Consider the following 72,089-nt stretch of genomic DNA (forward strand, 5'->3'; position numbering starts at 1 on the left):
CGTCAGTAATTTCACTAACTTGTGAAGATGGACAAATGCATAAATCAGCCTCCTTGAATTCTTCATCATCAGAGAGCTGTTCCAGAAGTGCTAAGTCTTCTTCAACAGTCAGACTAAACAATGAGAAAATCTCAATGAGTGATTGAAAATTATTAATGTCAAAAAATAACTCAGGTTTCAAAGAAGTTAATTTTTGAAACAGTTAGCTTTTCAAATTTACCTAAGTATTTTTCGAAATTGCAGAAAAAATTATTACTGAAATATCTCTGAAAAAGGTAGTTTTATTATTAATTAATCTTTTTAATTTTTAAAATTAAAACATATTGCCTATTTTTTAGTCTAAAAACATTTAATAACTTCTTTTGAGGCCAATTATGAATTCTAAGCAAGAAACTAGCAACGATTCAACAATGCAGCCTTTACTGCCTAGCGTCCGTTTTTTATTGACGCTCTTAAATTGCTATGAAATCCATAAAATTTTTAAAATCTACAAAAATGCAAGAAAAGGTAAACTGAAATATTGATCAAAGTAACATATGTATCAAATACAAATTGATTTACTTGTTAAAAATTTTGAAAACTTACTTTTTTGTTCTTGACATTGTGAGCAATGAAATTCTTCACGAAGATCAGAACAAAACGGTTACAGAACACACTTTTTAACGATTATGTGCAGCCGTCTGTTAGTAACGAATTGAAACAATACTAAAGTAATAAATGAACACAATTATTGAGTTAAAATGTTTACTTTTGCGAAATTGAGACACAATTTTTGAACCGTCCCTAAAAAGGGACGCTAGGCATTAATGGGTTATGCAAATCCACAGTTCTGTACCTCAAAGACAGAAAGACGTAAGTCCAAAAATTGCAATTTTTCGTTTATTAGTGCATTGTATGTAGAAGCCTATTCCGCATCAAGCCATGTAAACATAATTCCCGAAAACAATCCTTTTCAGTTTTTCAGTTGTGCAGTCTATTTCGTGCTTCGAAAGCCTATTTCTTGCTTCACTCGCAGTGATGTGTCACGATCAATGACAGCAATTGCGGTTGTGATTTTCTGATACACACTTTGTAAATCACGTCTCACGTGAAGCACATACACACGAACTTTGATTTAAAAATATAGTATCAGACAATAGAGGGAGGAGGAGGGAGGCATTTTATTTGAATACTAGTAGTACCCGCACGGCTTTGCTCGTAATAGAAAAATTAAAAGGTCTTTTGGTTCGCCTGTATATTTACAAATAATATATGGTGAATTTTCTCGCCAATTGACCCATGTTACAGTTCCACGTTATGATAATTTCGTATCACGCCAATTGGCTTGTGCCCATGTTACGGTTCCACGTTGTGATAATTTCGTGATTTACTCGTCCATCTTATGATAATTTTGTTCTTAAAATTTGAATAGAAAAGAACCACATCGAATTTTTGAAAAATCGCTTCGAGGTGCACACCCCCATGCTACAAACTAACTTTGTGCCAAATTTCATGAAAATCGGCCGAACGGTCTAAGCGCTATGCGCGTCACAGAGATCCTGACAGACAGAGATCCGGACAGACAGAGATCCGGACAGACAGAGGACATTCAGCTTTAATATTAGTAAAGATTATAAACATTAATTTTGAAGCGATATAAATGCTCTCACGTGTGGGACAAAATGTTTGATTTCTTATGGAATTGCTCACTGTTAGTTTCTTTTTGAAACTACCACTAAAATTAATTTGTAAAAAAGCAAAGTATATCCATCTCTAGATGGTCTAGAATGTGTCTGTGGCTATGTTCCTTTTGCAAATCCACAGTTCTGTACCTCAAAGGCAGAAAGACGTAAGTCCAAAAATTGCAGTTTTCCGTTTATTAGTGCATTGTATGTAGAAGTCTATTCCGCATCAAGCCATGTAAACGTAATTCCTGAAAACAATCCTTTTCAGTTTTTCAGATGTGAAGTGTATTTCTTGCTTCCAAAGCCTATTGCTTCACTCGCTGTAATGTGTCACGATCAATGACAGCAACTGCGGTTGTGATTTTCTGGCGCACACTTTGTAAATCACGTCTCACGTGAAGCACAAACACACGAACTTTGATTTAAAAATATAGTATCCGACAATAGGGGGAGGAGGAGGGAGGCATTTTATTTGAAAATGAACGACCATCGGTCGTAACAAGTTACAACAAGTGAAAGAACAATTTAAGTTTCGACTTGATATCAGCCTCGCCCCTTGCCGCATTAGAAAAGGTACACATATCGAACGTTTGGGAAACAAAAAGTTCACAGCTTCCTTTTCCAGTAAGGTCAACGTTGGTACTGTATTGGTAATACAGCGAAACCTGTGTAAGTTGATCTGTTGTGGTGCACTACTTTAGTGGTCAATTTAAAATGGTGGTCAATTTATAGAGATTGATTTTCTGATATAGAACTAATTCTGTACCAGAAAAATGCGGTCAGTCTTAGACAGGTGGTCAACTTACGAGGGTGGTCAACTTTACAGGTTTTACTGTAGTATATTTGTCTTAATAAGCCTTTCAAACAACGAAGGAGATTGTGACACACCTAGTACATTGTACAATCAAAAAAACAACAACGGTGTATTGGTAGCTACGCTAATACTAACCGAAATACTCAAGCTTGCATCTTGTTCCAATTAATTTTCACAAAGGTGTATGTTAACAATCTTGTTCGGCTGCTTACAATTTTTTAGTTTTTGATCCTTTGAACTAAAGTGATTTGAATTTGTTAGCATATGTGCACTGCTCAAAACAATTTGGGGAGCAAGCAGAAAAGTGGAGAAAACCGTGCGATACAGCCATGTATTGGCATACAATGGATAGTACACGCGTATCAATGCGCAATATTAAAAAAAGACGTAAAAAATTTGGAATTAAACTTTAGTTCTTTGAAAATATGAAAAAAAAAAAAAACACGAAAAGATAATTTAGGGCAGCAATTTGGTTACATGTAAACGATAAAAAAGGTACTATTTAGACATGATGCATGAGTTTTAATAGGGCGTTTGGTCTCCTCGAACAGCTAAGACTGCTGCCCACCTGTTTGCCATAGACACAATGAGGTTATCGATCTGACTTTGGGGAATACTATTCCACTCCTCAAGAAATGAAATCTCCAAGTCTCGAATAGTAACAGGCGGCCTTGGTCACGCAGCAATGCGTCGTCCGAGCATGTCCCAAACATGCTCGACTGGATTCAGGTCAGGAGAACACGCTGGCCATTCCATACGCTGTATTGTTTCAGCTTCAAGCATGTTCTTCACCAGACGAGCTCTATGCGGTCGGGCAATATCATCCTGGAAAACTAAGGAATCTCCAATGGCTCCAACGTAAGGGATGACATGAGGTCGCAGTATCACGTCTGCATACCTTCGGCCAGTCAAAGTGCCATTCTGAATGATATGCAGGTCCGTACGTCCGCCTATGCTGGTTCCACCCCATGAAATCCAACCAACTCATCTGTATTGTGACATTTCACGAATAAATGCGAGGTTATTTCGAGTGCCCGTGTCCCTCCATACCAAAAAAGGTGGGATGTCACACTCCAGACTGATTTGCAACTCATATGTAAACAGCACTTGGCTCCAATAATGTTGCTCCCAATCTCGATGTTCAGCAGCCCATCTTCTTCAGGCAGCACGGATGCGTGGGTCAACGGAATGCAGACCATTGAGTCGTGCATAGAGCCCTCACCCATGAAGCCGATTACGTACTGTTTGGCTAGACATCCTTCGTCCTCTTGCCAAGAGCAACTGTCTTTGCACCTGCGTAGCATTCTCTGTTCTGTTTCAACGGACTGTAAACAGTATATACCGGTCATCAGTTGCTGTAGTGGCGTGTGACCGACCTTGCCCTGGTTGACGTTTAACATTTCCTGCTCTTGGAATCGATTCCACAGCCTTGCAACAACATTTCTGGATACTCCAACAGCGTCCGCGACACTACGTTATGTTTTCCCGGATTCCAGTCTGCCAAACATAACGTAAACTAACATAACGTAAACTATAACACGCCATGTCATGGATTCCGGTAAATTACGTTGAGACATTCTCAAGTAACCTTGTCTCGAGAAAAAAAAATACTGCGCAATCGAATTTCACAGTTATGGCAATAAAACAGACCGGTCAATTTAGACAATCGAAATAACAAAAATTCCGGGAAAGCTAAATTTTTGTAGAGACCTTGGGTTTAGCATTACAAATAAAGTGCCAAAAGTCCCCGTCGATCCCATGTGCGCTAAAAAAGTTATTCGGGGTCAAAGGTCAAAATTTTAGTTTTTTTGGATTTTTCTCAAAAACGGTAAGTTTTATCGAAAAGTACCTCTGACCAAAGTTGTAGGTCTCAAAATTCTCTATAAAAATGGTCCTTATGATTTTTATCTCCAAGACCAAACCATTTCCCAGATATTGCGTACTCTCAAAAGACAGCCAGTCACTTACAGAATCCCCTCTACTCGCATGGCCTTGAATAACATCTGGCTATTCTAATCCGTGTGGCATCGTTCACATACCCAGGGGTGCCCAACCCACTAAGGACAAAGGTGCACCCCCCTCATCATCGCAGAGATCCCCCCAAAATCAAGCCTCCCCCCAAATGAAAAAATACCCCTCAAAACAATCTCCCTAAAAATTTCGATGGTGCAGTCTGGGCCATGACCCCTCCTAGATAGGCACCCCTGACGTATCGCTTCTTTTTGAGTTAAACGTGCAGTTGGAGTGAATAAACGTACAAGCGTCTACTGTTGTTTGTGCTGATTAATATTTAAGAAAAATGTCACAATTTTGCTTTATTTGCAATAAACTTTGGACTGAAAGTGAAACTGTTGTGCTGGGCAGTCGTGGAATGCCAACTTTAATCAATGCAAGTGTCGGGAAAAGTTATAAGAATGCTGATTATTTAAGAAGTCAAAAGTCCGTTACAAGTCGCGTGGATTGCAGAAAATCATACACCCGGAAAAGTTCAATCTCTGCAGCAAAGTGAGGATGAACAGGCCAGTACTTCAAAAGTAAGTCCTTCTCGTACTGTAGCGCCATTAAGTGAATTTGAATACAGCTTTTGTTTTTAAAAACACTGCTTATTTTGTGGCTGTGAAGTGGATGAGGAGGATGAGAAGAAGAAAGCGCAGAATTATCGCAGAAAAATTCACAAAGCATCGACTAAATCATACTCAAAATTAAAACGTGCAAGGGCAGCTTTTGACACACCTCAGAACGATCTTTAGCTAACTTTAAAAGGGATTCTTTGAATGCAAGTGTAGAAAATTTATGAATTTTTCTGCGATAATTCTGCGTTTTGTTCTTCTCAGCCTCTTCATCCGCTTCCTCGCCACAAAATAAGCAGTGTTTTTTACAACAAAAGCTGGATTCAGATTCACTTAATCCTGCTCTAGTACGAGGTGGATTTACTTTTGAAGTACTGGCCAATGGCCATGTTCATTAGGGTGGATTGAAGAAAATCGAAATCTGATAAACGCTAAGTAATAGCCCGGAAAAGTTGCCTTTTGTAGAGATATTTGGTTATCCAAAAGGATTTTCAACGCAAAAAATATCTTGAGGTGTCGCTCGTGCCTTGAAATTGACCATAAATGCATAAAAACTGGAAAAAGTTATAATAATTTCATCAAATATCAAAATTTGATAAATTTGATGTTATCGCTCTTAAGAGCAGACTTTTTGTGTAGATTACACATTGCATAAGATCATTTTAATAATAAACTGTATTTTAAAGTTCCACACATGTGTTGAATCTTGAATTTGACCAATATAGTGTCAGAATTGAATAACATCGTGTTGCTCCATACTTAGAGAAAAAATATTAGAAGTTATGATTTGTAAAAGTTTGTTTTCATATTAATTAATTCTTACTTAGATACGGAAAAAATAAGTAATAAAAGCATTTCTTATCTAGTAAAAAAAATGTTAATTCTCCGCTTAGCCCATAACTTTGGCTCAAAATGTCAAATTTACCTATGATAGAGAACAAAGGTTAAGTATAAAAATTTAAAAAAAAAAAATATGGCTTGCAACAGCCCACATAAGTCACCCTTTGAAACAAAAGACGTTAAGAAATTTTAATGGGTTTTGAGCCCTCAAACTGTAACCACATTGATTACAATAAAACATAAGTTTGGCGTGCGAGTTGAACTATTTTACTTCTCATATTTTCATTCTTGATTGAAATTGTGGCTTGATGGTATTGTGGCTTAATATTTCTAGATTCTAATCTAACTCGAATATATCTATCCTTTTTGGTTAGACAACAAACTGTACCTGACATTTCTTTTTCTTATTTAACCTATCGTCTCACTGCTTTAGTATGACATGTGAGGTTTTGAAAACCATACTACTCAGTAGGTACACCATCAGGCAATTTCTTTCAAAGTTTTATCGGAAATCCCCTTTTTGAAAGAGGGAGCTGGCGAGTTTTACCAGTTCTGCTTATCGATGAGCTCATAGTAGTCTCTCAGCTTCAAAATTGAAATCTGGAATCATAAATGTTCATTGTCTATCTTCGAACTGGTCGTCGTAATCCATCTCAAAACAAGTGCTCTGATGATGGTCATCCGCAATGCCTAGAGTTATATTTTTTAGATTCTCAAAGTAACCAGTATGCAGAACGAGAGCTGATGATCGAAACATAGTACGATGGCAAGTTTGAAGAATTCGACTGTATAGCGAAAATTTACAATTCCATATTTCAACTTGAGTTCTTTGATAAGCAGAAGTGGGAAAACTCGGATCATCTTCTTAAAAAAGGAATATCAGATAAAACTTTAAAAGAAATGGTGCTTGAGGGCATAACTACTGAATTATATGATTTCCAGTGCCTCACGTTGAACTAAAGCAGTGAGATGATGCGCAAAATTAGATGAAGAAGCGTCAACCACGGTTTGTTGTCTAACCAAGAGAGATTGATTACTTAGTCAGATTAGAATCCAGAAATCTTACCCACAATGTATCACTAAGGCCAAACATTGTCAGGAGTCAAGATAATAATGCGACTCGCTAGCCAAACTGTTTTATTGTATGAAATGTGGTTACAGTTTGAGAGCTCAAAAAACATTTAAAGGGGGGCTGTTTTGAGGGGTATTTTTCTCAGTTTTTGGAGGGGGGCTGTTGCTTTTGAAGGGGGGCTCCGTGATATTGAGGAGTGCGCCCATGCCCTTAGTGGGTTGGGCACCCCTGGGTATGTGAACGACGCCACACGGACCATATGTAAGTGCCAGATGTTATTCAAGGCCATGCGAGTAGAAGGGATTCTGTAAATGACTGGCTGTCTTTTGAGAGTACGCAATATCTGGGAAATGGTTTGGTCTTGGAGAAAAATCATGAGGACCATTTTTATAGAAAATTTTGAGATCTACAACTTTGGTCTGAGGTACTTTTCGATAAAACTTACCGGTTTTGAGAAAAATCCAAAAAACCTAAAATTTTGACCTTTGACCCTGAATAACTTTTTTAGCGCACATGGGATCGACGGGGACTTTTGGCACCTTATTTGTAATGCTAAACCTAAGGTCTCTACAAAAATTTAGCTTTCCCGGAATTTTTGTTATTTGATCACTATTTTTATGTCTAAATTGACCGGGCTGCAACATCCCGATTTCTATCCTTATCTCCTTTTTCTGGTTTTCGACGTCATGAACACTGATTTGCATATAAAATTTTCTTCTTCCGTTTCCTGATAGGCTTTAAATTATGGATTATTCATTTTATGTTACTTATTGGCATACATCTTTGCGTGATTTTGTTAAAACCATGTGCTTCCCTAATTGTTTTGAGCAGTGTAATTTAACCTTTGTTACTAAAATTTAAAAATTGATCTTAGGAAAGAGCATGTTTAAAGTTTTAAAAATATGTGCCAAAAGAATGGGTTTTACATGAATCGGTGCATATATGTTCTAGCGTCAATGCGGGAAACATGACCACAGCACAGTTTTGAGTTGCTCTATTTCATGACGTTCCAATTATTCAATGTTATGCATAGCTAAATTTAGTATCCATCATCAGCTGTGTAATATGCTAATAGCTAGTGTTCAATTTGTCATCAATTTGACTTGTTGTTCATGTTTAAAGTCAATATTGCCTTATAATAATTAGTAAATGCTGCCGTTGTGTTTATTCATTAATATAACTGTGTGACACGATTTTTCTAACATGAATACTATCACGTGTATTGAGTTACTTATTTAATTGTAACCAAAATTGCCAAATGATACAGGTTGCTAACACGCCACTTTTCTTTGTTATAGCCTCTATAACATTTTCATGCACCTTCGCTTATAATGCTATAAAAAGAATTTGATTCCACATATATATCAATAACTATTTCAATAACTAGAAGTATAAAACAGCCTATTAGTATATACTGTAAAAAATATCATCTGCAACAGTTTTTCTTAAATAGAATATTTTATTTCAATTAGAATTGCCGTAAGTTTCTGAAGTGGCAACACTTAATTTTCTAATTTACCTCTTATTCCGCAAGAAAATGATTTTTCCACCCTTACATATAAAACTCGGTTTGACGAAATATTATGTCAAACCTATGGATAAAAATGGCAAAGGATTTTTGTATTTGTAAAGCATTTTCCCGAATTGAGTGAAGCTAAATTAAAAGACGGCAGATTTGGCGGCCCACAAATGAAAATGCTAATGAAGAAAAATGACCGGGATGAAAATCTCACCCAAAAAGAATTATCGGCTTGGTTGTCTCAAAAAGAGTTTGGCTCAAAGATATTTAATCAGTCAAAACATCAATAAAAATGCCAAATTTTTAGGGAAAAACTTGCTGCAAAAGTTTAAAACAATGGGGTGCAGAATGTCATTGAAGATGTCTTGCATTCTGTGATTATGTCTTGCATTCAAAGTGAGAAATTTTTGCGTTCTCACTTTGATTTTTTCCCTCCTAATCTTACAATGGTGAGTGATGAACAAGATGAACCCTTTCATCTAAATATTAAATGTATAGAAGAACGTTACGAAGGGAAATGGAATGCAAAACTGTTGAGAGATTACTGTTGGTGTCCAATTCATGAGGATTTCACTCTTCACAAAAGGAAGAGTTAATTTTTCATCATTTCTTTCAAAACATGAGGATTTATTTTTCTACTCAATGATAAAACCTGGGTTGTTTCTCTTCACAATGCACGTATAAGTGTATATTTTTACTATATTTGCATTAAGATTCAAAATGTAAGTTGAAAACATGTTTATATTATATTTAAAATTTTCAGTTTTTATCCACTTATGGAAATTTAATTTGTCATAACTTTAGAATGGTACGTGTTACAATAATTTAGTTTATATATTTATGTTTAGCAGACCCAACCTGACACAAATCGCTATTTTTCTCAATATTATAGGAAAAAAGTAAAATGTTGTACCACAGTGTAATGATTGAACTATTAAAAATAGAGGTCTTTCCTTCATTTTCTAACCTTGAGCAGCCGCCATTTTGTCTCACCTCTGAGCCTAAATTGGCTACTTAGTTGTTGGCTTAGACTTTTTTTTTCTTTCATTTTTACAAAAATTATTATTGAAAAAAAATGTACTCAAAAACTTTCTCCCTTTTTTTTGTATTAAAAAACTTTCTCCCTTTTTTTTGTGAAGTCTAAGTGTTTACCAGTTCTAGTTTTTAACTTTTTCCATGGGTAAATTTAATCCTTATGTGTGTCATTTTGTCCAACCCTCTCCTATAAAAGGACCCCAAAGCGAACTGATGCTGACAAGTTTTTAGCTCTAATCACTAATATTAGAATGGCAAAATCAAACGTTTTACTTATTTTGATACGTCCCAGAAAAAAAAAAAGAAAAAAAAAGGAAACAATTCTAAAAACATAAATAATTTATTAACGTCCCTCACATAAAACAGAGATTCTGCACAACACATTCATTGATCATTCCAATCGAATTTCCCTCAAATGCATTTGAAGTGCTTCAGTTAAGGGTCCTTGGATAGAGTGTGCGATAGCCCTTTGGAATATTCCCGACATCAGAGTGGTCATCTCTCCCAAGGCCCAGGTGAAGTACCCGTATCCGGTCATCTCCACTTTGGCGTTCTTGAATCGATTGATTCGAAATCGTTCCAATCGGGGGTACAGATCCTGTTCTTCTGCCCCGTAGTCCATCAACAACTCAATTTCGGCTTCGAAGTCTTTCGAGATGAAAACTACATAGCCTTCTCTTTCTCTGCCTCGGACGGCCTTAGTCCAGGTGTAACGTCCCTGTTTGAGACAAAGCATATTCAAAAGTTTGCATGATTTTCAAATAAAATTATAACATTTAACCTTATACAAAGCCCTTATTTCTTTTGTGGTCCAAAAATACGGGGTGTTCTAGAAATACAATCCGTTAGCATGAAAACACTACAGTCCGACCACGAGAAATATGGAATTTGGCAATCGGCCAAGAGTTAAGACGATTCCATCTGAATAAATCTATCAGGGAAAACAGCGATGGGATTTTTGTTGCACGCGTCTTATAATGTCCCTAGGAAATTATTAATTTATCACATTCTCTAAGTTGAAAATGAGGGTGAACAAAAAAAAGTTTCTATGTAAATCAACAAAAAGAAAATAAAATGCTTTCATTTTGTCGGGAAATGTAAAAGCAAAATGGTAAGATCAAAATTTTGTTGTAAAATTATGAATCAATTAATTGTTGTAGTGAAAATATCGATTGATTATAGTTTAGATTTTTAAAAAAGAATGCAGTGACCAAATTGTCATTTTTACCAAACTACGTCTAAATAATTAAGAGGCAAAAGCGCTCATCTGTAACGAACAAACTGGTACCACCTCTGTAAACTAATAGATGCGTCCATTTCCGCTTATACGCCTTATCGGTGGTCAGACTGTAATGTGTATTAACTTCTTTCATTAGTGATTGAAGAAATGCCCTTCTTAAAAGAAGGAATAGACAGCGTTTCCTGGGAACTGGGTGATAAAACATATGAAGAGGTGCGTTAGTTGTACCTATGAAAGTACGGAAACAGCCATCAAACTGATGAATCCACCTGATCTAACACCCTTTGACTTTTTCGGTTGGGGTCACGTTTAATCTCTTACGTACACGATTAAAGTCACAAGTCTTTTCTATGGCAGAACATTGGTCATTGTGTTGAAGTTGATATGCGGGGTTGACATGTTAAATTCCTATGTATATTTGTTCTTTGCGTGTATTATTTTTCCTTCATTAAAAATGCTGATTAGAAAACTGGATTGTTATTTTTGAAACACAGTGAATATAAGACCAAAAGGCTGATTTTGATCAAATACAATGCAACAAATTGCCAAGAAAGATGAAAAAAGTACCTATTCCAGAAAATGATGTGTTTTTTATTCAGAGATGGCGATTGGGACTGAAAAGGGCGGCGGGGCAAAAAAGAAAAAAGACAACTAAAAGCCATTGGATGTCTTTTTCTAGCGGTCATTTTTAGCGGCAGCAAAAAAAGAAAAAAAAAATGAAGGGAAAAAAATGGACAAAATTTTGCAAAGACTGAATTTGAAAGCATATGAGTGGTAGTTGACAGCTAAATCTGACAGCTTAACTCGTGGTTTCCTTAAGATTTGGATGAATTATGTACATAATAAGTTTCCCCAAAGAAACACTTAGACAGGAATTAGACATTCTTTACCCCAAAATATTTTGAGATGTCACAAACACTTAGAATTAATTTCATCAAGTAAGTATGGCTTGTTGAAGTAAAACAATTGATTTACTAATATTTAAACAATGAATACATAAACTAAACGTTTCTGCTCGTATACTAAATAATGTTTCGTAAACAGATACACAAAGTAGAACAAATAATTATGATCAGAAAAGTTTAACATTTTTGCTTTTTTTTTTATAATTTCTAGTTTTTGTTTCCTAAATTGGAAAATGAAATAAATAACTGAACCATTAAAAAAAGGGGGCCGGTTGCCCCCTTGACCCTCCCCCCTCCCCAGAATCACCGCCACTGTTCTTATTTAATTATATTTATCTACCAAGAAGAAAAAGATACGGAGAAATCTCGTAACAACGAACTTCCAAGAGACCGCAAGTTTTGTTCGTTGTCACGGACATTTTGTTGTAATGGAACTCAAGCGAAGAAGAGGAAATAAAATCTGAACTGAAGATTAATTTCGTTGCATTGGTATTCCTGGGAACGGGATTTCACGATATCTTTTTTATTAGTTCATCAGAATGAGTCGTAATTGAGAGCTCGGTTCAAGATGTGTGTCAAATTCAGTACGGTTATGATGAAAATTTTCTTCCTGTTTTACAAAGGCACTCAACCTAACCATTTCAGAGTTTCATAAAACTTTCAGAAATCTTACCGTTTAACATCTTAAATTTATGTAAAATATTTTCAGAAAAATCTATCATTCATAATTGATTGATTAATGATTAGTAATTAATTTTTGAAATTCTTTGAAGAGCATTATTGTTTACTTAACGGCGGTGCCTTAACCCCCTTGCAGTTGGACAGTCCCAGAATTACATGTTAAATGGACGAAATATCTCGTCATAAACTACAAGGTTTAAAATGTTATAACTCAAAGCGGCTGTATGGAACCTATAGAGCTGTAAAACAGATATTTTTTTTAATAAGTGCATGTAATTTAATTTGTTTTGCAATTTGAATATTTTCGGAGGAAAATATTGTTTGAATTTCTTTTTCTTTTTCTTTTCTGATTGAGTGGTAAGCAACATCTTCTAAAAAAAATTAAAAACTTCAAAACAGATAAATTAATTAAATAGCAATATCAGTTTTTTTTTTCCGCATTTTCAAAATGAACTAGGGATTTGGAAGGTTCCGGTGAAACTTTTACAGGGATTCATAGTATTTGCCACTGAAGGGGGTCTTTGAAAGTGATCTCCCCCGCCCCCTTTGAAAGTTTTTTGGATCCTAATTGATCCAAAACAAAATATCACCTAACAGGTAAATGTTTCGTTCAAATGAAGAAACTATTTTCACCCGTCATATCTTGATGGGCAATTTTCTAGTTTATTTATATTTAAGAATCTTTATTGTTCTGAAACATTAATTTATATACCTCTTCCAACATTTGCATTTCAACAGTGGATCAATGTGTGTCAATATGCCGTTGACTTACTTTTACTTCATCTGTTGTAATTTTCGCTGAAATGCTAATTGTGTATCCTTCACATCTGACTTCTGTGCTACCAAACCTGGTAACATTCGACAATCCCCAAACATTTCCATCACTTAATTCAACTACAGTAGACCTTGGTGGAAGTCTTAGGGGTTCGGGGAGGTCATCTCGAACCTTTTCCATGACTCTGTCCAGATATTCTTCTACATCCTCTTGACTCCTGCAATTCGTGGTCACCACTTCATCTGGACGTTGGCGACATTCTCCTGTTAAGTAACAAATTGTAGATGAGGGTTTGAAATTTGGCCACAAAACCACATGAAAATGTAATAATGAAAAAGAAATATAGATTATAATAATAATAAATTATTAGCATTTAAAAGAGAATAATAAACATGTTTCTGAATGCATAAATTATTTGCCTTTGTGTCCCCATTATCGAAATATATGGTTTCAAAGTCAGCCAAAAATTTTAAGGAAATTTGCCAAATTTAGCGAGTTTCGGTGAGTAATGGGAGATTTCTTTCACACGCTTTTCAGGTCGGAGAGAAATTGAAATCTTTAAATTCTCGAAAAGTCTTTAATTTTGGAACATGAAAAAAAATATTAAATTGGTAGCAACCGAAAGAGCATATTGAGACATTTTTTGAAGCAAAAATTATTTGCCCTCGTCTCCCCGTTGATATAAAGTCTTAAAGTCTGCCAAAATTTTAAGACTTGGTGAGAAACTGAAGGTACCATGAATTTCAACATCTGCTTGTAGCAGGGCGTCCATCTGCAAAGCGTGCGAAAGATGACTTCCATAATCCGCTGAAACTTGCTAAATTTGGCGACTTTTCGAAAAAATTTGGCAGACTTTAAGACCACAAGTTTTGATAACGGAGAGACGAGGGCAGATAATTCACGCGTCAAAAAACAAGCTTTACTTTCCTCTTTTGATCGCCACTTATTTAGATTTTTTCATTTTTTCTATCGTATGGTTTCCTGGTTAGCAGCAGAAATTGTGTAATGAAGCTAAGTACCTTAATTCCTCATTTTTGTAGTGTGATAATTATCACGAATAAGGATTTCCGCTAGAAATTATATTTTTCAAAATGAATATTTTTATCTAAATACACTTCCGTGTTTGATTAGAATTTTAAATTGTTAAATCAATACTCATTTCACAAGAGTTTTGATACAGCTCCAAAATACAGCATTTCGTGTTGATTTATCTCAGCCAAAAAGGACTGTTTACTTGATTTTATTGAATACAGCAAATATAAATCGTTAAAGCGAATTTAAATATTTTAATTTCATTTTGGAGAAACTCAGGAATGTTTGACGGTCTAAAATCTAAAAAAACGTGAGCACTTTTAAGGGTAACGCAAATCATGCGTAAGTCAATGTTAGCTGTTTTGGAATTTAGTCAAAACAGCTGCTGCCAGAAAATAAATAAATAATAATAATAATAATAACATTATTGATAATAATAAAAATAAAATAAGTTCACAAAAATAAAAATAATTTCTTACCAATGATAAAAAGCGAAATAAGGAAAATCACATGCATATGAAAATTCATTTTGTCAGGGTAGAAGAACCTAAATAAACAAAACATTCAATCTGAAATGTGTACGAGTGGATGCAAAATTTTCTATCAACTACACAAATGTCATTAAAAAAATCATAATGGTAGGTACTTCAAAATATATATATATATATATATATATATATATATATATATATATATATATATATATATATATATATATATACGAAATTACTATCAGTATTAAGACACACAAAGGCACTACTGACAAAATATTATTTTTTCTACTCAAAAAATATCAACAAAAATTGTTATGAGAATTGGAGAAAAAATATAACATTGGCAATCAGAAATGAGAATACTTTCTAAGAAAAGCGTGTTAAAAATGGGGTTGTTTCCTCCAGTCAAAAGTACTACTCTTAGTCACTAAAGTTGATAGAATGAGCAAAAAAAAAAAAAAAAAAAAAACATGGACTTAGAAAATACTTTTATTTTCCCAAAAATTATATTTTAATCAATTTTTTAAATTGTCCGATTTTTCAAACAAGGCGTGGTCTTATGACGTCACAAATGATGAAGTTTGGCGCGTATTCAACTGACGCACTGAATGCTTAAGCTTGCTGTATACCGTGTTTCCACGTTATGATAATTCAGAAGCGAATTAAATATTTCGCTCTACGCTTGCCCTCAACCTAGTGAATTAAATATTTCGCTCTACGCTTGCCATCAACCTAGTGAATTAAATATTTCGCTCTACGCTTGCTGTCAACCTAGTGAATTAAGTATTGTGCTCTGCGCTAATGGAAACAGTGAATGGCAGTTCATCATTTGTGATGTCATGCGCAGAAGTGTAAAAAATAAAATTGAGTCTGTGCACGGATTTAAATAATTTTTAAAAAACAGTAAACTTTGTTAAATTATTTTAAAAATGGTCAAATGCTATGTTTTTAAGCATTCTCTTTCAAAAAAAAAAAACTTTTAAAATTTCGGAAACGACCCCATTAAGCAAAAAAAAAAAAATTGGAAATTTTAACCTTTGTGAGTGCTTAACGTGAACATGTTTAAAGTGAATCTCTTTTCATACTATCATGCAATTTTTTTTATTGATTTTTACTGCTTGCACATTAAGTTAAGATTACTAAATAAATACTTTGTTTGCTAAAAACTTCATTCATTATGAAGAAATTTAACTGAAAACGTGAAATTTTGAGTCGTAGAGTGAATACAAAAGGTCAGAGATTGTTTCATTAAGACTTGATAGGTGTATTGGGAAGAATTTTCACATTGAAGTTGCGTGAAAAATTAAATTTTTGTTTGAATACAAATTTGAATGGTACTGAACTTCAGAGTTTATTCATTCATGTTAATGAATTTATATTGCTCAGAAACGAACAACGAGTAGTTTTACAAATAATTTACAAATTTAACAAAATATGAATTTTTGTGAAATTTTGCCCAAAGCAGCTCAATTGAGTTAAAAATAGAATCAAGTGTATTTTGACACTTATTGTATAATTCAGTGTTTTATTTTTAAAATTTCGTTTAAGGTCACATGCGTAGCACATAATATCGGTAGAATCTTACTAGTTAGTTTTTTTCTTTTTCAGCAATCTGTGGGATCGCCATTGGTCAGTTCGAGTTAACCATTTGTGAGTAGCGTTTGAATGATTGCTCTTGTGTTCTGAGAAAGTTTCGAAGTGTGGCTTTGAATCCCCATCACTTCACTTCAAAGTAGGTAAGAATTATTATACTTTTACCAGAATGTAGTAGGCGAAAGGAGCTAACAAAATTATGATTTTTGGAAACAGTTTGCAGCACTTCCTAACTATCGAAACCATGTGATCCAAAGCGTTTGTTTTTCTGAATCTCATGGGGGTGTTCCAAAGTGAGACCCCCCCCCCTTTTTGTGTACTTTCCAAAATCCGGTCGCATATTTCTGAAAAATGATATATTTACGCAATGAAATTGAGTATGTATCATTTTAGTAGTAGTTTAGTATCTTCTCTTTGAACACAATTTTCAATTCATGGCAGGGAAAGGGATGGACAACTCTTTAGGCTCATACAATTCTTCAACCTATTTTCTTATTCTAGTTCTTAAGCGTATAAATACTCTGGTACTTTAAGGTAAAAACAAACAAATATAAAACTTACCTTTGTCTTATTTTTCGCATTGTTGACGAAATTCTTTCAAAAAGTAGAACGATCTGAATTAGAAAAACCGTTGAAAAATGTATTTTCCCCCACTTTTCACTGAGTTCAAATATTGCTACTTACGAAATTTTTTACATGGATCTTAAGACTATGCGATTCTTCGGCAACCAAATGAAGCATGTTTTATCAGTGGACAAGCTATTTTAATTTGAATATTAACGAAGTTGTAGGTCGTAGGAAGAAAACAAATTGGGGGTCCGACTTTGGTGGACTTCCCCTAAAAATAAAAAAAGCAAAAACACGTACGTACCGAATTCCATTCCATACCATTCACGTACAGAATGTTAGTTTTTAATGGACCTCTCATTTTGAAAATTAATGTACATTATTTATTTATAGAGATGTACAAAGTCGCATGGGTAATTAATGAAAAAAAAAAGTTTTTTTTTTTTTCGAAGAATAAGTAAATTTTTATTTCTGTAGTTGTTTTCTTCTACAACCTATGATAACGAAGTGAATCCTCGAAACTTACTAATATTTAGTAAACCATCTTTCATCGCAACAAATAAAGTCTTATTCGGATTGTTTTATAAAGCTATTCGTGGTACCCGCACGGCTTTACCCGTAATAGAAAAATTAAAAGGTCTTTTGGTTCGGCTGTGTATTTACAAATAATGTATGGTGAATTTTCTCGCCATTTAGCTTGTACCCATGTTACGGTTCCACTGTATGATAATTTCGTATCTCGTCAATTGGCTTGTGCCCATATTACGGTTCCACGTTATGATAATTTCGTAATTTACTCGTCCATCTTATGATAATTTTGTCCCAAAATTGGAATAGAAAAAGAACCACATCGAATTTTCGAAAAATCGCTTTAAGGTGTCACCCCCATATGCTACAAACTAACTTTTTGCCAAATTTCAGGAAAATCGGCCGAACGGTCTAGGCGCTATGCGCGTCACAGAGATCCTGACAGACAGAGAGACTTTCAGTTTTATTATTAGTTAAGATTCCTAAACTGGTGTAACTTGATTTGAATGTATCGAGTTGGAGCAAGTAGGCGAATTCTTTCGCGGTAAGTGTGATAATTCGCATATTTATCCCAAACTATATTTTTGATGTCAAAACTTGCCGATTTAGTTTGCAGTGTTATTGCTCATTTGGCGAACAATATTTTTCAAGGAAGAAGTAACAAGCGGTACAGGATTTTCTCGCCAACAAAAGAGTTGCAGTGGAAACTCAAATCTGCGCCTAACAATTTCTCTTCTTACTTATTCCTCTCCCTTGAAAGAAATGGACTTGCTCACAAGGCCATAGCTTAACTTCTCAGAGCTTAATAGTAGAAAGGATTGATTACTGTGTGGCAAATCGAGATAACATTTCTCTTTCTCATTTTATTGTAGTCATAAGCTGCAGCCTATGGGTAAAAGTGTACACCCCCTTGCCGCCCATTAAAATTGTATTTGAATACTTCCTGGGATTGATGGATGGTGAGCAATCCAGGGAACACTGACCATTTATAATGTTCCAACTGGCCAAATCCCCAACGATGAGATAATCTGAATCTCTAAGCAGTTGACTTATATTGAACATAAAAGAAAGTGGAGCTGGATACACCGGTAATAGATCAGACTCAATGGCTGTTTCAGAAGTTCAAAGAATTCCTACTGTCCGCCTCTGGCAAGTTGAGCTCCGCTGGCCTACCGATTAAACGACTCCATTTGTTGAAATCTTAGACCATTAAGAGATAGACGAGCCATTCCATTCAGTCGCTATTGTAAGCGCTGATGCAGGAGTAAGGGCGAAAAGTTTTACGACCCGGGGAGAAGATCAAACAGTTTCGCCGCTCTCTACCACGTGATTCGGTCATTTGGATTTCAGCGTTTTCTTCCCATGTCTCTATTCTAGTAGGAGAGAGTCCAACTGAATAACATGCCGTATTGTTGTGCACACAATTGCAATGAAAAAGCATGTGTTGGAGTACGAACCTGAAGAAAATCATATATATAAACTAACAAAATTAATAACCGAAAAATATTTAAGGATACGAATGTATCATTACGTAAAAAACATCAATGAATCCCGAAGTGCACCAAAAGTACGCAGCAAATGCACAAAACTAATCTTGTTCAAAAACCAATAACTGGAAAATAAAAAAAAAAAGAAATTTTCTTGAATCTTGTGTTACAATTAATTTTATTGCCACAACATTTTTTCTCTAAACAATTATAAACGTTGAAGAATATTAGAGGAGCTAATGGTATTCGAAAGTTGAAAGAATTATAATGGAAATTGAGAAGTATTTCGATAAAAAATAGCGTCTAACTTAGCAAAAAAAAAAAAGAACGAAAGAAAAAGATATATATATATATATAAATGGATGTATGTTTGCGTGTGGGTAAGTGTTTGTTCTTTATACAAATACAAAATTTGCGTGGGAGTTTTACCAAATTTGGCACACAGGTTTTACTTTTAAATGCATTTTAGGTATCACCTTCCAAAAGAGCGTCCCCATACGCAAACGCTTCCCCCGTAGTGATGTCAGTGCATTTTAGACATGAAATATGATTTTAAACATATCTGAATTTCAGTATTTACATTTTTCAGTGACTCTTAATGGCATTTCGTGTATAAATCCACCCCTCCCCCAGAAGGGTATCAACTGGGGGAGGGAGGGGGATTCAAACAATTGTTTTATAAAAACCTTTTTTTCCCCTGTCCTATAAGACAAAATTAACACTTTTTTCATCTCACTAACCACTTTTACACGCAATAAAACAATTTACGCTATGAATGCACTTCTCTATAAAATCAGCCTATCTCTAACTTGTAAACTGTACGGGAAATTGCATTTCGAATTTCGTAAATATACCTTTTTTAATTCCGAACCCAAAATATTAAAAATATGTTTAGAGTAGCTAAAATTTTCGCGATTAACGAGCGATCCATATTTTTTGAAAGAAAAGAAAAAAAAAAAAAACTTAGCTGAATAAGGAAAATACAAACAAGATTCAAACACATAATTTAGAGGGGGGAAATTGCAAAAATTTTTTAGCCTTTCTTTAATTTATTTTTGAAAATTTTCTTCCTGTTTTAGCGATGTTTTTTGATTAGATTAAGCCTTTATTTATTTCATTAATTTTCCTTTAACAAAAACTTTTGCGGGGAAGATAGGCTAAAAATAGTTTGAAATACATTACTATTTGAAACTTTTAACATCATTTTCACAAAATTAATATTTTATTCATTTCTTGAAAGCATGAAATAGTAAGTTAAAAGTAAAAAAGCTATCTTGCATTACAAACGGAAAAAGAGAGAGAGCGAGGGGAAATAAAAATAATTTTCATTCATCGTAAAGAACTTCTCTGCAATTTACCCTCTTTCGAAAACGTGGGTGAATTAGTAACTCTATTTCTCAATAGGCGAACTTTTAGAACCATTTTTAAATCGGCGTAACTCAACAATTTACAGTAGAAATAAAATAGAAAAAAAAATCCATTAATCAGTAAACTATGCGCTTGCGGGTCACAGAAAAAAAAATGTTCCAAAACATTTCTAGCCGAAGACAAAAAATTCAAATCAACGCTACTCAAATCCCTACGAGAATTTACGCAGTTATGCGAAACACTCCACTGTGTGTCCATCCCAGTCACGTGGTATCCCCTTACTTTCCCCCGCGGTTCTTCCTGCATCAACAACCACGCCCACTGCCGTATCTATGTGTTAATGATCTAAGGTTGAAATAGGGGTGGGGAAAAACGCCTGAAGTTCAAAAGTCATAATGGTATCCCAACTCTTCGCCTAACAATTTCTCTTCTTACTGATTGCTCTCCCTTGAAAGAAATGGACTTACTCAAGGCCATAGCTCAACTTGTCAGAGGCGGACTGTACACTACCTATATCCACGAGTGTTGACCCAACTTATGACTGCACTCGTCATCCCGGTGTGAATGTTTTCTGCTTATCTGTTTCTGCAAGGGCTTCAGCATTCCTTCATACACTAATTGGGTTTCAGATATGCTTATTGAAGATAATGCTGTATATCAGTCAAACTAGCGTGCGTCTTAAAGCATTATGACGTTTTTCTAAAACAGGAGAGACGAAAGCCAAAAACGGTGAGAATTGAAAAAGTTGTACACCTATACTCCCGTAAAAAAAAGGGCTCTTGAGTAAAAAGGAAATGCTACAGCAAAATCAAAATCAGTACAAAAATCTAAAAATGAAATTAAACAGAGAAAAAAGAAGACAAAACAGAACAAAGAAGGTACATAATCTGAGGATGTCGACTGTGTAAATTGCCTGTATTATTTGGAGAAATTTCTGAGATTGTCGTAAAGAATGAATTGATCAAGAGAAAAATGGAATCAATGTAGGAAATGTCACATGTGGGTTCACGAAGTGTACTGAAGGAATACACTTTTTCTTCGAATGGGGAATCTGCAATTACTGCGACAGTAAGGAATAGGCTTTATTAGGACGTATTATAACTCTTACATGGTAGCCTACTAAATGAATTATCTTCTTTTTTTCCAAATCATTGAAGTATGAAAATAAATATGAAGTTGTTAATTTCGTTTATACGTTTTTCAACATCTTCTTCAAAAATCCAAATTGAACTTTTTCTGTGGTCTGATACCTACTTTTAAAGCATTCTTGATGCTACTTTTATTTTATTCATTGGTAAGTTTTACATGCTTATTTGAAACATTCTCGAGGGTTCATGTCGAATTTTCAATGTCTATTATGAGTTTCGTCCAATTCGTCAACAACAATGGTATTACAATTTCGAATGGGTATTTATGTATTATCCCGTCGACCACGCTTGTGTGTGTTATAAAACCTCAATCCTGCTTTAATCTTTTTTTTTTTATTGGACACGTTTGGCCATGAGAGCTTTTGGAGCGAGAGTTGAAAAGCACCTAAACTATAGTTCGGACAAATCTAAACTGGTAGCGTCGTAATGCTGTGATTAGGATCTGCGCAGCATTCCCAATGCTCCCAGTTAAGTTTGCCCCAAATATAGTACTATCAAGTTTAACGAATTTTTGATGGGAATTAGGCGTGATTTCTCAAATTGCGTTAGTCACTGAGGGAAACTTTTGGTAGTGCAGATTTTGATGCAAATTAAAATGGTATCTAACTTTATGCAGTATTTTTAAAGTTAAAGAAATTTCTAATCGCTATTTTAAGTCACCGAACTGATGCTCGTCATTTTGGAAAACTAGACACTGTTTTTGATTTGGGGAATGGTAAACGGGATAACACACAAGGCATCTAAATGTTTACAATAACTACTGAACTACAAACTTGTTCGAAATAATCCATTCTCAAAAGATCATCGATTGTTTAATTTGAATCCTTTTTTATGATCAACAGATTTTACATTATCATTTGATGAATGAAGGCTATTTTTACTAACACTGCTAAGCAAAGAAGAAGAGTATTCTGCTTCAAACTCTTCATCAGGTTCAGGAAATAAAAAATCATTGAACGACAAATATGTCTTAACTTCTTCATCATTTTTTTCTTCTGATGCCTGCTTCTGGTTCATTGACTGTTTATGTGCTCCATCTTCAACATTGCTTTGTGTAACTCCTCTCAATATTTCTTTTTCTAATCGCTGTAGTAGAACTGGTTTCATCTCAGTATGTACAACCGTAGGATATTGTTCTTTAACTTTTCTTTTTTGCTTTATTGGCTCAGATCTGTGTTGTCTTTTAACTGAGCTTTGATTATGTTTGAAGCTTTTGGCTTTCTTCTCATGCAAATTCTTTAACAGTTGAACACTTTGCTTAGGACATTGTTTAAAGTCTCTCAGTGTTTCTGAATATTTCGTTTTGGCACATACAACTATAAGATAAACGGATACAAGCACAGCCAAAATCACTCCACCTGCAACTGAAACCCATAAGACTAATGCATTCTTGACCTGCTGTTCCTTTGATTTGTAATCTTCCAAATTTGAATTTTGCTCAGTAGATTCCTTTTTTAATCTCGCTAGAGATGGCTGGGTCGAAAAATGTCCATTCACGTATAGTTCTATACCATCATCATGTTTAACAATATTTCCCAATGTAATTGTTTTTGCAAGGTCTGCAATTTGCGTAGTTTTATTTTGAGAACGCTCTGATAAAATGTCATGAGATCTATCCACCAAAGTTCTCTCAGCAATGCCACTAACTGTAGAAGAGAAAATCTTTCTGTGAGAAGTTAAAGGGTTTTCAATGGGATTTTTTGACAGCAATTCTAAAAGCTCCTTAATACCAATAGAAGAATTAGTGCCATTGCTATGAAATACTTTGATTTCAATCATTTTTCTATTTTTTGATGGGAATTCTGAAGGTGTGATAAGATCCTCAAGACTTAACCTATCTTTTCTTTCTTTTTCTGGTACTTGTCTTACATCAAACTTGGTCTTCTTCGAAGCTTCATTTATTATGTCCTTCAGCTTAACCGGTTTTGTAGAGGTAGTTTGCTCAGCATTTTCTGTTTCGATTATTTTGTTTTCCTGAGCATTTTTCTCTATTAAGTTTTTTGACAGCAGATCAAGCATTTCTTTGATTATTTTAATCTCTTTTGTGCTATTTTTTTGGAGAATTTTAATTTCTATAGATTTTTTATGTTCTACAGGCTGATTCTGCAAATTATCCTGGTTGGTTTTTGACAAGAGGTTCTGTCTTAACACACTCCGATGTGCTTTTTGTGAAAGTGAATTTCTCTTGTACATCTCCTTTTTTCTCCCAATTGCGTAGTTCTTATGTTTATTAATTTGGGCAGTTTTCGTTGGCATGAGCTGAGAATTTGATTTTACAGTAAACGTGTTTTTTTCGGCTACACTCTTCAAACGAAGCGGTTTGCTAGTGGTGCTATTATGCTGTGAATGCATCTGCACATGCAAATTTTTGTGTGTAGTCACATTAGCAAATCTCATACTTTCGGCATAATTTAACAAAAACTGCGCTAGATCATCAACACGTTTATTTCTTTGCAAGTCATCATTATCATTTATTTGTTGCCTTCTTCCTGCTTTTATTTTCCTTCCAGAAAAAATACTTATACCATTACTGTCATGATTAAATTTATTACCTCTCTGCGGCACAGAAGCAGGATAACTTATCTGACCACCCAGTACGCTATTTTCATTGCTCAACCGACTTCTTACAGTCCAGTAAGCGCCATCAACCAACTCATTTACATCTTTTAATCTGAAATTATTAGTTTGAAAAGTTGTTTCTTGTAAAGGATTGCCGTTTTGCAAATCAGGGTTAATAATTTCTTCTCGAGTGATATCTCTGAGGAGTATGAAGTCATCTGTATCGGGTGGTGATCGCTGAAAACTCATCAGACCTTCATCGCAAACAAAAATACCGAAGTTATGGCACATCATCAGCAATATGATAACTGTTCTTATGTTCCTTGCATGTTTCCGAATATAAATAATTTTCTGTACGTGCATTCGGAGTTACAAGAAAGCACTTCACTGCTGTTTTAACCATCTATCCTGAATATGTTTATTCTTTTTAGTAAGAGATGTTTCCGGATAATATCAGGTTTAGTTAAACTGATTTGCTCAAAATCCCCGTTATTTTAGTTTTAATATCTTCCTCCAACAAAGGAAATTTCCACAATGAAATTTACTTTGTTGTGAAATCAATTTTTAAACATGTTGTTTGAATTACTTTTTTCACAACAATGATATAGTTCAACAGCTCCCCTCGATAATAATTCAAATAAGATAGGGGGCCCAAATATGACACAATTAATGTACTTTGCTTTCCAAAAATATAAATATTTCGCAAAAAAGTATGAAATTGGTCTGAAGTTGTGATATTAAGTGGCTGGATGTTCACGCAACAAAATTTTAATATTATCAGCATGTTAGATGTGTAATAAAAATAGCTGGACAAGAAACTGGTAATATGTACCAATATTCTATATTTCTCAAACTGTTTTTTTTTTCTTGCAAAAATTTTATTCCTAAGTTATAGCTATTTTTTTGCGCCACGGAGGAGTGAAATTCGGCATTTTTGTTCATTTTTCAAAAAGCTCTAGTGAATTTATTTAAATAAGTAGGAAGATCAAATACAGCTTTATTCGCAACTCCAGAGCTCGAATACGCTACCTTGCGGTGATTAACAATTCTAAAGAAAAAGGTAAAACATCCCATTCCATGTGTTTTCATTGGGGTAAATTACAGGCTTCAGACAGTTTGTGGTGTAATGTAATCTCAGAAGAATAGAAAAGAAAACTTCCCTCAAACACGATGAAAAATTACTGCCATTCACTAAGCGTCAAAGAAAGTTATAAGTTTCGGCATGTGTTTGTTTTACTTTTTCATCCACCATTAGACGGTGGCTGCAGCGCCCCTCTAGTTTGAAGTTGCGAATTGTAAAGGTGGAAGAATGAACTTTTATTTGTGCATAAAAAAGAAACGATTTAAGTTAAGCCTAACTAGAAAATCTCCGTTGCCAAATCATGGTTGAAAAAGCGCCGTTTTCGTCATTTCGAGCCTAAAAAAGCCGATGAGGGACTTACAGCAAGAAGCTAATTTTTTTTCCTTTTGTAGTTGTATGCATACTAGACGCACAGAAAAAATAGGTTGATACTTGACACTAGTAGTCTTTCATGGTGAAAAAATTGCTTAAACTTTTAAAAAAATGAAAAATGGATTTTTTTACTGCCCCAAAACGGGATGTTTGTTAGGTAATAAAAATTTGAAACTGCTAAGGTAAGATGCCATTACATTGCCCATTAAAACTAAACAAAAACTGTCTTGTTTTTTTAAGGCATAGAAGAGATATAAACCTTTCAGTAAAACGTTTGTTTTTGGTGAAAAATTATGTTTTGTAAATACAGTTAATACAACTTGAAAGCTATTTGTTGTTTAAAATTACATTTTGCAAATGTATTTCAATGAAATTTGGTTGGATGGTATTTTTTAAGATATTTATGCAGTGTCTACTTGGCCTCTTTTAAGTAATCTGCAAAACTTACTATTGTATTAATTTAAACGCTTATATATATATTAGGCCAGTGCCAATAATGTTTGAGACCAAAAAAATTTAGAACAGGATAAAACCAGTTCGAAAGGTAAGAAAATCTAATAACATTAATAGGAAAAATAAATTACGGGCGAGCTGAGTTCAGGAAGGGGGGGGGGGTGTAGGGGGGTTTAATGGGGGGATCACGATTTCCGGAAAAACTAAGAGTCCTATCGAAAAAAACTAAATTACAAAGCTGTTGGTAATAAAAAGATCTACAACTTTTGTATTTTCACTTTTTTACATAACCTCAAAATATATGCGAAAAATTCAAAAAACCGCCCTTTTGGTTTTTTATTTTTATCTCCCACAAAAAAAAAATTTTTTTTTCACTAAATTTAATGAAAAGTTACCTTATTATGTCCCACATACACTGTATTTTTTTGGATTTAAAATATTTATTTTTTCTCCTTATTTTGATTCAGTATTAAAAAAGAAGCAGAATTTTCAATCAAAAAATCTCAAGTCAAAATATCTGATTTTTTAAAAAAATCGGAGCAAGTTCTTTTTTTGGTATCTCTACTTTTTAATGGTATAAAAAAAACAATGTACAATACTATGGAAACTTTTCGCAAAAAATGCAGAAAATAAAAAAAAATCAAGTTTGAAAAAAAAAATCATCACTATGTAAAATTTTAAGCTATTTATTAAAATTTGCACTTTAATTACACAAAAAAGGTATAGAACATTTATTTCGTTTAAGAAAAAATTCATTCACTTTAACAAAACGCTTTATTATCTTGTTATTTATCAATATTTAATCGTTAACTATAATCACATTCTTTAATTATCCATTAGTTTTCGCTTCTTTGATGGCTTTTCTTTATCGTTATGCTCAACTATTGTTCTTGATTCCAGTAGATCTTCGAAATTTTCTAGACCATCATCATCTTCGTCTCCAATATTTTTTCCAGTCTGCATTAGTTCTTCATCCCCAATTTCATCTAAATCATTAACTTCCTCGTAGGTTTTTATTTCCACATTGGCACATTTTTCAGAACCGTGACAATTTGAACATAGACTACACTAACCGTCTAATGGTGGATGAGAAGGGTAAAACAAACGCATGCTGCAGCTTGATTTTTAATTATTGTAGTATATTTTTATTTTCAGTTTGTGTCAATGTAATATGGAAAATTTCATTTTTTTTTTGTGTAATTAAAGAGCAAATTTTAATAAATAGCTTAAAATTTTACATAGTGATGAATTTTTTTTTTCAAATTCGAGTTTTTTATATTTTTTTCATTTTTTGCGAAAAGTTTCCATAGTATTGTGTATTGTTTTTTTATACCATTAAAAAGTATAGATTCCAACAAAAAAACTTGCTCCGATTTTTAAAAAAAAAATCAGATATTTTGACGTGAGATTTTTCGATTGAAAATTCTGATGCTTTTTTACTACTGAATCAAAATAAGGAGAAATAATAAATACTTTAAATCCAAAAAATTACAGTGTATTTGGGACATAAGGTAACTTTTCATTAAATTTAGTGAAAAAAAATTTTTTGTGGGAGATAAAAATAAAAAACCAAAAAGTCTTGAATTTTTCGCATAAATTTTGAGGTTATGTAAAAAAAGTGCAACTACAAAAGTTGTAGATCTTTTTATTACTAACAACTTTGTAATTTAGTTTTTTTCGATAGGACTCTTAGTTTTTCCGGAAATCGTGATAAACCGTTTTCTTCCCCTTAAACCCCCCCCCTACACCCCCATTCCCGAACTCAGCTCACCCGTAATTTATTTTTCCTATTAATGTTATTAGATTTTCTTACCTTTCGAACTCGTTTTATCCTGTTCTAAATTTTTTCGACTTTTTACCATTTTCAAAGCTATTGGCACTGGCCTAATAACCAATTATAACAGAAAAAAAAAAATTAACTCCCTACTGTTAGTCTATCATTGACTATTTTAGGCTCCAAATGACGAAAACGGTTTAAATAGAAATTTTCCGTTGTCAAATTGGGGGTGAAAAAAGTGCCGTTTTCGTCATTTCGAGCCTAAAAAAGCCGATGAGGGACTTACAGTAGGAAGCTAATTTTTTTTCCTGTTGTAGTTAGTTATGCATATTAGAAGCACATAAAAAAATAGGTTGATACAAGCAGTCCTTTATCATGAAAAAAATTGCTTAAACTTAAGAAAAACTGAAAAAATGGGTTTTTTCACTCCGTAAAATCGACCTGTGGGGAAGGTGATACAAAATTTGAAAATCGTAGGGTAAGAAGTCGTTACATTGCACTTTAAAAAAAAAAATCTTGTTTTTTAGGGCGTAGAAGAGACATAAGCCTTTAAAGTAATACAATAATAACTTTTGCGCATTACTTAAAAGAGGCCAAGTAGACTGCATAAATACCTTCCAAATTTCATTGAAATACATTTGCGAAATGTAATTTTAAAGAACAAATAGCTTTCAATTTTCATTAACTATATTTACGAAACATAATTTTTCATCAAAAACAAGAGTTTTATTGAAAGGTTTATATCTCTTCTCGCCTTAAAAAAAAAAAAAGACAGTTTTTTATTTCGTTTTAAAGGGCAAGGTAATGGCTCCTATACCGTAGCATTTTCAAATTTTTATCACCAAACATCCCGTTTTTGGGGAGTGAAAAAGACCATTTTTCATTTTTCTTAAGTTTAAGCAATTTTTTCACCATGAAGGACTACTAATTCTTTTCTGTGCTTCTTAACCTATTCTTTTCTGTGCTTCTAGTATGCATAACTAACTACAAAAGGAAAAAAAATCCGATTCCTACTGTAAGCCTCTCTTGGCTTTTTTAGGCTCGAAATGATGAAAACGCAACTTTTTCAACCATGTTTTGACAACGAAAAAATTCTAATTAGGCTTAACTTATAAATCGTTTCTTTTTATGCACAAGTAAAAGTTAATTTTTTCACCTTTACAATAAAGCCGTGTTTGATCCTCCTACTAATTTAAATGCATTTACTACAGCTTTTAGAAAAGGATTAAAAATGTCGGATTTCACTTATCCGCGGAGCAAAAAAATTGCTCTATCTCAGGAAGAAAACTTTTACAAGAAAAAGAATAGCTCTATTTCAGGAAGAAAATTTTTACAAGAAAAAAAAAGCAGTTTGTGGATACACAGAATGTTAGTACATAGTATCAACCAAATTTCATCAAAATCAGAAATGGTGCGGCACAGCCAATTTGTTGATTTAATTTGGAATGACACGAAAATTAATATATATCACTTTTATAGTTGCAATTAAATTTTTCTAAGGAAACCTTTTGATTGTATTTTATTTCACTTAATATAAATATTGTGAAAATATTTCTTCTATCGCATGGGGTGTGCCTAGAATTCGGAAGGATACCAAGTGGTCCTCAGTGGTGAAACGGTTGAGAACCACTAGTCTATGTCATTGGGAAATTACGATGGCCGATATTAGGATCGTGGGTCCTTCCTACTTAAATTATGTCAATAACATTAAGTAAATAAATTCAGTTCATTTTTGTATTAAACTTTTTGCAAAAACTATAACTAAAAATGAGAAATTATTTTTTTGCTATTTAAAATATAGTTTCCTTCCGGTTAAAGAGTAAGTCCAGTCTCAATCGCTGGTCCGGATGACCAGCACCGGTCCCTCGGTCCACGAAAACAATGTGACCCGTCTATGAAGATTTTTTTTTCCTGTCCGCTATGAAAAATTTTATTTTTTTTTAAAGGGGGGGGGAGTAAAGATTTTCCATGATATTTTTCCGTTTTTTTTCATAAGTATTAGCGATTTTTTTTCAAAGGTTTATTTATTAATGTGCAGTAATTACGGTAATTACTTACATTTACGGATGTAATTGTAAGTAAATAATAATGTAAATCATATAATTAAATTATGTAACAAATTTTTAACACCTAGTTTGTTTTTATTTTGTGTAAAAAAATTTTTTTTCCACACATTTTTACCAGTCTGTATATCAAAAAGGGTTAAGAAACTCTGCTGTAAAATATTTATTTTCCAAAAAAACATTCATGTACTAAAACGATTTTTTTTTTCTTTTCTTTTTGCACGTTTGGCAATCATCCAATTTTTAGTGAACTAGTTTTTGCATTTTATGCAGAGTAAAGCATTTCCAATACTATGTCATCTTTTAGTAACAGTGTTGAACATAAAGTGTATTTTCTTCCAAAACTAATCATGTATGAAATTGTTGAAAAAAGCCGAATGTAGGAGAAAATTTCAAAGTTTACAGACTTAATTTTAGATTGTTCTTAAACAAAAACAAAAAAAAACAAAAAAAAAAAAAAAAAGAAAAAAAAAAGAAAAAAAGAGAAAGAAATCAGAATCTCTTTCAGAACTAAAATGATTAAAGAACACAATATATGAGAAAGTACTTACTAGAGATCAATTTGAATCTGGAGAAAAATATCCTTAGTATTTCTTATGAATCCAGTCTAATTTGTGAGGAACTATTTCTTAAAATTCTGCGAAATGCTTCTTACTTCAACCCATTATAAACAGTAGTCAACATCTGTTCAAGAAGGGACACTTCCGTCAGATTATCATCAAATCAAACTTTGAACTTGACACCGAATCAAAGTTAAAGATACACATTACCACTTTTTTTGACAGTTTTTGTTCTTAAAAATTCGAAATGTTTCTAGAATCGACGCTTCATTTCCCAAGTTTCAATTAAAAAAATTAAAAATATCGTCGCTATCAGCGAGTTCAAAGTCTTGGATGTTGAGTGAAGTTATCGAATTGCGATTTGTTGCTTCGATATCTACGTCACGCTCGTAGATCAAATTCCAAGATGGATTTCTTTGATTCAGTTTGTCTATAAACCTGATATCAACCCTTTAGCATTGGGAGCTGTGACGTAGTTATCAAGAGAATAGCAATGAAAAAAAAGAGAAAAAACTTTGAATTTTACGACATTTGAACATTGGACTTGCAATAACAGCAAAATAAAAATGCATGTCAATGTTCAAAAAGCATCCGTTAAGCAAATTGAAATAAATTATTTAATGATTTTTATCATTTTTCTCATAAAAAACCAACTGATAATTTTAATTCGTTTCCAAATTTGTGACAAGCGTCGATAAACTGGAAAAGTGCAAAATATTATTAGTTTTTTTTAATATATATAATATAATTATTATGTTAACAAGCTTATTTCTCGACCTGGACTGGGTATACCACTCTTCGTTTTGAAAATTAAAATACAGGGTGTTTCTGAACTCTTGGACAAAACTTTAAGGGGTGATAACAGACCTCACGCACAGGATAAACAATAAAATGTCAAAAATAAGGGTCCCAAACGTCTTCCGAAGGAGATAATGCGCCATTAAAGTTCAGGGTCCAAAATTTCAAATACTCATAAAAAACGGAAAAATTGGTCGATTCGTTTGTGGTTTTCACTAAAGTTATTATTTGTATCAGTATTTTCTTGAAAATAAATTTTGAGGATGTAGTTTTAAAATGGCGATAGAGGGCGCTTTAGACTTCAGAGTAAGGAACAACTATTTTCTACCGCTAGTTTTGAATCTCATTGAATGTTTTCTAATGCTTGGATCTAAACTTAATTTTTCAGTTCAAAATCAGAATCATTGGGAGTGTATAAATAGTGCAAACTAAACTGCGTTCAAAAGTTGAAATACGCTTTCACAAAAAAAAAAAAAAAAAAAACATTCACCCAGAAGAAAACGAGCGATCTTCATGAAACTTAAAATGCATGTAGCCTATAAGAAAATTATTACAAATTAAGAACAAAAGATTGTTTTATTAAGAACTTATGACACAATAAATGTTACAAAACCGTAAGTAGTATAGCCTCCCCGAGAAGCTATACAAGACAAAACACGGCGTGGTATGGAGGGAAATAGGTTACCTATGACCACTGGGACTAAATCGGTATTCATCGTTGAAGTTAACACGTCGCCTGTTTGTCACTACCTAGCTAATCAAGTGCAGTAAAAATCCAATCCATCGCAATGGACACCGGTTCGATATACCAGCGCTTTCCAGTCTACTCCAAATTGTTTTTCATGATACCATCAGTTTCTTGGAAGATGTTAAACGGCATGAAAGTAATGTTAGCGACCTTGTTGATACGTTAGTGATCGCTTTTATGATGTGATATCTTCGCGCTCATTTCTGTTTCTAGAATGCCTAACCGACCGCAATGCAAAGATTCATTTATTTTCGCCTACACTAACAAGCTACTACCATATCCCTTCGACCAATGTAGGGGCAGATACGTCAATACAACCAACCTGCTTCTCTGAGACCTACTGCACGTCTATTTAAAAAGTCTAACAATTGTTTGTACATCTCTAAAAAGTTGTCCTAGTCACAATAGAGTACTTACAACTCGACAGATTCGTTTGAAGTGCCCTTTGACACAAGCTTTCATACTTTCAATCGCACTTATCTGCGCATCTGCATAGCGCGTTTACCCTTTCCTGGCGGGTGACGAAATTTAAATCATCTCTTACCAAACTATATTCCTTCCGAGTTTGTTGGTTGCATCTCAATTTATTTTTGATACATACTTTTTTTTTGTGACAAAGTGTATTTCAACCTTTAAAGACAGTTCAGTTTTCGTTACTGAATCACTCCCAACAATTCAGATTTTGAGCTCAACATTTAAGTCTAAGCATTAGAAAACATTTAATGAGATTCAAAAATAGAGGTAAAAATAGTTGTTGGTTACTTTTAAAGTCTAAAGCGCCCAGTATCGGCAATTTTAAAACTCATCCTCAAAATTTATTTTCAAGAAAATACTAATAAAAGGAATAATTTTAGCCAAAACCGCAAACGAATCGATCAATTTTTCCGTTTTTTATGATCATTTGAAATTTTGAACCCTAAACTTCAATGGCGAATATCTCCTTCGGAAGACGTTTGGAACCCTTATTTTTGACTTTATCTTGTTTGTCCTGATGTGTGCTCCTATCACACCTTAAAGTTTTGCCCAAGAGTTCAGAAACACCCTGTATATAAACAGTAGAACAAGGCCCGTCATTTCATAATTTTCCGAGGGGGCGGGGCAAAGAGTTTAAGAGTTTGATTTAATACCTTTTATTGGTAAAACGATAAAATACGTACTAAAAGGCCATTATGTTTTTAATATGCAGGAAGGGGTCAACTGACCCCCTGATCGCTCAAATGATGGGCCTGAGAAAAGCGAAAATCGAAACGCGATCCCATAAAGTTTTAATAAAATGCTGGACAATTAGTAAGGAACAGACACTTTTCGCGAAATAAATTATTGCATGCAATTAAACTACGTACGTTTGTAATAAGGGGGGAAAATAATATTTTCATGCAAAATGACACGGATTTGACCACATGGAAAATCGGAATAAGTAAAATATCAAGTTCAACAACGAAATCCTTAAAATTTTCAGTAAAAAAAAAATGGTTTGTTCCACACTCTTTGATCAGTTCCTCACAGGCTACATACAGTAAGTACCGTAAACACTATTCATTTTTCCTTTATATTCAACAAATAAAAAATGAATTTTTGCTAAAACTATGTAATTACATACAGTAGATTTTATTGTATGTTATGTACATCTTGCGTAATATCATTATTTTATTAAATGACATAGTAAAACCTGTAAATTTGATCATACTTGTAAGTTGACAACCAGTCTAAGTTGACCGCTTTTGTCAGGCACAGAATTAGTCTTGGATCCTATATATCAACCTCCAGGAGCATAGGCGTCACCGTGATATAATTATTAGGGAGGAGGGGGGGGGGAACTTCTGTAAATTTGTCGTACAGTATAAAGTGCTATGGGATATATTGGAACACGTTAGTACTTTACCGGAGAATTGGGGGGGGGGGGAGATATGAGTTGAGCTGTCCCTCACTTAGAGAGAAAGACAGCGGATCCAGCTTCTAGTTTACGTTGGGGTCATAACCTGAATTGCGCACTCAAATCAAAAAAGAGTTGCGTTACACATGTGCGGAGAAATAGAATTAACAACGTGAACCCGGTAATAAGTTTGACATTTGGGCTGAAAAAAAAGGGTCTCTGGGGGATTTTTCGAAATTAAAGTCTTTTATATGCTATTGTATGCCATCTGAGGTGATATGAAGAGAAAACAGAAGGTTCAGCGCCTTGGCAAATTATCGAAGTTGGAAGTTCCAAAAACGGAGTTTAGATGATGTTCAAAAATATTGCTGGTTGCTCAGAAACTTTTTAAAACACAACTCTTAAAGACGAAAATTCAACCGATCTTAAGTGATATTAGAATTCGTGGAGCACTTTTCCAGACAATTTCTTAGGGCGATAGCAGAATGAGCACAGGGAGAAAAGTGTTCATTGACGTCATAATCTCTTTCCGCCCGATATTTTCGTTTGTGGAGCGTGACCTAAATCGCTTTTAAAAATCGTTTTAATTACATTTAAATTAGTTTAATAAAGGTGTTATTGGCATATTTCTGCATTAGAATTAATTCCATGTCAAGTGATCCAGTTTTTTCATCATATTTTTGGATTTCTTTGAAATTTGGCTCATCGATTGTACCCTTCAAGGTAATTAAAAGTCCAAATTTTTAAATTTTTATCTCTTTTATTTTTTTATTTATAAGACTTTGATTTTTGGAAAACCCTCTTTTTTTTCATGGATGCTTGAACAGAAAATGGTCAATAACTCAGCAACAAATATAGATAGAAAGATTTGGTGAAAAGCATTTTAAAGTACATTAGTTGCTGTTTAATGTGATATGCAGCATGACTAATTTTGTAAATAGTTTCATTTTTAGAAATTTAAATTTTTCAGAAAACATGATATTTTTTAAAAAATTCCCTAAAAGTTTTGTGCATTTTATCTTTATTCGTACAAAATTTCAACTTGAAATCTCAATGGGATCATATATCTACACTGTAAAAAATCTCGGAAAACTCTCTGAATATACAAAAAAGTTTTCCGTAATACACAGATTCGTACGCCCTCAGCAGTTTTCTGCTATAATCAAAAACCTTTCCCGTTTAGCAAGAAAGTAAGAGTCGACGCATGCGCAGCTCACACGGCAATTTTATAGTCCAGCAGCAAATCCAAACTGAAACTTTCGAAAGCACGCAATGAAAACAAGTGCTGACTCATGTATGCGAAGTAACACTCATCAAGGGGATTAGTAGAAGTTTTGTTCCTCGCATGAATTCACTGAAGATAATTTTAAAGTCTTATATTTTCTTGCTTATGTATCGTCATGAGATTGAATTTGAAGCTATGTCACTTATTTTTAAGTACGAAGTGCAACTTGTCGACGCATGCTCGCGGAAGGAATGCAAACTGAAATTAAAAACCAAATAACTGCCGAGAGGACGCCATGTAAATTCGTTGCGTCGCATAACTTGTGTAGGTAATTTACTTTTTTCTTGGATACTTTTCTTCTTTCTACCAAATGGGTAATTTTTGTTGGCAGAATTTTATTCTGTCATAAAAATCACCTTTTTGGTGACCAAAGCCTGCAAAGACCACCACCGACGAATAGGTAAGTCGCTTTGCAACTCTATTACTTTAAAGAGATTTAGTTCATATAAATCTCGTTAAAAAAACTATTTTCCTCAGAATCATTTTTTCGTTGTGAACTATTGCAATTTGAAAATATTTTACATTACATAGAACACATATTTAAAGTGCAAATGTGTCTAGTTTTATTCTGTAAAATTTATGAATTGAAGATTATAAAAAACTTTAAATAAGTGTTATTGTGTACTTTGTTTTTATGTGTCAATCTCAGTTAATATTTGGCTGAACATTTATGTATCAACATTATGAATTAAATGTTATAATATGCAAATTGTCAGGTTTGATAGTTCGTCTTTAAGGTTGCATGTTTTCAGGGGCGTAGCTAAGGCCCCCGAAACGTTAGTCTCAAAAAAAAAGAGAAAAAGAAGAGAGATGAGAAAGAAAAAAAAAGAAAAGGAAAAAATTCCAAGCGATTATATATATATATATATATATATATATATATATATATATATATATATATATATATATATATATATATATATATATATATATATATATATATATATATATTATATATATATAATATATAATATATATATATATATATACTTATATAAAAGAAGTAACCCCCCCCCGAAAGTCGGGTCTAGCTACGCCACTGCATGTTTTCATTCTCTTGTAAACAGTGTAGCTAGATTGTATGAAGTAAAAAAAAAACTATCTCTTGTAATTAGGAATATAGTGCTTCAGTATTATCTAAATGATATCTCTTTAAATATTTGCATTAGCGAAACGTTTTAAATTAGTTAAATGTGTATTAATTTCTTTAACAAATAGATACATATATGTATTTAAAAGTGTCTTCATTTTTTTCGTTTTACGAGCCTCAATTTTACCAAAAGTAAAAAAAAAAATGAAAAAAAAGACTTAATAAAATAATTTTGTACTTTTACACCATATTAAAGTATTTGACTTATAATTTATATGATACTTTGATTTATAATGTATATGATACTTTGATTTATAATCTATATTATACATGAAATATTATTTATCTCAGCAGAGCTTCATTAGTACGATTTATTTTAGTTGCAATGTACCTGCCCTTAAGGGAAAGAAGCTGCAAATATAACAAACAAGAATTATTTCCCAATAATATATTTTTGTATATATATGAAATACACAAGCAATGAATAGCAATGAGAAAAAGAAAATTAAAAGTAGCAATTATTAGAATAAAGTTGAAAGGTTGAATTCGGAGCTCATCAGCCGTGGAAGATTCGATAAATATGGTCAAAAGACCAAAAGATATTAAACTATTTACTAAATAGAGACTGTTTAAGCTCTAATATATGCATTACATTGGGTCAAACGCACCATATGCTAAACTATATGCAATAAACAAGAGCTTAAACCTAAAATTAAAAGTAGGGTTTTTTTTACCTTGGCTAAATTAAGAAACAAGTCCCTATAATTTGTCTTCCTCAGGACAGTACCTACTGCATGCATACTAGTTTAATGTAGGACAGTCAGGAGGAATGAGTCAGTGGCAAAAATGGAACAGCTGCATTTACATGCCAAAATAAAAAGTAATATTATTTCATGTCATTGTTTTAAAAGTGATCATTTTTAAAAAACCATGTTATTAATATACAATGTACATATATGGGGAGAAGACGAGGGGCGTTCATCACGCAGACTGTGCCATTGACATTTTCAGGGGGTTGCTTTTTCAAGGGAGGGTGGGCGCTTCATAGCATTTTATGGGTGCACCATCACTCTTATGGTGGGGGGGGGGGGGATTCTCGTATATATGAAACGGAATAATCATGTAATAGAGTTCAATGTTTTAATAAATAAAATATATATTGCATTTTGCGCACACTGTAAAAATAAAATCAGTAACCTATTTTGAATAAGTATTTATATTTGTGATGAGCTGGAAAAGGGCAAGAACAGAAGAATCAACCCGAATGATTCCAGCAGGGGGACTTGGTGTCATATTTAAATTCATCAATTTCTCTGTTGGTACTTTTCGGTACACTTTGTTCGTCAGAGAAATTGACTTGAGGTGAACGAATTCCGGAACGCGAAGGGCAAGGTAAGTCCTGTCAAATTTTATCCGAAGATAAAAGCTATCAAGTTTGATACAAGATATGTTTTTAAGTTCTGCATTAAAAATACAATATGTTGATAGTTTTGTCTTGAAAATATTGAGAGAAAAACTGAAGTTTAAGATTGTTTAACAAACAGTCCCCACTTTTCAGAAGGTACCCCCCCCCCTCCAATTCCCCGACGATTTTGTGATTAGGAATGAAACTACTAGATTATTTCATAATTTTTCAAAAATTTATAACTGTGCATATGTTATGCTGTTAACCATGCTATTTGTCATTAGAAAATCAAAAAAAAAAAAAAAAAAAATCCACGAATGATTCTAAAATTGCTTGTATTATTGCTCTTAGATATGAAAGAATTGAAACTGATATGGTATGCAATACTATAATAAAGAATTATATTTTAGAAAAAATCACGGAAAAGGGATTCCGAAATTCTCGGAAACGTTTTTGAAAATTGTTTGGAGAATTCCGAAATACTCGGAAACGTTTTCGAAACTTTCATGAACCACAGCTGCACAGAATACTCAGAAACATTTCTGGAAATTACAGAAAGAGGATTCCGAAATACTCACGACCAAACGGCACGACCTTGAGGGTCACGGATTTTGACAAAATTCTAGCTATAGGTCCATTTCTACTAGGTATGAGCGCAGGTAAAGCGGTTTGACTGCGGCCCTGGTTTGGCTGCAACGAGGGCCCAAAGTTGCTAGTTTGGCCCTAGAAATGCAATGGCGTTTCCATTGGAATTTCAGACTTCGACACTATGTTCGATCTCCCAACACCTTTTGTCATCTTTTGTTAGTAAATTGAGTATAAGGGAGAACACGTATTTATTTATGGGCACTATCTAAGTTATTTGAAAAGTCGAAACGATTTTTTTTTGTGTGTGTGTGTGTGCCATGTGCAATAAATCAGAGCTTTTTTTTCTCTCGCATTTTTGCTTATCAATGTGGGGCATCTTTGATAGTAGACGATAAATATCCCGTTAAAGTAAATGTTTTTATTAGCAAACGATAAATACTTTTTACTAGCTCACGATTAATTCAAAATGAAAATAATTAGTTTCATTTGCAAACGATAAATATCTTGTAACTATGTTATTTTGGCATTCAAGTTATTGAAATTAAAAGTAGTAACCAATTTAAATTTGAGAACCGCTCGTAAAATACTAGTATCCAACATAATTAATCCGAAGGTAAGCATACAAATGGCTCATACTGCAGTACAGTAACAGAAAAATGGATAAAAATGGTAATTTTAAAGGAAACTCCGTTGCATCCTGGGTCCAAATTATCAACTTCTGACCCCTGTTGCAGCCGAACTAGGGCCTATGCAGTCAAACCGCCTTACCTCCGCTCATACCTAGTGGGAATTGACCTATATCTAGAATTTTGTCTAAATCCGTGACCCTCAAGTTCGTTCCGTTTGGTAGTCAGACACGTTTCTGGACATTACAGAAAGAGGATTCCGAAATACTCGGAAACGTTTTTGAAACTTTCATGAACCACAGCTGTACGATATACTCAGAAACGCTTCCGGATTTTTTTTACAGTGTATGAATAAAATTTGACTTAAGAAATAATGATATTTTCCAGATTCTATTTAGTTAAATATGGGGCTCTCTTACTGGTGGTTAGTGGTGTTCCGGATATCTGTATCCGAGGGAAAATACGGATCTGTATACGTAACTTTTTTGGCGGATCTTTTCTATTCTAAAAATTCTTAAATATTTGAATTAAAGACTCTTAAATTCCATTTTAATTAGGTTTTATTTCCTGTCTAAATTATAAGTTATAATTTCCGAAGTCAATTTACCCCCCCCCCCCCCCCCGTCGCAAAAAGGAAGGGGTAATAAGTTTTAAAAGTGTGCATCTGTGTGCCTATTTGTGGCATCGTAGCTCCTAAACAGATGAACCGATTTTGATAGTTATTTTTTTCGTTCAAAGGTGACTTGATCATAAGTGTTCTTAGCTTTTCCTCGTTTTTGAAGAACTTTAGCTACAGGAGATATTAATTAAAAACAGACTTAATGTTTTTTACAATTATGGTAGTAAAAACTTAACCGTAGCTTAAAAATATTGGCCCTAATTAAAAGAACGAAGTTTTCTGTGTTTGATATTTATTTGGAACTTCCAAGTTATATACAGTAGGAGCTATAATCTTGTTAAGTAAATTTTAATGCTATTCTAAGACTTTATACGCGTGATTGGTAGCGATTTCATAGTCGGAAGATAAAGAGAAAAAGCTCGACGATTTAAAATTTCTATTCCTTGTCGGTTCACATTTGTTAACAATATGTATTCTGACTCGCGAAATTCATCCTAATACGGAGTCGGCTCTTTGGGGAATGTTTATTTATTTTTTTTTAAATTAATATTTTGATTTAATATTGGTTTTTGTTATTGGGACCTGGGGTTTGTGTAATTCTTCATTTTGGTTTTTCTCGGCATCTTTAAAAAACAAGAAGTTCTGTCTAGAACTAGACGAGCCTACTTTCCCGTATACCCATACTACTTTCTAGTACCTGATCAATGTTCTCAAAATAGCTAAAATCGCAAATTGTTTCAAACATATTTTTCCAACATTTTAAGCTACTTTCTAGGAATAAAATATTCCTCACTCATCTAAAAAAATTAGATCCCAAAAAAACAAAAAAACCAAAACGAACAAATAAAATAGCAGCAACTTTTAAACAAAGCAGCTAATACACTTTTTTCCATTTAAAAAAAATTCTTCAACAGCTTTCAAAACGAAAAAAAAAAAAAAATAAAAATTAATAAGCTCATTAAAATAAATACATCCTATCAAAAAAAAATCGTTTCTTTTTCCCCTGTTGCCAAAAATATTTTTTTAAATGAATTAATGCACTTATCAAGATAAATAAAAACAATAAAATGTCAACATAAAAAAATACTTTTCATGGTCAAAAAAAAAAAAAAAGTCGTCTGCACGTATCTTTATGTAGAAACATAAATGACTTCGAGTTTATTCACCGAAAACTGAATACCTAAATAAAATCTTTAGCGTTAAAATAAAAACAAATCACATCAACAATAATTATTTCACAGTTAAAACCATAGCGTCGGAGTCGGAGTCAATCTAATTTTGGGATGAAGGAGTCGGAGTCGAATATCCAAGAATCGGAGTCAGTCATTTGTCCGTGTATAAATTTTTGCCTAAGCTAGGAAGTCATAGTCGAAGTCGGGGAGTCGGAGTCCGATTATTTGTCGGGCACAGGAGTCGGATTCGGATTTAGGTGCCGGACTCCAGTCGGAGTCTGGAGTTCGGCGTCAAGAGCTATTTCCAACAAAATTTGTTTGAAGTAAATCCGCCTTCAAGTACGGAATCTACATTGACTTTCAGTTTCCCCGTAGGCGCTAATGTTAAGGGATTTGAACTGTTCAAAATTGAACAGAAAATTGTTCAAATCAAAAAGATATTTTATATACAAGTTTTTCATCAAAAGCTTTTTCCTACAAAGTTTGTTTGAAGCAAATTCGCCTCACAGTTCGGAATTGCCTTGAATTTCCCCGTAGGAGCTAATGTTAAGTTTTTTTGAACTGTTCAAAATTGAACAAAAAATAGTTCAAACCAAAAAGCGAAATATGGGAATGAGGTGTCCTTGCCGAGATCTTTCGAACAAAAAAAAAGTTTGTTCGAATCGGACTATTCATTCAAAAGTTATTAGGGGGGGGACAGACAGACAGACCGACAGACAGACAGACCGACAGACATTTTTCCCCATCTCAATACCCTACTTTCCAATTTTTAATTTTTCGATATTTATTTAATTATTTTATATATTTTTGACTTTTTTTGGTTTTTCGGGATATTTTTAAGATGCATTAAGCCTTCTTTCATGCTTTTTTCTTCTTTTTTTGACTTTTACTGGGAAAGTAGGCTAATACTTACCAATTTTTAATTTTTCGATATTTATTTAATTATTTTATATATTTTTGACTTTTTTTTGTTTTTCGGGATATTTTTAAGATGCATTAAGCCTTCTTTCATGCTTTTTTCTTCTTTTTTTGACTTTTACTGGGAAAGTAGGCTAAAAATGAGATTAAATTATCCATTTACTAGTTGTATTTCGCCGTAGATAACATTTTTTGAAGAAATAGTGCCATTACCCTAACGGGAATACTTTCCGTAGCAAATTTTACATTTGGGTAGTTAATTTGGGTTAAAAAAAAAAATGAGATCCGTATCCGTATCCGCGGATCTTGACACTAATGATCCGGATCCGGGGATCTACTTTTTTAACGATCCGGCACATCACTACTGGTGGTGGTCTAGTGAGTAATAAGTTAACATGACTATGCTTGATATTAGCTGGAATGAACTTGTAGATTGGTAAGCCCCCTCCCCCCCCTCACACACACCGCTGCCTCATCCCACTACTTTTTCTTTCTTTTTTTTGTTTTCAAAACTGTTTTCAAAATTTAAAAAAAAAAGATGGGAGGGGGGGAGCTGGCACGTAAAGAGCAATAACCAAAACAAACGCTGCGAAACATCGGAAGTGACTGAAGCTCATAAATGGGGGGGGGGGGGTGATCACAAACACTAAAAGTTGGGATAACTTTAACAGACAAAAAGGACCAGGGGTATACTCTAGATACGCCATATGCTCTCAAACATTTTTTAGACAAGTATATGATGCATACACATATTGTGTATAAAGGATTGTTGGGAGTATACCCGCAGAAATATGTATGGGAACATCAATAGGGCCGTTTCCATGGACACTTTCGATCCCAGAAAAAACCTGCTTTTCACCGCATTCCGGTTATTAGCGGGTTTTATGTGGAATTTTTCTACTCCTGGTAGCTTCTGGAGTGAAAGCGGTGTTTCTACCCGGAATGCATTACGCGAAAGAAGTTCGTCTACTAACCGCTAAGGATGCTGGGTAAAAACCGCTTTCTCTGGTATAATGGGAGAACCTCTTTTTACATGGAAACAGGGAATTTTTCAATCGGGTTTTTTGCGGAGCCAAAGCGGGGATTTACCGGGTCGAAAAGTAAGTTGTGAACGTGGCTACTGAGTAGAACCCCACTCATTTGCAGCTTTTTTTTTTTGAAAAGTGGGATGGTAGAGTGAAGAGGGGGAGGCAATCTGGAATGATGCTTAACATGGAAGGTTATGCTCAAAAGAGCAAAGTTTGCTTGATCCATAACTGCTTTTAATATATGTATAGATAGATCTTGTTGCATTACTCTCCTTTACAACAGAAATTAAAAAGAAAACAAGCAATAAAGAAAATTAAAAACAGCTGTTCTCCAGATGCTGTAGAAAATTACATGTAGACAGACATATGATAGGATACTTTGATTATTTGCAGTTTTGTATGAAAAGAATGGAAAAACATTAAAAAAACATGGGGGAAACAGTACTTTGCTATGATCTTAAGGCAAACTATTTCCTTCCTCCTTCCGAAATTGAGGGTTGGTATTGGGGTAGGGGGTAGGCAATGAAATGAATTACAACTTTAATTTATCAGATATTGAATCGATCAAGTACACTTTTGATCTAAAAAAAACACTTGGTCTGAGAAAAAAAAAAAAAAAAAAATCAAACATATGGGGTAAAAAAAAATCTGAAATCAATCTTCAGGTAAAGCGTGATACTAGTATAGTGTGACTCGTATGTATGTGTAGAGGGGAGGGGGGATATACTTTGTCTTGTTTTAAAGAACATTTACCACATTTAAATAAGCTAACTATTCATTTTGCTTTATTTGTTTGCAATTTGAAAACTAAAAAAAAAATAATAACAATAATCAAATAAATTAAAAAAAGGTGATTAAAAGTAGTGGTGCCCGGGGGGGGGGGGGGGCTTACCAATCTACAAGTTCATGACGGTTCATTTCAAACATAGTCATGTTACTTACTACTCATTTGACCATCACGAGTAAGAAAATCCCATATTTAACTAAATAGAATCTGAAAAATATCACTTCTGAAAATTTTTATTCATAAATTCATAAAAATATGATCCGAACTTGAAATTTTGCATAAATGACGTTAAAATACAAATTTTTTTGGGAATTAAAAAAAAAAGTCAATATATGTTTTCTGAGAAATTTAAATTTAAAAAAAAAAAAAAAAATTACAAAATTAGTCATGTTGTATCATATTAAGAGGAGTCAGTACCCTAAATACTTTCAAAAATTCGATTTTTTTTTTATTTTTATATATTTTGAAACTCCATTGCAATACCTTTTTAATGATACAAACTTCTTGGCCGTGCTCATATTAGAAGTAAGTTAAAACAAACTTTAAAAAAATGTAAACTTCTATTTTGATGAGATATAATTTTCCCCCTTTAAATTGCAATATCTCGAAATGGTATTTTTGAAATTTAATGATCCTTTTTCTCAGAAACCAAACTGTGTTAGGTTTTGAAATTTTTACCACCTATTCCACACACCTAATTGCATCTGAAGTAAATTTTTTCTGATATTCGAAAAAATTTTTGAAAAAAAATAGTGACTTACACATTAGAATTTTTTTACATAAAATTAACATTTCTTTCTGTAAAATTTTACTTCAGTATATAGAAAAGAGTCAACTTAAGGTACAAAAAAAAAAAAAAAAAAAAAAAAAAGCATAATTGTATCTTTAATAGATTTTCAGAAAAAGGTACATGAACCTGTGCAAATTAACATTGATGGTATAGGGGGTACTGACTCTCCTTAAACAGCAACTAATGTACTTTAAAATGCTTTTTACCAAATCTTTTTATCTATATTTGCTGCTGAGTTATAATCCATTTTATGTTCAAGCATCAATGAAAACTAGTATGTTGTGGCCATCACGAAACTTTCTTCTATATTTTTCTTTTTTTTTTTCTGATCCCTCCCCATGCTTGACGAGGAAGCAATATTCCCAACAAAAACAAAATTACACATGCAAAAACTTGACGACTATCCCAATGTCTGAATTATTGCAAAAGCAAAGCAAAGAGCGAAAATTGAAATTTATTTTAAAAGCCTTGCTTGAATTAATTACAAATATTTTATTTGTTAACAAACATAAGATGGCAACAGTTAAAAATTTTAAATCATTGAAAAAATATTTCCTATCATTTCCATACAATTAAAATCACGAGAAATACGCAGACGACAATCTATTACGATTTATCTTTCTTATTGTTGCATTAATAAAAATATTTTTATTCGCAAAAAAAAAAAAAAAAAAAAATCAACACCTCTTGGAGCGATCGGCGTCAAAATTGAACCAAAGCCTATTTACATATGGATTCACATATATTCCAAATTTCAACCAGAACGTAGCATTACTTCTTGAGATAGGGCACTCAAAATGGAAAAAAAGAACATTCGATTGCGCCACTCCCTTTTCAGCTTTTGACACCAAAATAAAATCAGCTCTTATACCCACTAAGGTCTACTTGTCGATAAATTTTTCTTTCATTCCGTTCATTATTTCTTGAGATGCAGCAGTCACAATTGACGACAAAAAACGTTCTATAGCTCAACTCCCGTTTGAGTTATTGCCACCAAAATTGAATCAGCACCTGTTCCTGTTAATGGCAACATATGGTCCAAATTTTGTTTGATTCCGCCAGTTACTTCCTGAGGAATAGCAATTTCGCGTAACTCAAAAAACGTCCCATTGCTCCACCCCCCTTGGAGGAATTCGCGCCAAAAACCAATGGGCACAAGTTCACATAGGGGCACATATGTGTACCAAATTTCGTTCGATTTCGTGCGGTAGTTTTTGCTGTAGAGCGGCCACAAAAAACTGGTCACACACAGACGTGACACACACACACACATACATACATACATACACACACATATACATACATACACACACACAGACAGACAGACATTTTCCAAAAAATGAGTCGAAATGGACTCAGAACACCTCAAAACGTTCGAATCCGTCAAAATTCGAAAATTTGCACGAATCCTATACTTTCTTCTATATATTAGATATAGAAGAAAGTAAAAAGAAAGTTTTTCCATAAATCAAACTCTCATAAATCCTTACGTAGTATAAAATGAAGTCTCCAAAAAGCGTCTGTGTGTTTGAACCCGCAAAACTCGAGAACTACCCGGCCGATTTCGCTGAAAATTTCAGATTTTGTTCCTTTAAGCTCTGAGGTTTGCAGGCCAGTTCGAAAAAAATTCGATGAATAGTTTTTTTTTTTTTATTCCAATTTAGGCCCAATTTTCACGTAAATTCTCAAATATGGGAGTGAAAATTACTTGCATACATTAATATTACATATCGTTGGAAAGAATAGAATTTCCCGCGTTCTACGCAATTTGTTTCAATGCTCTAACTTACTTACGGCGGGAGTTATTTGCTTTTCTAGCTCGAATTTTTTTTAGGCTTGGCTTGAAATTTAGGTACTACTTTCTCATTAAATAAATCAATAAAAAGTGAAGGAATTGTCCCACAGCATTCTTTTTGACGCCATTGGAAAAAGAGACCTTTTTTACTCCAGATCTAACTCGACCTATGGTCGAAAAAATAAGCTTTTATCTCGAAAGGAAAAAAAGTTAAAAGCCTTTTTAAATCAGGTTTAAAAAATCTCGATTTCATTCAAATTGTGAACAATTTTCTTTCGCATTTTAATTCCTTAATTTTATTTTATTTTGTGTTTCCATGGTTACGCGTTTTAAATTCATCTTTCTGGATTTAACTGCTTAAAAGTATTTCTGTCGTCATTGTTTGGAAGGGAAATCATGATGTGTTTTTTTGTGAGCAATCACGATTGCTTATTGCTTTCATTTCACCGTCCTTGATGTTGTGGTTCCTTTCTCAGCTTGAACCAGGAACACCAGCGCCACCGCCCTCGCAGGTGCGGCTCCGAGCACTGCCTCCTGGAATCCGTTTCTCCTGGTCGATGGCGCCTATGTCCTACACACACACACACACGCCTACACATGCATGCACGCGCGCCTACACATACACAACTATGCACACGTAACCGCCCAGGAGGAGAGGCAGGCTTGGGGGAGCTGTTTCTAGAAACAATAGCCCCCAATGAGTTGGGCCATGTCGCAACTCGTGATTGCGATAAACATAATTTGAATTCAAAATTTCAGAATTCAAATCAAATATCTTTTTTTTAATTTATTTTTTACGCCTGATTGTTGAATATACGTCACTTGACACAATTTTTATTTTTAAGGTGAACCGGGCAACGCAGCTAGTAAAAAAATAAAAGGAATAAAAGTCTGAACTTTTGATTACCTTGAAGGGTACAATCGATGAGCCAAATTTCAAAGAAATCCAAAAATGCGACTGAAAAAAATCTTCAAATTTTGGATCGCTTGACATGGAATGACCCACAATCTTTCGTTTCTCAAGTGAGTTTGAAAATAATACATGTTCCCCATTACACATTTTGGGGGGAAATATTGCGACTGACGAAGGTATTAGTTTGAGCTTTTTCAAACTGTACGGGCTGTTTCAGTGTGTTTTTACTTATCATATCATAATATTTTAATCGCAATGAAACTTTAAAGACGTTAAACTTTAATGTTTAAAAACTTTTCATGCTGCCCACCTTGTCTAGTGGTCTGAGGAGTGACTGCGGGTAAGGAGTAGGGTGTGTATGGAAAGAAAACTTTTTTTTCGAAATTCAATTTGTCAAGTTGATAAAACGTTGCCCCTACCGACCCACAGCTTACATAAAAAATTCTATTAGAATCAAAAAGAATTTAGTTGCCCCGCACGAGACCTATAAAAAAAGTATATAATTTCTAAAAAATCCACTTTTTTTTAAAAAAAGTTTAAGTTAGAATTTTCAGTATAAATGTGACAGCTTTGATTTTTTGCAAATGTTGGTTTAAACATCTCAACAGCTAATAAAGAATTTCTGATACATATCTTAAATGTTTAAAAGATAAAAATTATTTTAATTTTTTTCCGATTATATTGTAAGATTAGTTTTGTGAAGCTAAAAAAAAAGCTATAAAATGACCTTGCAAACATCGATTCCACTTTATTACATAGAAGAACGCTATTACAAGAATTAGGTTTAACGAACTTAACACCGTAAAACATATGTAGAAATTATGCGTATTACCAAATTATATCAAGCTTTTTTCATACTACCGTTTTTGAACAGCTCTAAAATACTGCGTGAGTTTTGCAGGAGGCTTTTTCAGTACATATGTTGAGTACTGCAAAGTCACACAATAAGCAACTATCGTTTGGTACACAGAAGTGCTCTTCGCTTCGTATGGGATGGGAAGAGATTTTTGCCCGAAAAGTAATGCGATTGATGAAAACGCCGGCTATGGCTGCACAGCTGTTAGTTCTACAGAGTTTAAATAATTGTACACATTTAGCAAAATATCTCCACAAACCTCATGACCTTCTAATAATTTTTTTTTTGTATTCTTATAGGAGTCATGCTTGGCTTTTCAAGCACGGTAAATTTCGGATAAATACGATGTCTTTGATTTGTGTACTGCTGTATCCAACGTAACTATGTTAATGTTGGTCATTGTATCTGTATTTGATTCATTACAGACCTAGGAACAAAATAAATACCCAAAAAAGTAGAGAAAAGATACTTTAAACCATAAAAAAGCGACTAAAAGTAGACAAGCTCAGGCCTATTTTGCAGTAGCCCAAGGGCATGTGCCTTCTATCAACCCATTAGCCAACAGGTTAGAGAGCATTAATAATAGGTTTTTCATTTCTATCTTCGGAGAAAAATATTGTGCACTTCTTTTAGAAAGCTAAGTTCAGGGTTCCCACTCTTTTACGAAAACAAAGTATGGACTATTTAAGGACCTTTTTAAAATAAATTAAGGACCTCAAAATATCAACTACTCAAAAACTTTTTTTAAATTAATTTTTTTAGTGTAATCTCAACCTTATATATTTTCAAATAGTTATTCAGTAATTTTGCAATTTTATTTTATTATTTCATTTTTAATAAAATATTTTACAACTAAGTAACATACACTTACAATCAATTATTTTTTTAAATAGACCATTTTCTGGATCTATTTATCCATGGGGTTTGGTCCCCATTGTTTAGAATAATATTTCTACTGCACAAAGCTTTTTTTCTGAAGATTAAAAAGTTAAATTAAAAAATTGCCTATGGGTCATTCCATGTCAAGTGATCCAAAGTTTTTTCCCTCACCTTTTTGTATTTCTTTGAAATTTGGCTCATCGATTGTACCCTTTGAGGTAATCAAAAGTCCAAAATTTTAGATTTTTATCTCTATTATTTTTTTATTTATGACACTTTGATTTTTCGAAAAACCCGCTTTTTTTTCATGGATGCTTGAACATAAAATGGACGATAACTCAGCACCAAATATAGATAAAGATTTTGTAAAAAGCATTTTAAAGTACATTAGTTGCTGTTTAATGGGATATGCAACATGACTAATTTCAAAAAAAATTTAATTTAAAAAAAATTAAAATTTAAATTTATATTTCTCAGAAAAGGTAGAATGATTTTTAAAAAATTCTCAAAAATTTGTGTGTATTTTATCTTTATTTGTGCAAAGTTTCGAATGGGATCTCAATGAGATCATATTTTTATAAATCTTATACATATAAAATCTGAGTATCTATCTATCTATCTATGTCCAAGCTTCTTCTCCCGAACGACAGTGAACTGACCATCGAACCAGGTATCGATGGATTCGTAATCCTCCCGTGTTCATGTTTAGCTATTTAACATAATCCTCCGATAATAATTAGCGGAGATATCAATTAAAAACTATTAATTATGACTCTTAGATTTCAAAATCAAATCCCTATTTTTCGAAGGCTTTCCTCCATTTAAATTATTATTCAGTGCTTCATCTCAACTTTCCGCAACAATGCTTTTATTAAAATGTATGTGAGCGTGAAGAAAATCATTGAGATGAAAGATCTGTTGCCATTTTTTTTCTCGAATATGCTCAGGTAAAATTCTTGTTTTTGTTTTGAGGCTTTTCCTGTAATCAGGGGATTTAAAATGTTTACTTTATGGGGGTTTTCCGCAATCTGCCACAAAATTTCACTGACTTTTTTTTTTGGTTCAAGCCTGAGTGTTGAACTCGCGTCACTTGACATAACTTTTATTTTCGAGGTGGACCGTCAAAGAAGGGCGACGCAGCTAGTTTTTAAATAAAATTTGACTTATGAAATAATGACATTTTTCAGATTCTAACTAGTTAAATATGGGGTTCTTTTACTGGAGATGGTCTAGTAAGTAGTAATTGATCATGACTATGCTTGAAATGAACTGACATGACTTTGTAGATTAATACCCCCCCCCTCCGCCAGACACCCACTTTTTATCTTTTTTTCAAAACTGTATTTAAAAAAAAAGCCGACGGCACGTAAGAGTTATAACCATAATAAACTGGGACGCACGCTGCTAAACATCAGTAGTGACTAAAGCTTATAAATGGGGGGGGGGGGGGGGGGCATAAAAACTAAAAGTCAGAAAAACTGAAGAGAACCACTCATTTGCAGCTTTTTTTTCTTTCGGAAAGTGGGACGGTAGGGGGAGGGGGGGGGGCAATCTGGAATGAAACATAACAACATGGAAGGTTATGCTCAAATTAGCAAAATTTGTTTGATCTATAACTGCTTTTAATATATGTATAAATAGATCTCGCTGCATTGCTCTCGTTTACAAGTTAAATTAAAAGAAAACTAGCATTAAAGAAAAGAAAAAACAGCTGCGCTCCAAATGTTGTAGAAAGACAGTTTTATGCGGACAGACATGTGACCTAATACTTATTTTTAGTGTAAAAAGAATTTGGTGTAAAAAGAATGAAACAACACGGGGGGGGGGGGGATCTTTTACTTACTTTAAAGAACATTTACCAATTTTTAATAAGTTTACTATTCATTTATTTATTTTTTACATTTTGAAAAAAAAATAATAATAAAACCCGTTCTTCCCAATATTACCAAAGATCGTTCAAACTTCCGTTTTCAGGGAAAATTCCGGGGGAGCGCCGCCGAAAAGTGGCCCCCAAACCTCTTTTCCTACAAACACTACCGAAGATCTCCAAAAACCTGCTTTTTAAAAAGTTAACTTCAAAAATATTTCTAAGAAATGTCTCTCGGCCCCCCACCCTCTCCCCCAACATCATTAACGATTGTTTTAAATTTAATTTTCAGGGCTGGAATTTGAAATTTTTCTGGAGAGGAGATTTCAAAAATTCTTCCCCCTAACATCATTGAAAGTCAACCAAAATTACATTTATAGAGCTTTAATGGGTAAAGATTGCCAGTCCCCTTAACGTTACCAAAGATGGTATCACAATTGTGTTTTAAAGATTTCAATTTCAAAAAATTCCCAGGGATTGGCCCCAATCTCTCTTTCCTCAAATATTGCCCAAATATAGTCTAAAACTGCGTTTTTGCAACTGTAATTTCAAAAAATTTCGGGGGAGAGCCCCGAACCCCCCTTTCCCACACAACACAATAGATCACAATCAACAATTGCATTTTAAAACATTTAAATTCAAAGAAGGATCGGGGGAGCACCCCTGAGCCTCCCCCCTCTACATTCCAAAAGGTGTCTAAAATGCATTTTTAAAACTACCGATTAAGATAATTTCTGGGGTTGGGTCTTTGAATCTCTCCTCCCCTTAACATCACCAAAAAATTTTCAAAACCGCGTTTTTAGAGCTACAATTCAAAAAAAATTCGTTGGCGAGCTCTCGAATTTATTTTATTAACATAATTAGGAACATAACAATTGCAGTTTCGAAAAATGTGTGGACGGGGGATCAACTTCAAACCTCTTCTCCCCTCTAACATTACCAAAGATCGTCCGAAATGCACTTTCAAGACTACAAATTCTTAAACTTCCTGGGGGAGAAGCGAGAAGCCCCTGTATTTAAGACACATATGATATAAAAAAGAGGTCTTCAATTTCATGTACCTCCCATTCATTTTTCGACTTCAGAATGGCTTTGAGAGTTGGATTATTCTTGCAACTTCTGACAAGTGTTGCAATAAAATTACTTACTGGTGATCGAAAAGAGGGTTTTAACCCCTTTAACAAAACCAAAAAAAAATTCAAAATTGTGTTTTTAGGCCCTTGATTTTGAAAACTTTTCGAGTCAGAGTCCCCGATCCCTGCTATCCTCCCTAATATCACAAAAGGTGCACTTTCATAATTTTGATTTCGAAACTTTACGGGAGGACAGTAGCCACTTACCCGCTCTTTATGTCGTCGTACCAAACAAAATAGGAAATCATATTTCGTGGACTTTGATTGCAAACAGTTTTCCCAGTGGAACCTCTTTTCCTTGTTTAATTATGCCAAAGAGAACTTTAGAATGTGTTTTAAGAAGAAAAAACTCCTAAATTTCATTCTCTTTCCCGTAATAAACTCACCGAAAGAAAATTTGTTGTGGCGCTTTTAAAGTCTTGCCAAACATTTGAGAACTCCCGAACCTTCTCACAATTTTAGAACCCCCAGCGTTATCAATCGCCAGCCCTTATAATTTAGAAAAAAATATCCAAGTTAGAGCAACCACCTCTTCCTCTAACGTGTCAACATGTATCCCAAAATTGCGTTTTTACAACTTCAATAACAAAATTTCCCAAATGCGTTTTTAAGGCTTCAAAAATTTCCAGGGGAGTGTCCCGCAAACCAAATCCTTTCCCTTGTGTTACTACTAAATTTAGCCTGAATTGAGTTAAAAAAAATGTGTTTTGAAATTGCGTCTAAATTGAGATACCGAACCTAGTGTCAGTTTGGTATGTATTTCAAAATTTTAAAAATACTCCTAGGTCTGCTCCTCACTTACAAACAATCATTTGGGCGCTCCTGACCCTCAGAGCTCATGAAAAGTGATTGGTGGTATATAGTACACTTTCATGTCCAACTTGAGCGCCATTTAAAGGTCATTATGTCATTGGTATCTTTCGCAATTGCGACATTTACGACCACCTTACATCTTTTTCTTAAGCAATAAAACTTGTACATTATTAAATTACGATTAAATAATATTATATTAATTAATTTAAATTATCTGAGAAAGCATTTGCTCATATTTTGATAAAGTTGCTTTAACTTTCTGTATCAGTAAAATTACTGTTCAAAAGAAAAAATTCCAAAAATCAACCAATAATACCGCCTATCCTCTCCCACGTCTTCTTTCAAAAAATTTTTTCATTTTGCTGTGTTGCCCTCCCCTCCCCAACCCCTCCCACACTTTACTGCGATATGTCTACCAATAAGCAATATGCTTCAAAAATCATAACAGGTGACTTTTCGTCTTTTTGTCGAAAGTTTTAGCCCCCCCCCCCCCCACCCCGAAACAAAATCATGGCTACGGCCTTGATCTTCATTGTAAGTTGTCTAGAAAAATATCTAATTGAAAAAGAGCACTACTCCATAACTTTTCACGCGGTGCTGTCAAAACAGAAGAAAATCTTTTCGTAGTAAGTTGTCTAGAAAACTTGTAATTGAAAAAAGCACTACTCTATAACTTTTGATCTTTCAAAACAGAAGAACATCTTTTCATGCTGTAAGTTGTCTAGAAAAACGTCTAATTGAAAAAGAGCACTACTTCATAACTTTTGACGCGGTGCTTTCAAATCAGAAGAAAATCTTTTTCATAGGAACTTGACTAGGAAAACGTCGAACTGAACAAGAATATTGCTCTATCCCTTTTGGTATCGTGCAATTGAACCATAACACTTTTCTATAGTAAGTTGTCCGATCAAAATTTAAACAACCTTCCTTCATTGCGTAATATAAATTTTTATTCAATTATTGTTTCACTTCTATTTTTCCTTGATTCAACTGTTGCTTAAAAAATTGCATTTCGTCGACGCTGACCTTTACTTCAAGATGCCCAGTGCATCCGGGTCCTTACAATTCATCGCTTTCACGTGTGCACCATTATCGTTATTTAATGTCATCAGTAAACAATATCATATCCGAAAATCTTCCATTCCGGGAAGGAATCATTAGTTTAGAATATTGATTCTGGTGGAGAAACGTTTAGTCCCACGCAATACAGCACTTTCAAGATCTCCAAGGAAAGGCAGAGTTGTACCCTCGATAAAGGTTTGTAGTTTAGTTCTTCTAGTAACTTAGTTACTATCAGGGCAGAATTCAAGGAGTGCGTCTTTAAGGTTCAAACCCCCTCCGAAATCTCCCAAAACTATTCAAAAAATGTTTTTTATTATTCCTTTTCTGCTGAAAAAAAAAGTTTATTACTAATTTATTTATTTATTTTTCAATTATTAATGAGAAGTTGTACAAACTCAGTGTTGTGCTTACGATATTTATTTTCAACTATAGTTATTTCAATTATCATTGCTTACAAAACAATATACAATGTTTCCCTTCATATTTAGAATACCCGACGGTATAAAAAAACTTTCAAATGTAAACAATTCTTTAGATTTGAAAGGGGGGGGGGTTGCCAATTTACAAATTTACGCCAGCTCATTTCAAGCATAGTTATGATCAATTACTACTTACTAGAACATCCCCAGTGAGAGAACCCCATTTTTAACTAGTTAGAATCTGAAAAATGTCATTATTTCACAAGTCAAATTTTATTTAAAAATTTATAAAAATATGATCCCATTCAGATCCCAACTTGAAACTTTGCACAAATAAAGATAAAATACACAAAAATTTGAGAATTTTTTTAAAAAAATCCGGCGGATCGGAATTCGTCGATGTAACTTGAATTGCTTTGAATTGACGGACGCTTTATTAAATTTTTTATATTTTTCCAAAATGAAAATGGATTTTGAAAATTTTTTTTATCTTCTCCACTTTTCTGGTATGGGTTCGTTATCGAGTTTAAGAATTTACCGGGGGGGGGGGGAATCCCGCACGGACCTTTGGATTGCGCGGGATTTACCAATTTTGTGCGCGTTTCGCGCAATCCCGCGCTCTATTTCAAACCCTGATTACAAATATGCCTCAGTTTTTAAGCATTTTTCGGCAGAAAAATAACACTTGAAATATAGCAAAGTCAGACTAAAAGTAGTTGATGCAAGAAAAAAAAAAGCTCAATTCTTAATTTTTTCTAAAAAAAATTCTTAAATGGATCTCCATGACAAGGAGAACTAATTTAATAGTACTTATTTTAATAGTTTAATTTTTAGTATGATAAAATATTTACACAGAAGTTAATAAATCACTATCTTGAATCATTTATTCAAGGGCTGAAATTCAGGGCAGGATGACCCCAACAGAGCTTTCTCAAATCCATTCCCTGAAAATAGTCCAGACAGGAAATTCCTGCTCAGACAAGTTTCATTATCTTTTAGTATAAATTTGAGATAAGCACAGCACTCCAAGCAAATTTTTACAATACCGGCACACTGAAGAAATTGAATTTTAGCCCTTAATATACAGAACAAGGTGACCACAGGAAGAACAAAATTACGTTTCCCGACATCTCACTGTCCAGTTAAATTGGTCCGATTTCTCTTATAGCCTGTTTTTCATTTTCATAAGGTTATATTTCTACTCCTCCTTGTTACTTGAATGCACATAGCCAATAATACTATTTCAGGCACTAATTTTTTTCTATGTAAAATGAGCAAAAATAACACAATGTATTGAGACTGCTGATTTGTTAGGAAACATTTAACAAAAATGCAAAATCTCCATTTAAAAAACGAATGTTTTTTCCATTTAACACTCCGTCGGGCGCAATATGTTGTAGAACATGATCGGGCGCATTGAGCCTGGAAAGCACACTTTGATCTACTGATCTTTTCTACGTATGTTCACATTTTTATTACGAAAAAAATATCAACTACAAACACCAAAGAAGAGAAATAAAAGTTTTTCATGATTTTTGAATGTAACAAGTTTATTTGAGAAAATGAATATACATTTTCCCATATGCTATTGAGGGCGCGTGGCTAACTAACGTATTCGAGGTGTGCCTAATAGATCAGTTGCGCCCGACGGAGTGTTAAAAATAGTTTACTACTTACTCTTCCTACATTTCCAAAGAGAGCCTACTAGATTTTTAGTCTTCGTTTTTAAAAACTTTTGAAGAATATCTCCACTGTTACCCTTCCCTTGAACTTCACAAAAACTAGCTTTAAGTTGGGCTTTTAAGATTTCCATTTCAAAAAAAAAAAAAAATTTAAATCTAAGGGGATCAGACGCTATTCATCTAAAGATTGTCTAAAATAGTGTTTTTAAAACTTCAGCTACGAACAATTTTTGAGGGAGAGCCCTCCAAACTTTTGCGTTTTTTAACACTCTAGTTTTTAAAAATTTTTCAAAGAGCCTTACTTTTATATTACCAAGCACAGCCGAAAAGTTTTAAGACTTCAATACTAAAACTATTTCTGGCAGAGTGGCTCCTAATTCTCCCCCCATAAATCACTTAAACATTTCCAGAGGCTGGAAGAGAATCTCCTAACCTACCCCTACATTTACCAAAGGTCTAAAATTGTGATTTTTAAGACTCTAGTTTCAGAATTTTTTCCAAGTTCTTCCTATATTTACATCACCAAGGACAATCCAAAAGTTTTAAGACTTAATTTTTCGGACGAGAGCCCAAAACTTTTCTCACCCTTGAATAGGCTTGAAGCAAAGTTCTAAAGCTTCAAAATGTTTTTGAAAAAGAGCCCCCTAAACCCTTGTGATAAATTCACCAGAAGATGGCTTCCATTTGCGTTTTTAATGGTTGTTTCAGATTTTTTTTTTTCTGGAGAGAGCACCCGCCCTATTTTTTACACTACCAAAAACCATCCAAAATTTAAGAGTACAAATTCGAAAAAATTTCGCAAGACCACCCAAATACGTAAGTTATAGAAAGATAGCTTAGAGCTAAACAGTGTTGCCAGATTGGAGGAAATTTCCCCATTTTGGGGAAATCTGGTGCTCTCTGGGGAAATGGGGTTTTGAGGGGAATTCTATGGGGAAAAAATAAAAACCTCGGGGGAAAAAAGATTTTTTTTTTTCGTATTTAAAGTCGCGTCAAGAAGTAGTAGTTACATTGTTTGTATCAAACAGCGTTGGTTTAGCTTTGTTCAACTTTATGGAATTCGCATTATTGTTCTGCGTGAGTAACTAGTTGATAGGTGAAAAAGGTAAATATAAGTGTGATGAAGAATGTTATTGGATAAATATATACAAAACTCATAGTTTAAATTACATACAGAAGCAGTATTAAATGCGAGTAGAAAAAAAAAATATTTGGTTATTTCTTCAGGCGCTTGTATTTATGACTTGTGGCACCCGCACGGCTTTGCCCGTAGTAAAAAAATTAAGCGGTCTATTGGTTCCCCTGTATATTTACAAATAATGCATGATGAATTTCTCGCCAATTGGCTTGCCCAACTTACGGTTCCACGTTATGACAACTTGGTAATTTACTCGTCCATCTTAGGATAATTTAGCTCCGGAAAATGTTCTTAAAATTGAAATAAAAAAAGAACAAAATCGAATTTTCCAAAAATTGCTTAAAGGTGGACACCCCCATGCTACAAACTAATTCTTTGCCAAATTTCATGAAAATCGGCCGAACGGTCTAGGCGTTATGCGCGTCACAGAGATCCTGACGATATCCAGAGAGATTTTCAGTTTTTTTTAAAAGCAAAGATAAAGAAAAATAAAGATAAAGACAAAAAAAAAAAAGGAAAATGGGAAGAAAAAAAAAGTTGGGGAATTTTATAAGAACATTTGGCTATTAAAGGGAAAATTTTTTTTTTTCAAGACACAAAAATATTAGAGGGAGTCTATTCATTTTATAAAAACATTAGCGGATTTTTTTTTTTTTTTGATTTTGGGGAATTTTAATAGAAAACATCGCTTTTTGGGGAAAAGTTGAAAGGGAATTGAGGAAATCTGGATTTGACCATCTGGCAACACTGGAGCTAAAGACAGCTGATATGTTTTAATCCAGCTTCAAAAATTTGTCGGCAAGCCCGAACCTCTCCCTTATACTCATGAAAGATGGCCTAGTTTTTTAAAGCTCCTGATTTAAAATTTTTCTACAAAGAACTCCTCTGCCTTTTACCTTGGTATTATTACTCAAGAACTCAAGATAAGAGCCAGCCTAAAAGTTTTAAGACTGCAGTATGCAAAAAATTTTTCTGGAGAGAGCCTCAGAATCCCCTCTCCCTAATGCACTCAAAGATAGCCTAAAGCAGAGCTTTTAATACTATAGCATTTTCAAGGACTCCAGTTTTGTAATTTTTTCAACAGAAAGGACCTCTCTTTAATATTTTTACGTCACTTTTAATATTTTTACGTCACTCAAGACAGCCTAAACTTTTTTTCGACTTCAGTATCTTTCAAAACATTCCAGGGGTTCAAACACTCCCAAGGACTCTTAAACCATTCCTCTTAATTCTGCAAACTTCAAAAATTGCCTGCAATTACGTTTACACAACCTCGTTCTCGAACGATTATAGACATTTTTGAATTTTTTTTCTTTAGAAAAATGCCCCTGTTTAAAAAGTTGCCAGTAGTAGTGAAAACTCAGGACTTTCAAAGGTTTTAAGGACCTTGAGCAAAAACTAGTACTTTTAAGGGCCCTTATTTTTGAAAGTGAAAAATAAGGAGTTTCTAAGGACTTTTAAGGAGTGTGGGAATCCTGTAAATGGTATTCTGGCTACTCCAGTGGGTTTTGCAATTTGTACTGCACCTTTTCTAAAACGTTAATAAGTTTTACATATTTGCTTAACGTATTAAACTGTTACTTCAATGAGAATACATTCATTTTAATCGTTGACCATATGAAGCAAAGTTTTCCTTGCTCTTCTTGTAGAAATATGAGGAAGGCGATTCTAACTTCAAATGATGCTTGTGAAAGTAGTTGTTTTATGAACGGCAAAAGTTGGAAACGATTGAAGAGATGATCTTGCAGGATTTTGCTCTCAAAAATGCCGGAATAATCAAGAAAATATAATGCGGAATCCTGAAGGATACGGTACTAGAGAACTGGAAACCCTGTCTCTAACCAAGCCACATGAACTTGTAAAACACGCTTTTTTGTGAAAATCACGGCAATGTAGAATACAGGTTTCACTGTAAAGCCCTTCGTTAGGTCAAGTACTCCTGCATGATGCAAAAATTTCACCCAAAGGAACTAACATTTCAATAACTATTTGGGGATGTTACTCTTTGCCGGTGGCCGACTTTTCGAAATCCAGTACAGGTAATCTGCCATTTTCCTGCAGACTCCGCAGCAATAAATGCAAAAATCTTTTATGCCAGCCATTATGTGGGCAGCATTTTCTTTTACAATCAATTGGACTATGATACTTAACAGGACAACAAGTTTATCGAAAAACTAAAAATAGAACTGAAGTAGAATTATGCAACATTTTATACACAACGAACAGAAAATAAGTGAATCTTGATTTTGTCCACTTCTTCCGGCCCTCAACACTTCAATTGAATCCTTGTTGTCTGTACTCCTTTTGCACAACCATGACAGCAGAAGGCTTAGAAGAAACTTCTGAACTGGAAAAATTATGAAAGAGAAACTAAAATAATAACAACTAGTTCCTCAAAGATAATTCATTCAGTTATAACATTGACTTCCGCAATGTCTTCACCTAAAAATACAAAAAAGTCATAATGAATCATATTCTAAGAGTTTAAATAAAAAATTTCAAGCTTTTATAAGAAAATCAAATTTTGCTCTAGAACTTTAAATACTATTTTTGAAATATGTGACAGTGACCAGGATATTGTTCATCTACAAAAAGAAGACAATGTTTATATCACAGAACATTATTGTACCCGTTGGAAAAATGAAAACTATTGACAACTATAAAGCTGTAATAGCAGCGTTATAGGGTTATCTTGTAGTAATTGCTTAACTCTGGTTCTCCCAAATTATTCCTACTCATGACGGGAATTCCTGCAAAAGCCGGAAAAATATCAGTTGTATATTGAAATTAAAAATTTGCTTCTAAAACAGGACCAAACTAAAACAAAGGATCGCCGAGAAAATCCCCATTGTAGATTTTAATCAGGCTTTGATTTTTCAAAAAAATTGAACAGCTTAATTCATATTTTTTATAAGAAAATTTCTTAAAATTCTTGTTTAAGTACATGCAGGTTGCAGCAGCCCTCTCTTCCTGGATATGATGCTGCCAGGGTAGGTTTGTCCAAAGCATAGCTAATAATCAGAATTCTAATACACCATAAAAATAAAACTCATGTTTAAAATTACTATAGGCTAAAAGGGTTTTGTTCATTAACTTCAAAAGTTAATTTTTATTTGTAAACTTGTTGCAGAAACTTGGTGATAACATCTTGAATCCAAGGTGTATTTCAAATAGAATTTTATTTCCATAAATCAAAATGTAAGAAATGAAAACCAGACAAAAGCTTTGCAAAATAGACTGATTAATTAAAAAGGAAAAAAGCGTAAAAATCTCCAAAAAATAGATTTAACAGTGTCAAATCATTATTTTTTTGGAGTGCAAGGGGGGGGGGGTCTGAAGGTTTGAAGTTTGGGAACCCCTGTTCTAGTTGATTTTTATCTTTTGTGGAGTTGCTTCGAAAAAATAGTGAAACTTCACACCTCCGCAAAGAAGTTATTTTGCTCTGCATTTCCAGTTGTCTTTATTCTGACCAGGCTTACCAAAGATTAATAAAATAAATCTTTGAAGTTATAGTGTTAGTGATTTAAAAATAATTATTCTTATGCCAGTGCTTAAAATGATTATCAAAGCTCAAAAACAATTTTAGATAAGAGGCTGGTTTATTTTTTATAATTTCATTTTATACAAAATTCAAAGCTGCTCCGCAAAATTTCAAATGGTCCTCAAATTGTTTCCCTCATGTGGAAAACCCTGCTAAACAGCTATGACAGGGTTGTTACTTTCTAATTTATTGAATACATGAATTTGTGAAGAATAACTATTTTATATTGCAGGCTGTTTTGGATTCCTAATAAACGAGTGTCTTGTCTTTGGTGTGAACAATTTTAAATGTTAATACAAGAATAGTTGCATTGAAATCAATAGATTAGTTTCAAAATTATTTCAATTATGATAAACAGACATCCTATTTATTTTAACTATGCATTAAAACGTAAAACAGTATGCATACATATTATGCTATTATACAATACAGTTTTTGCCAGTTCTATGGTGGTTAAATCCAGTTCTGGCCGGTTTTTGCTAGTGGCATGGTTGTACGGCAAAAACTACCCTGGTCTGTGATCATACATTACTTAATTTCAATAGAATTCAGGAGACTTTCGAAATTAATAGTTAAGGCTTTCTTTAAGAGAATAAGCTGATCAGCTTATCTTAAGCAAAATATTTGCTCAATTTAAGGAAGGTAAGCTCGTTAAAACCAGAATTCAACTGCATAGCTAAAAACAATTATAGTAAGAAAAATTAAACTCAATGTGCTTTGCATGGTCTGTCTATCTAGTCACAGCCAAAAAATCGGCTCTTGATAGGTCATGGAATATACATTGCTTCAGCCTTCATCAGCTTTGCAGCTGGAGACATCATTAATGTATGATACAGTGGCAAGGACCATGCTACACAATATCAAGTAGCTCCACAACCACAAGCGTTACCAAAACAGGAATATCCTACTTTAGTAACACTATGATGCATCAATAAGATAACATTAACATTACCTTCTGCACAGGGAACTTACCAAACATATGTATTGCACTGAAAATGAGCTTTGCTACTTTTTATGAACTGTGAAATGATTTTGAACAGCAGATGCTATCAACATAAAATTCAAACATTTTAGAAGTATTTTCAGTATGAGCATTTTGAATCATGTGGATCATAGCCCAGTGCCCAAATTTTATCATTAAAAAAGCTTCGAGAGAAAAAGTACAATACACAGTAATGTTCCACTTAAGGTAGCTTGAATATTTATTGTACAAGCATATATGCAACACAGGACAGGGTTAAATTAAGAAATTGAATCATCAGAAAGCAAACATGCAAGCCTGAGATAAATACAAGAACCTTTTTATGACCAGTTATAATTACTTGAAACCAAGGCATAAAATTAAGATTCTTTTGGAAGAATCAACAGAAAGTTAGTAAAACTATCGAAAATTTAACAAATACCTCAGATAAAAATTGTCATCACAAAGTACAAACATATGGAAGCAGTAGGCTGCCGCTTCATGTTTTGTACTTTTCGACGCAAATTACTTCATCAACGGTTTCTTTATATTACGAAAGGCAACAGGACTGCTAGAAAGCTACCTTATGAGGGTAAAATGATCATATAACAAAAAAGTAACATTGTGCTTTGCATGGTCTGTCTATCCAGTCATAGCCAGAATGGCTCTGGATAGGTTATGGAATATACATTGCTTCAGCCTGCATCAACTTAGAAGTTGGAGACATCATTAATGTACAATGCAGTGGCAAGGACCATGCTACACAAAGTCAAGTAGCTCCACAGCCACAAGTGTTACCTTTCATAGAAAATTCTACTAAGGCAACATTACTTGCATTGATTGAAGTACAATAATCATTAATAAAACCATAAGTCATAAAAAATAGCAGGAATCAATATAAGAGAATCTTCTGGCGATAGTGAGCAAGAGCTGAATCAGAATTACATCAAAATCATGAAACTCATTAGAGGTGTCAGATGATTTTCATCATGATCAGCTAATACTTCATAATAGCATTTATTTTAATAAAAAATACATGTATCAGTGACCAGGATATTACCAATCTATGACAGAGGAAGGAAATGTTTATATCACTGACAGTTTTATACCCTCTACAAAAAGATTAACCATCATCAGCTATGTAGCTGTAATAGCAGCGTTTGAGGGTCTTTTAAGTCTACGAGGGGAAAAAAAATTGAAGGTTTGTATTTAAACCTTGCCCAGAATGTTAAGCGAGACTTTTGTGTCAACTGTATGTAACTGGATTTTTATTGAGAAAGATCCGTGAAAGAAATTATAGCGGGAATCACGCACTGGTGCATCAAAATCTCTTGTGATTATTTTACCAAATTCTCAAAAATCACATTAAAAACTGAAAGTTTGATCGACATTCTAAATAATTAAGGTGCAGTCAGAAACAAACGAATCATCAAGTTTTCAGGCCGCCCGTACCTATCATCATACTGCACAAAATTATTTCAAGCAAAATGAAAGATTGCTATTTAGTAACTCATTACATTTTAAATGACTAAAATTCTTGAAGGCAAACTAATATTGTATTAAGTTGTGCCACTTAAATATACTAAATATTTAATAATCATTTTACAAAAAAAAAAGTATAAAAAAGAAACGAGCTTTCACTGACCTTCAAATAGTTTGATCGAGAATTAAGTATTGCTACAATTACTATTTAGACAGTTTTGGATCCTTCTAATATAAAAATTTTAACAGATTTCATACATTAATAAAACAATATTGAATCAGAACTGATTAAATTAGAATGAAATACTCCATATCACCATTATGCCCAACTTTTTTTCGGCTTTCTGAACTAGAAGGTTACACCTGGTTATAATTTTCATGGGTCAGAACACAGCTATTTTAATTTTTTTTAATACATCAGCAAAATCCCCCCCCCCCCCCCCAAATTTGTAAAAACAGAAAAATACCATTCTTTCTTACTTTCGAAAAAAGCCATGCCAAAATATATTAAATAAAGATCTTTCTAACTAGAGACATAAGCTGATTGGCAACACCAAGAAAAATACAATAAAATACTGAAAAATAAAAGTTATATAATAAAGGGTGCATCTCCCAAATCCCCATTAAAAAAGGAAAATTTTAATAATTAAAATTACGTACAAAAATGCAATGAAAAAACCATAAAATAAGTAAGCAATGGAAGTATAGTCTATATTCCTTTGAAACACTTATCACGGCAACAATGCAATTTTTTCTGCTTATGGGTCATTTCCACAGGATACATGACGAACCATTATTTTCAGTTTCTTTCCACGTCGCATTACAAAGTCTGCCATCGGGTGATACGTTAACAAGTTTAATTATAGAAATATATCATGAAAATGGAACAATTACATTTTAGATTGTTCGTAAGCTTAAGTCGCTATTGTTCCGTAAGCGACGGAAAATATCAAACATTTTAAAATGATTAACAAAAATCCATAAGATAACCAGAATTTTTCATGAGAATTCAAATAGTATAACATAAAGCTGTAGAGTTTGTTAGTTTAAATGCGCCAATCTCGGGAACTACTGGTTCGAATTAAAAAAAAATTTTCTGGTTCGAATCCCGCTGCCAGACGGGAAGAGTTATAGCATCCTGTTTGATTAAAGTTACTGATATATAAACTTTTAAATCAAGGGTTTTCAATTATCATTAATTAAATTTCTTTCTTTGGTTTTCTTCTGTTGGAAAACATCGATGGACAAGGGTGTGTAATTTTATATCTAGCGTGACATACTTAAAATAGTTCTTTAATACATTGTTTTATTAACACGAGCATTGCAATGCACAGCTAAAAATAAAGGAAAGTGTGCATAAATTGTTTATCATTACTAATGATCCTATTATTTTTTATTTTACGTTGTGTGAACATTTAAAATTATGAAATAAATTCTGTGTTATGAATTTTTGTTTAATCATGTTACAATGTTTGATATTTCTCACAGCTACTAACAATCTGAAAAGTAAGTTGTTTATTCTAATGATTTGTTTCTAAAATTGTTCATTGTGCAAGAAAGTGAAAAATTAAGTTCATTTTCCATTTCTTTTAAATTTTGGTTATCTCCCCCCCCCCACTGAAAATAAACATTATTTGGATTACAAGCTTCATTTTATCGATTATACCTCTTTCGGGTTCTAAAAATGATCTTAATTTCCTAGCCGCGTCACCCATTTTTGCACGGTCTTCCTCGAAAATCTTACGTCGAGCGACTTGCATTTAACAAGCCAGGCTTGAACCTAAAAAAACATTGTAAAATTCCTTGACAGATTGCAGAAAATTTACTAAAAAGGAAAATTTTTAAAACCCTGATTCCAAGAAAAGCCAAAATTTTATTTTACTGTACTGTTGAATAATCCTTAAATACAATGTTAGTTAACGCTCCTAAGTGAAGTTAATTATTTTTCTCATTATCTAGATTATATATTAAAATTATACTGTTCTTTTAAGAGTGCTATCCTTTTCTAGAAGTAGAACTACAGGAAGTTCTTTCTTAGTTGCCTTTTACTCCCCTTAAGAGACCTTTTGTTTGCATATGAAAAAATTCATTAATGTCGATGGAAGACTTTTCTACTTCACCTATTACTATGCGTTTAAAAATTGCATATTTTAATTTCTCTTATGATTTGGATATTCGCATTCTGACAATTTTTAAATTTTAATAAAAATTTATTTTAATAATTAAGTTATAAATTACAGATTGGCGACAGGAACTGTGAAAAAAAGTTCCGACTTTTCCCTGATTCCAGAAACCACTTAGCATAAGAATTTTAAGAAACTATTAAAATCACTCTTAAAAACATATGTGTATTTATGATAGAACTAAAAAGTAATTGAAATTATTTTGTACTAAATTTTCAAACTGTATAATAATTGTTGCAAGAATAACAAGTAATAGTGAAAGAATAGAAGTAATGTAGTTATTCTTATATAACTAATTGACATATTTATGCAAAACAGATTAAACCATTTGACATCCATTCATAGGGAGCTTTTCTCTAATCAAGAACATAGGTTTTAATGAATGAATACAGCATTTTAACAATAAAAAAATAAAGATATTTACTTAAGTACACAAGTTAACTCTATTTCAAATGATTTCAGTATGTAACAGAAAAAAATCTTAGATTGCTTTTGTAACAAACAACTTTGAAATGCAAGGAAGAAAAACAGAAAAAAAAAAGCAATTAATTTCAAAATATATAAAAGAAGAATACAACTTGGTTATAAAATAAAAGAATCATTTAAGTCTGAAGAAAAGAAATTCTTTATAATCTGCAGCAACAGCAAATAGTATAACGGCACAAAACTAAGTTTTTTGATTAAAAGTTCAGTTTTAGCAATTAAATTAAAAACGCGAAGAAGTAATAACTTTTAAGCTTTTATAAGTAGTAATTTAAAAACCAAATATTTTTTCTCGAAATCGTGATTACAGTACCCTAATTACTTCGAGACAATGGAATTAAGGCATTAAGGAAGGCTTCCATTTGCCTGTATGGTTGTTTATTTTACGTCGCATGAAAGGAAATTTTAAGCTAGGTAAAATAAACAACCTAACAGACAGAAGCAATCTTAGGAAGTTCATCCTGTGGTTAATAAGATTGAATACTTTGACGTTGCGGAAAAAAGGTGCACAATACTTTGACGTTGAGGAAAAAAGGTGCACAAATATGCACAGTGTATAATCGCACCTCATTAATTTTACTTTTTTTTTTTGAATAGATAATTGGTGGAAAATGCGTAGGGAATTAGAATATTTAATTTTGTAAAGCCAAAAAAAAAAAAAATTCTTCATAAATCAGTTTTCCCTGATTTTTTGTTATTTTTTCGAAATTCCCTGATATTTCCCTGATTAATAAAATTCCCTGATCTCCCTGATCTGTCGCCACCCTGAATTATTAAAATAATTTATAACTTAAAATTATTTTATAGAGTCATTGCAATTGTAATTTGCAGTTTAAAAAATAAATGTTTCTTAATTACATCCACCAGATTTAGAATCTGAGAAATCTTAATGATTACAATGAAAAGCATGAATAGGACTTATGGTCACAGTTACAAACGTTAAAAATGATTTGACTAGCAAGGAAATTCAAATACATTTCCAGTCAGTAATTATACTTTTAACTCTTACACATTCACAAAATTAAGATAGATATATTTATGTCAATCTGTGTGTACTGACCGTTAACATTTAACATGGAATACTGTATAAAGTAAAACATATGCTTATTGTTTTCCTTATACCAGATCATTTGCCTTTTTCTCACTGTATGCACATGAGTATTTATATTATTGCAATGAAAATTACAGCTAAATCTGTACACTTATTTTGTTAATCCCTAAAGTGCATGATTGGAAAATCACATAACATTTATATCACTGACCAGGATATTACACATCCATATTAGATAGTAATGTTTATATCATTGATTATTTAATATACCCTCAAAAGAAAATAACCATTATCAGCTACGTAGCGGACAATAGCAGCGTTTGAGGGTTTAATGAAATTGTCATTGTTCCATTACTATAGGTACTCATTACATCATTTAGGAATAACATAACTACTTTATTACTGAAGTCTGAATTTAAAATAAACTTACACTTACTACCCACAAAACAAGTAGTTCACCTGGCTCTTCATTTAAAAGCTTTTATCATGATATCTCAAAAGCTAATACATTACTCTTTAATCATAAGAGCCAATGCAAATTATTCCACCATTTGTTGTGAAAGGAAAGCTGCCACAGACAGAACACTTTTACTGATGATAATTTTAAGTGCTTCACAGCATTTGCTGTTGGTATTACTTTATGCTCAGACTTCCAACTGGAATTTTAAATCATTAGTTTGTCCTATACAGTCAGTGGGTTCAACCATTTCTGGTTCTGACCAAAGAACAATTTCAGACAAAGTTTCATCATTGCAATAAAAGTTACCCTCAACTTCCACATAAACTATTCAAGCTACACAATATTTTAAGGGCCACAATTATTCACTGGGGTTTACATATAACATAAGTTTCAGCATTTTCCCCTAATGCTTGTTTTTTTTTTTACTCTTCAGCTTGTTTGTTTTTAATCCTTAACGAGCACCAAATGCTGTGCCTATCATTTAATAAGAAATTCGAAGGAATGTTTTCAAGCACTTAAAACTCTCAAACCATTTAAGGTTTTATGTTAGTGTATTAAACATGTTTAAAGACTCCACTCTTTAGAATGCTAATGGAATGAGAAAATTTCTTTTAGGAAAGGAGAAGCTAGAAAAGTCCATAAAAATTTTACGCACATTTTTGCATGTTATGCAAAAATAGGATAGCACATTATGCAATGCAACCCCCCCCCCCCCAAACTAACACCGTAACTACAGAAAGAGAAAGTAAACCAGGGTGGCGACAGGAACTGGAAAAAAAGTTCCGACTTCCCCCTAATTAAGTTCAAATTTCCCTGATTAACGTTATCAATGATAATGATTTCCTTTCTTTGCCCTACTGAAAAGCATTTCATATTACATAAAATGCAGTGTTTAGAACAGTTTTAACTAATTTTAAACAAATATTTTACTTCTAGGAACTAGTTAGCACAAAAACTCTTAAATTATCAAAATCACTCTACCAAATAAACGAGTGTACAATGAAGATAACGTACAATTGACAAAAATGCAAAAAAAAAAATGCAGTTACTGTCTTTTAATTGCACACAGCAGAATAGACATTTATGTAAAGGAAATTGAAATCTGTCAACAACCAGTCATATTGAGCTATTCTCTAATCAAAAACTTAGGTTAATGAATGAATACAGCATTTTAACTATTAAAAAATAAAAATATTAACTTATGTACAGAACTAGATTTCAAATGATTTCATTAGTTGTCGAAAACACCCTTAGATTACTTTAAGTAACAAACATTGAAATTCAAAATATTTATGTTTTTAAAATAAAAGACTTCAAAATTCAATTTTAGCAAGTAAATTAAAAACAGCAAGTGATAACTTAAGATTTTTTTAGCATCAATTTAAAAAGCAAAGACTTTCTTGAGATCGTGATAACAGTATGCTAATTACTTCAAGACAATGAGTAAAGGCAAAGGGAGGAAAGTCATTAATGAGGGCTTCCTCATTGCCAGTAGGGTTGTCGATTCTACATTGCTTGGAAGTAGAATTCAAGCAAGGTAAACTAAACAACTTTACAGACATAGAAGCAAAGTTAAGAAGCTCATCCTAAGATTAAATACTTGGACCTTGAGGAAAAAAGATGCACAAATATGCGGCACTGCATGATTGCACCTGATTATTTTACTTTTTTAAAACAAATTGCAAAAAAAAAAATCATAGGGAATCAAAGTACTTCATTTAGAAGCGGATCTTTTTTTGTCATTTTATCCATTTTCCCCGATTTTTTGTTATTTTCCTAAAATTCCCCAACATTTTCCTGAGTGATAAATTTCCGACTTTTCTCTGATCTGTCACCACCCTGTAAACTAGTGTGCTTTGCATGGTCTGTCTATCAAGTCACAGCCAAAAAATCAGCTCTGGATAGGTCATGGAATATACATTGCTTCAGCCTTCATCAGCTTTGCAGCCGGAGACATCATTAATGTACGATACAGTGGCAAGGACCATGCTACACAATATCAAGTAGCTCCACAGCCACAAGCATAACCCAAGCAGGAAAGTCTACTTTAGTAACACTATGATGTATCGATAAGATAACAGATTTTCTTCTGCATAGGAAATACTTATCTGACATTACATTTGTATTTATTAAAAATGGGCTTTATTACTTTTTTTATTAAAGAATACACAACTTTTGAGTGATTTAAAACAGCAGTTCCAATCAACAATATAAAAATTTATACACAAATGAGGCATTTTCAGTATGAGCATTCCAAATCATGTAGATCATAGCCCAGTGCCCAAATTTCATCATTAAAAAAGCTTCGAGAGAAAAGTGCAATATATAACAATCTACAAGCTTAAGTGTAACACTGTAGGTAGCTCGAATATTAAATAATCAGAAGTACATTCCCAGAAAAAGTAGAAAAAACATGCAAGACTTAGAAGCTAAATACATGAAAACTTTAGAACAAAATCAATTAGAACTCAAGCATCTCTTTGAAATACAACAGCATAAAATCAAGAATTTAAGGAATGATTAAAGTTCGAAAGTTTGTAAAACTATAAGAATTTTTTAAATACCTCAGATAAAAATTGTCATCACAAAATACAAACATATGGAAGCAGTAGGCTGCCGCTTCATGTTTTGTACTTTTCGACGCAAATTACTTCATCATGGGATTCTTTGTTCAGAAAGGCAAGAGGAAAGCTACCTTACTAGTGTAATATGATCATAACAAAAAGGAACATTGTACTTTGCATGGTCTGTCTATCCAGTCATAGCCAGAATGGCTCTGGATAGGTTATGGAATATACATTGCTTCAGCCTGCATCAACTTAGCAGTTGGAGACATCATTAATGTACAATGCAGTGGCAAGGACCATGCTACACAAAGTCAAGTAGCTCCACAGCCACAAGTGATACCTTTCATAGAAAATTCTACTAAGGCAACACTACTTGCATTGATTGAAGTACAATAATCATTAATAAAACCATAACTCATAAAACATAGCAGGAATCAATTGAAGTGAATCTTCTGGTGATTGCGAGCAAGAGAGCTGAATCAGAATTACATCAAAATCATGGAACTCATTAGAGGTGTCAGATGATTTTCATCATGATCAGCTAATACTTCATAATAGCATTTATTTTAATAAAAAATACATGTATCAGTGACCAGGATATTACCAATCTATGACAGAGGAAGGAAATGTTTATATCACTGACAATTTTATACCCTCTACATAAAAAAACCATCATCAGCTATTTAGCTGAAATGGCAGCGTTTGAGGTTTCTAATAAGCACATGTGAAGTTCACATCGGGGGAAAAGTAGTAGAGTACAAGTGGACTCAAGTAAAATTCTCTTAAGATTTAGATCTTAGGAAGCTTGATCCTAGGGTTCGAAAATATCACGATATCTTCGAAAACATCCGATATTTTGATATCTGATATTTTCAACCAACAAATTGAAGTCTTCAAAATAGTAAATACATCCTCAAATCACTCTTTATTTTCTTATAGTCATTACAATATGTGGACTTAAAATTAAGGTTTACTTAACTATTTTTTAAAATTATATCTAATATTTCATTCAATTTTTAACAATTTTATTCGTGTTGATTTAGCATTAGCTGTTTTACTCATTTTTCTTCTGTTGGCTACTTTTACGCAGTTACATGACTCTGAAACAAAAAACTTGCATTAGCCGGTGCAGTCGTAAGACATTTTCTTTATTTCAGATCAATGTGTAATATTTAATTAGGCACTTTTAATGTGAATTAAAACTTACATTACTAATAATTTTGTGAATATAAAATAAAAAGAATACTTTACTACTTTGTTACATTAATGATGTATTAATACATCATAAAAATATAGTACATAACTTTGATTATTTTAAGTAATGAATGAACAATGATTAATTTCATTTCTATATTGGAAATACCGTAGTTGAAAAAACAAATATCGAAAAATCACTATATTTTTAAAATGAATCAGATATATATCGACTGATATAAATTGGCAAACCCTGCTTGACTCACTCCCCCCCCCTTTACCCGTATAAAGTTTTCAAACATGCATTCAAAAATCATCGAAAGAAACCATTTTGAAACTTTCGGAAACTGACCCAAAATGTTTAGAAATGTCAGATCAAACACCCCTGGGACAAGTACAACTTATCATGTCAAGAAGGAGCTGCATGTAAATGGGAATGGCCAGGAGAAATTTTGGAAACCTGGAGGAAATGAACCACTTATAGGTAATAGAAATGGTCAACTTACACTTTAACAGGGTGTCCACTCAGTCTCGGAGAAAAAATTCCCAAATCCTTTATACGATGGAATTCAAGAAAATTTTCAACAGCTTTCCGTTTAAGAGCTTTTTTGATTAAGCAGGGTATAAATTTCAATGAAAGATCACATAACTCATCATGCATAAGGTGTAGAATTCCTCTGGAGTACCAAAAATATAGGATTTCTTTTTGAAATCTAGGATGGTTTGACACTTTTTGAAAAATTAAGGATTTATAGGAAGTATAGGACGACTTTGATCCCTGTTCTATCTACAAGAAAAGAGATTATACATTTTGAACAAAAAAAAATGAGAAACTTAAAATTCCCTACATCTCCCAGGTTAAGATAAAAACTTAAATTTCCGTTTTTTGAGGATTAAACTTCCTGTGGAGTGGCAACCCTCTTCTAATGCAGTCTTATTAGACGTGTAAATATCAGTACATACTAGAGACGTACCGAGTAGCCAAGTACTCTGTCTTCCACTACTCAGCCGAATTACCAAGTCCCAATTATGTTTTAAGAAGAACCACCGACACACATGTGATGAATTTTGAACTTATTGGAATAGTAGTATAGACCTCCTTGACTATATTATAGTTTTTAAAACTTAATTCCTGCTGAAATTCAATTACGCATTATATAAATAATTTTGTTTGTGTCAAATTTTACAAAAAAATTTTTAAAATTAAAAATAAATAAAAGGTGATTAATCAAGTTGGAATAAAAAACAAATTACAGTAAAATCCCTCTAATGCGGACACTAACAGGACAATTTTTTTTGTCTGCAATAGAGGTGTTCGCAGGATAGGGGTTTAATAATGTTATTTGCATTGGAACTGGGGAATTAAAAATTGTCTGCATAAGAGGGGTGTCCGTCAGGAGAGGTTTCCCTGTATACCAATCAATTATAGTTCTAGTCCGCCAAACATAAATATTTTTTAAATACAACAAATGTGCGCAAATAAAAAAAGAATGTAAAGACATTTAACAAAAAAAAATCCGACTTTTGTCGGATGCCCTTTAAACCAACGAGCTCCCATTTTGTGCATTGAAAAAAGGAATTCCTTGTAACGTCAAAACACATGTCTGCAGTGTTCCTGCTTTGTACTTTTAACGTTGTTTTATTTCTTTTTATTCTTTAAGCAAAGGTATATTTATATTTTTTATA

The 72,089-nt window shown here is 33.2% G+C and overlaps 1 protein-coding gene and 2 non-coding genes across 3 annotated transcripts; all 3 read right to left on the reverse strand.

Annotated features, from left to right (window-relative positions):
- Nucleotides 1–9,845: 9,845 nt before the first annotated feature.
- Nucleotides 9,846–30,452, reverse strand: LOC129230003 (uncharacterized). The gene is made up of 4 exons (XM_054864391.1): nt 30,189–30,452; nt 14,627–14,694; nt 13,113–13,378; nt 9,846–10,232 (listed from the first exon to the last, which is right to left on the reverse strand). The coding sequence occupies exons 2-4, from the start codon at nt 14,673–14,675 to the stop codon at nt 9,906–9,908; spliced, it is 642 nt and encodes a 213-aa protein (XP_054720366.1). The 5' UTR covers nt 14,676–14,694; nt 30,189–30,452; the 3' UTR covers nt 9,846–9,905.
- A 31,151-nt stretch (nt 30,453–61,603) lies between these two features.
- Nucleotides 61,604–61,814, reverse strand: LOC129230777 (small nucleolar RNA SNORA73 family). Its single transcript, XR_008581179.1, has one exon. It is a non-coding gene; the product is annotated as a small nucleolar RNA SNORA73 family (small nucleolar RNA).
- Nucleotides 61,815–69,371: 7,557 nt separating this feature from the next.
- Nucleotides 69,372–69,591, reverse strand: LOC129230778 (small nucleolar RNA SNORA73 family). The gene has a single exon (XR_008581180.1). It is a non-coding gene; the product is annotated as a small nucleolar RNA SNORA73 family (small nucleolar RNA).
- Between the last annotated feature and the right edge of the window lie 2,498 nt (nt 69,592–72,089).

This window comes from Uloborus diversus, chromosome 9 (assembly GCF_026930045.1).
Source record: "Uloborus diversus isolate 005 chromosome 9, Udiv.v.3.1, whole genome shotgun sequence".
Classification (NCBI taxonomy): Eukaryota; Metazoa; Arthropoda; class Arachnida; order Araneae; family Uloboridae; genus Uloborus; species Uloborus diversus.

Coding starts and splice junctions, on each gene's coding strand:
- LOC129230003 (XM_054864391.1), bottom strand. CDS start 14,675: ATGAATTTTCATATGCATGTGATTTTCCTTATTTCGCTTTTTATCATT. Junction 13,379..14,626: donor TATTTCGCTTTTTATCATTG/GTAAGAAATTAT, acceptor GTTACTTAACAG/GAGAATGTCGCCAACGTCCA. Junction 10,233..13,112: donor TTACAACAGATGAAGTAAAA/GTAAGTCAACGG, acceptor TGTCTCAAACAG/GGACGTTACACCTGGACTAA.